The 72,089-nt window shown below is 45.1% G+C and overlaps 1 protein-coding gene across 1 annotated transcript; it reads left to right on the top strand.

The window, feature by feature from the left end:
* Positions 1–26,603: 26,603 nt before the first annotated feature.
* Positions 26,604–67,345, top strand: FAIM2 (Fas apoptotic inhibitory molecule 2). The gene is made up of 13 exons (XM_033142643.1): positions 26,604–26,910; positions 30,169–30,358; positions 41,483–41,583; positions 42,403–42,467; positions 43,067–43,083; positions 46,255–46,306; positions 49,666–49,716; positions 50,890–50,929; positions 52,426–52,463; positions 53,780–53,867; positions 55,749–55,844; positions 60,361–60,414; positions 67,161–67,345. Exons 1-13 carry the CDS (start codon positions 26,896–26,898, stop codon positions 67,308–67,310), a joined length of 957 nt encoding a protein of 318 aa, XP_032998534.1. The 5' UTR covers positions 26,604–26,895; the 3' UTR covers positions 67,311–67,345.
* The last annotated feature ends 4,744 nt before the right edge of the window (positions 67,346–72,089 follow it).

Genomic DNA, 72,089 nt, shown 5'->3' with positions numbered 1-72,089 from the left:
ATTTTTGGCAATGTGTTCATTTTAATTGCTGCAATTCTTCTACTAAAGATAAATGCACTCTCCCCCATATTTCTAAATTCCTTTTTACTTCATTCCAGCATTTTTCATAATAATCTTTATAATATTATTGTTTCTAGTTGGGAGCCAGATTCCTAAATATTTTACTTTTTTAATGAATCTATATTCCTATAGCATGAGATAATTCCTTTTATCTACTGCTGTAAGGTTTTTGACTAATAACTTGGTCTTATTTTTATTTAATTTAAAACCTGCCACTTGCCCAAACTCCAAGTTCACACATTCTCACTCGCTTAAAGATTCAGCCCACCAGGAATAAGTGGCAGTAGTCAGCTCTCGAGGTTATGAAAAGCACAAAAGATGATGTCTGGGATCTTATTCGCCGATGTAGGAGTCTTTAAGTAGGTCAGGTGAAGAGTTATATTCAAGGCTTTGACCATTTGATCAGTGGAAAACCATACCCATGAGCTCCTGGAGCGGAACACTGTTTATCAGCATTTCACAGTGATCAAACATTAATGGTTGTTAGCGAAGCTTCTGTTGCTCCCTTATTTTGAGAAGAGACACCGGAGGGCTTTGGCTTCCTCCGACTACAGAAAATAAAGGAAGTGAGCCAGTAATGTGTGTTTGATAGCTGTTTTGCAATGCTAACTGTGGCTTAGATCTTGGAGATATCCATGCTTCTCAGGCTCCAAAGAAGACATAAACAATATCACAAGCTGTGTTCCACCTGAAGAAGGTATGCTGAGCTTCATTAGTATTGCAAAGGGAGGCAGGGTTGCTTTCCACTTTTCCCCTGCTTGCACTTGGTGACCCAGTTAAGGGGTGGCATGCATGCTCCTTGCCTAGCAAACACCCAAGTGCTGCCACCATGGCGTCTCGCTTGCTTTTGATCCACAGCTTCATCGGAAAGGTGTGTGTATGTTGGGGGGGGGGAAGGAGGCTCGCTCTCAACAGGGTGAGGATGGCACTCCCTGTTATCAATATTTATTCTACGCCAGCCTTCCTCCCATGGTGCCCTCCAGATGTGCTCGACCACAACTCCCATCAGCCCCAGCCAGCAGGGTCAATGGTCAGGGATGGTGGTAGTTGGGAGCTCAGCGACATCTGAAAGGAGCCTCATTTGGAAAGGGTCCTGGAAAGTATCTTCCGAAGTGCCATCCTTCCTTTTAGCCTGAGCCCTGCTGGTGCTATGAGGGGGGAAAGAGTCAGACATCACCAGAGAATGAAGTGGATTTCAGGTGAATGGAATTCTCCTACTGACTTAAGGCCAAAATGCTTTTTGCTACCTTGGAGTCCTGAAGAAACCTGGCCTAGCATTGGGATTGCTAATTATTAAGAGGTGGGAGAAATGGCCTAGCCAGGAATTTTGTTTGGGGGGAGGGTCACAGTTTTGTTTGTTTGTTTGTTTCTTATAATTATCTATATCCTGCCTTGAAGCCCCGTGGAGAACTCAGTAGTGCAGCTGAGGCAACAGTGAACCCCGCATGCCAATACACAAGCAGGAGTGTACCCATGTCTCTACTTGTCCCATATCTCACATCACATGCAATGTTTGCTGTGAGATAGGTGGGCTGCGGTTTGAGGGAAATGGCCTTGAGGGCCAGAATGGACCTATTTGTTGTTTAGTTGTTTAGTTGTGTCCACTCTTCATGGCCCCATGGACCAGAGCATGCCAGGCACTCCTGTCTTCCAGTGCCTCCCGCAGTTTGGTCAGACTGATGTTGGTAGCTTCGAGAACACTGTCCAACCATCTCGTCCTCTGTTGTCCCCTTCTCCTTGTGCCCTCAATCTTTACCAACATCAGGGTCTTTTCCAGGGAGTCTTCTCTTCTCATGAGGTGGCCAAAGTATTGGAGCCTCAGCTTCAGGATCTGTCCTTCCAGTGAGCACTCAGGGCTGATTTCCTTAAGAATGGAAAGGTTTGATCTTCTTGCAGTCCATGAGACTCTCAAGAGTCTCCTCCAGCACCATAATTCAAAAGCATCAATTCTTTGACGATCAGCCTTCTTTATGGTCCAGCTCTCACTTCCATACATCACTACTGGGAAAACCATAGCTTTAACTATACGGACCTTTGTCGGCAAGGTGATGTCTCTGCTTTTTAAGATGCTGTCTAGGTTTGTCATTGCTTTTCTCAACCTATGTTGGGCCTAATTGCACCCATAGGCTAGAGGTGACCCACCCCTGCTTTAAAAATATGAACACCTCCAAGTAAAATAACAATCATCAGTAAAGGCCACAATGAAACCAAACCAACCAATGTAAACCCGAAAATATAAATTTCTGCCTTCTAATCTATCTTTTCTGTTTTATATTGGTTGGCTTCATTGTAGCTTTATTGATATATTTTACGTGATTACACAGAGTGAAACAAGCACCTTTTTAATATTCTAGGTCTCATGGCTGTTTATGCATTACGAACCATCCAGAAGTGGGACATGGGGCAGAATGCCTGCACTTTGCTCTATGTTCCCGCCAGCCAACGACCTTTTCAGTTTACTCTGTGGGGAATACCAACATCTGGGACAGCCAGTAATTCCGGAGTGCCTGCTCCCACTGGCCGTGAAAGGGTAATTTACGTTGGTTTATGAAGCTGAAGGTCATGAGATTGTTGTTTGGAGTTCTGAAGGTTTCTGAAGGTTTCTTTGGAGTCACGAAGGCTCCTCTGGAGTTACGAAGGCTTGAGGTTCCATAAGGAAAAGATAAAAGAGCTAGCCAAAACTAAGCGACCAAATAAAACTTAGAAATGAAATAAAATAAGAGACTGCAGTCAATGGTGGAGTTGCGCTCTCCCGACTACCACTCTGTGCAGCTTGGTTTCTCTTTCGCTTTCTTTTCTTGGCTTGTCTCGCACAGTTGCTCTCTCTTGGCTTGTCTCGCGCACTCTACACAACCGCTACAGAGGGCAGGGGCCATTTATTAGTAAACTGAACAACGTCATAACATATCATTAACCCATCACAACACTGTATCTGGGTGAGTTTTCCGGGCGGGAGACTTCTTTTCCGACCGTTGTTTTGCCGTGCTTTGCTGCTAGCGCGGAGGGATCCAGGCAGCAAACCTCTGCCTGATCCTTTTGTCTTCCGTGCATAGCGCGGAAGGTTACTATGCAGCGGCAAGGTGCAGGAGCACCTGAAAACGTATTTCCCACATTACTCCATTCCATCACCCCTGGTTTCAACACACAAAATACCGTATTTTTCACTCCATAAGAGGCACTTTTTTCCTCCTAAAAGTAGGGGGAAATATCTGTGTGTCTTATGGGGCGAATGGTGGTCCCTGGAGCTGAATTGCCCAGGGGCCAAAGAGGAGAGAGGCAGGCTGCCTTTCTTTTTCCCCCCGGATCGCTCAAAAACGCATATTGTTAGTCCAATCTGGTACTTACGACCACCGGGTTCTTCGGAGCTATACATCGCAGTAGAACTCGACGCTCATCTCGGGATTTGTCGCCGCAATGTCACCCCGGTTGGGGCATATCCCCTATAGCCCGGCTCCGTGGTCCCTTCACCCCCACTCCCCCTTTACAGGGGGTGCGGGGGAAGGGTTCGGAGCCACACGGGCTCAGCCGGGGAGCCCAGGGTGCGGGACGCTCTTTCCCGCACCCCAACCGGAGCCCCGCTATGCGGTTGCGGGGCTCCTAACCCCGGGGTGGACTGGGCGCTTCGCAGCCGAAGCAGCCCCGACCACCCGCTATGGCGCCGCCGCCGGAAGTCCAAGAGTCCCGGCTCCCTTTCAGCCACGCCCTCCTTTGTTGCATGTGCTGCAGAGGGAAGTTGTTTGTTTCCCCAGCGACATGTGACTGGCTGATTAGATTATCTGTCTGGAAACTGTAGAAAAGGCTCCCTTTCCTTTAGAAGCTGCAGAAATGTGAGTTGAACACCATAAAAACAGAGCTTTTCCTCTTTGCTTTTCCCCCTTTGCAAAAAAAACTGCAAAACTTTTAGCTGATCCTCAAAAAACAGGGTTTTTCCCTTTGCAAAAAAGCTGCAAAACTTTTAGCTGAGCCTCAAAAAACCAAGGCTTTTCCCCTTGCAAAAAAAGCTGCAAAACCTTTAGCTGATCCTAAAAAAAAACCAGGGCTTTTAGAGGAGGAAAACCAGAAAATATTTTTTTCTTGTTTCCTCCTCTAAAAACGAGGTGCGCCCTATGGTCCCGTGCGCCCTATGGAGCGAAAAATACAGTACTTACTGTAGTCAGTATTCCATGACCATTAAGCATTCTCAGACTGGGATGTTTGGGGTTTCTACCGCCTCAACCCCAGAGTCGTCCATGACTGGACCTAATGGTCAGGGGTACCTTTACCTTTACCTTACCGCCTCTTAGGTCCCCCCCCCCCGAATATTTTGTTAACTTCTGCAAACTTTGGGATGCCTCCAAGCCTGCTGATACCTCTGTCTTTTTTCTCTCAGTGCTCCTGTGTGGCTGAGCAAGACTTGCGCCTTTGGTCACAAATGATTCCCTACATGTGTCTTCAAGATGGCCAACCCTTTTCTTTCATCCAAGTCTTCCTTCCTCTCCTTCCTGTGTCTTCGCCATGTCCACAGAATAGTTGAGGGCAATGTTCTCTTTCTAGTACATTCTGCTCCTGAGAGATTTGCTGCAGGCTCCATCCGTGTGTTTCTCAGCCAAGGCAATTGGCCAGGTCTTTGGAAAATAAAACGTATATGTGTACATATTGTGTGTATATCAATATATTCATGGCTTCCATTTCCTGCCTAACTGCATCGCGCTGCCTAGCTCTTGTTCCAATATCTTTTGCATGACAGCCTTCCCAGTTGTGGGTTTCAGGAACTCAGCTTGAGAACTCACCAGTGTTCTTGGAAAGGGAAATTTGTCTTGGAACCACACCTGTCCCCAAAAAACCACTAATCGGGAGATCACATACATGTAAACTGGGATGTAAGAATGGATGCCACAAGTACAACAGCAAGTTATGTCTGGCCTCATGATTTCCCTCCTAAGCAGGCAGACACTGGCTCTCAGTCTTCTTGTGAGAAACTATTGACATACAGGATCAAAAACATAAAGTTCAGCCAGGCTGCTAATTATCAGTTCCCAGCAACGCCTGCCCGTTTGGATTTTTTTTTGTTCTTTGTTTTGTTTTAAAAAACCCATGCCAGTTTCAAAATGTAGTTTGCTTTATTAATCAGCTTTATTCATAAGGACCCAAAGTAATTAAATACTTTAAATACAGGGCCCCTCACCTGCCAATCAAATGTCAGAATCCCTTGAGCTTTGCAGCTCTTCCTGCACTCCCCTTTACATTCCTGATCTAGGAGGCTGAAATGGGAGTGTGGGGAGCCTCACAAAGCCTTTTGCAAGAAGGTTGCAAATGGCTCTAAGGCAGCTCCATGTTTCTGTCTCAAACCCTTTGCAAAAGCACTCTTTGTTGTAGCTCTGGTGTGATCTGTTTCAAAGAACACTTTTGTAAAGGGCTATAATTCCTTCTCACATGATGAGCAGGGATTAAATTGTGCTGCTATGACCATGTGATCTTGTTGGATCCCACAGTCAGTGCAGGATTAAACCTGTCCTCCTGCCCATCAGCTGACATCACTGGCATGGTTTGGGGAAATGTCCTTGTGGGCCAAATTGGGCCCCCTGCCAGGCTATGATTGACCCATGGGCTGGAGGTTTCCAATACCTGGCCTACAATAACAGCCACTTAGATTGCAATCCTATACATACTTACCTGGAGAAAGTCTCGTTGAACTCGGTGGGAATTACTCATAAATGGACATGCATTGAACAATACTCCTGCATCGAACAATACTCCTGGTTGAAGGTTTCCTTACGTAGCTGTGAAATCCTCCTTCATTTTTTAAAAAGGTGCCAGCATAATTTCCAGTTTCACACTTGCCAGTCCAGGCTGCTGCCCATAATTTGCAGAGAAAGAGGTGCCTTAACCTTCCCTCCTATTCCTTTGCTAAGCCTACACAGAAGGTTCACTGGAGAGCTAGGGCCAGATCAAACAACAACGTGGCACAAAGCAATAAAGCACTCTATTGAGTAGCAACACCCTGTTCGTCATGTCAGAAGGGATGTCAGGATGGAATTCATTTCCTTGGCAAAACAAAGGAACCCAGAAGTGGCATAAGTCAGCACAACTGCCTCTGCACTGTGGCTAATTGCTAATATGGGTTGATCTGCTCAACCTGTGACTGCAGGTGATGAGGGAGCAAGATTTTGCACAACTGGCACATTTTCAAAGGTCAGAGCATACGAACAGTAGGCTGGGTCAGGCCCAAGGCTCATCTAGCTCTGTGTCCTGTTCTCATAGTGCCCAACTAATGCCTATGGGGAGTCCACAAGCAGAGGGATGCGGGTGGCACTGTGGTCTAAACCACTGAGTCTCTTGGGTTTGCCGATCAGAAGGTCAGCGGTTCGAATCCCTGCGACGGGGTGAGCTCCCGTGCTCTGTCCAGCTCCTGCCAACCTAGCATTTCGAAAGCATGCCAGTGGCAAGTGGATAAATAGATACCGCTGTGACAGGAAGGTAAATGGCGTTTCCGTGCACTCTGGTTTCCGTAATGGTGTTCCATACACCAGAAGCGGTTTAGTCGTGCTGGCCACATGACCCGGAAAGCTGTCTGTGGACAAACGCCGGCTCCCTTGGCCTGAAAGTGAGATGAGCGCCGCAACCCCATAGTCTGCCTTTGACTGGATTAACCATCCAGGGGTCCTTTACCTTTCACCTTTACCACAAGCAGACCTGAGGGCAATAGCATTTCCTCATGCCGACTCTGGCAATGTATTCAGAGCCATACTGCCTCCAACTGTGGCTCGCAGCCATTGACAGCTTTAGCCTCCATGCACAAGGCATCACACAGCATCTGACATTAGCATGTCAACTTACTCATTAAGTTATCATGCAGCAAAACATAAGAGCAAGTGTTCTCCAGTGTGTCTGTGCATTCTAAAAATTCATTCCAGTAGCACTTTAGAGACCAACTAAGTTTGTTTGGTATGAGCTTTCGTGGCATGCACACTTCTTCAGATACGGTTAAAAGGTATAGGTACCCCGACTGTTAGTCCAGTCGTGGATGACTCTGGGATTGCGGCGCTCATCTCGCTCTATAGGCTGAGGGAGCCAGCCGTTTGTCCACAGACAGCTCAGGTGATGTGGCCAGCATGACTAAGCGCTTCTGCGAACCAGAGCAGCGCACGGAAATGCCATTTACCTTCCGCCAGAGCGGTACCATTTATCTACTTGCACTTTGACACGCTTTCGAACTGCTAGGTTAGGCAGCTGGGCACTGAGAATGGGAGCTCACCCTGTCGTGGGGATTCGAACCTCCGACCTTTTGATCGGCAAGCCACCCACGTCCATCAGATATGGCTACCTAACTGTAACAGTTGTCATTCTGTTTTTGTTCTAGCTGCTTCTTCCTAGGCAGGTGAAGAACACGCATCTGGTACAGCCCTATTTCCCTTTGCATGTTGCCGGGTCATCATCTGAGAGGTGCAGAGAGGCCGTTGTTGCTACAGGGCACAGAATCAATAAGTCACGCCTATCCATCTTCTGCGTGTGACTTCTTCTGTGAACCTTATGGTTATTAGGGATTTCTAAAGTTGCAAGGCAGCATGCCTGTTATCTGTCGGATCGTGTGGGAAGGGAATGAGTGGCGTGCTCACACTGTTCATCAATCAGAGTCTTTTTCCCCTTTCAGTTGTCTGAAAGGTTACGTGCCCTTGGGGCCGCTTTACAGTGTAAAATAAAGGACCAGAGGGGAGATAGCATGGAGGGTGTTGAAGATGTCTGTCTACAGTTAGCACTAGTTTGGGGAAAGGGTGTAGCTCAGTGGTGGAGCATCCACTTTTCATGCTGAAATCCCAAGAGGTTGTGTCTCAGCGAGCCCAGACTTGAGCTCCCCACTCTCCTTCCCCAGTGTGCCATAAGGTGGAAAAGATGTTATATTAACTTTACACCAAACCCTAAACTGGTTTAATCATACAATGGTTTGCTGAAGTACCTTCTTTATTATGATTTGAAGTGGCTTGTCTCAGCAAATCATCATTTAAAATATAAGCACTAAACCATGATGTGAACCAGGCAGATTTGGAGGTCTGCCTGAAGATGGAGAGTTTCAAAGCCACTCCTCTATACCAGGCATGTCCAACAAGTAGATCAGGATCTACCAGTAGATCACTGGACATCTGTGGTAGATCACCAGTAGATCAGTGGCTCCCCCCCAAGAAGCTAAAAAACTTTGGCTCCCTAAAAAATACTCAATCTTTGCCCTGCACCCCTAAATAACCTGAACCACCCAAAACAGGGCTTTCCTTCCTTATAAAAAGCTCAATGTCACTTTCCTCCTCCTAAAGAAGCCCAACAAGTTTCACGTGAACCCCCAAAACAGGGATTCCTTCCTTAAAAAAGCTCAACAACTTTGACCTGAACCCCCAAAAGGGGTAGATCACTGCCGTTTTAACCTGTAAGTAGATCGCAGTCTCTTCAGAGTTGGCCACCCCTGCTATACCATTACCTCCTGGTTGAAAAGTACCAAATTCAGCCCTAAGTGAGCAGCAATTTTACCATTTTGAACAAAGGGTCCTTTGATGTGATAAAAGCAAGTTTTTTTTAAATCTTTTTCTGCTGGCATCTGATCAGATATGCCCCGTTGGTCAGCCAGAAATAACGAAGCTATAAGATTCCCCTCCCCTAAGCTTGATCCAACAAAATGCGTAAATTGCTGTTGGATGTCTGGACCTGATATATACAGTCAATTTTAGCTCTCCATTGGAAAAAGTGACAACTTATAAACAGAATGTAAAATTGCAACCAGGGGGCTGCCCACTTTTGAAGAATGAATAGATAGGGAATTCCTTCTCAGATGTATGCATGTGGGAGTCTGATATGTTTAACGCCAGTCACGAACCTATGCTATCTATAGGTTAAACCCATCATTAATTAGGTGCATAAATATTAAAAAGGGAAAGGGGGGAAAAAGCCTGCGTTGGATGTCTCATGGGAATTGTGGTCAATGCAAGCTGAGCACAGTAATTCAGTAAATCATGCTCATAAAAAATTCTGACTCTGCAGGCAGCGCTGTGTGAACTATTTGACTCAGAGCAGATATCCAGTATGATACAGCGATTATCTGGATTACTCCATGAAGTTGAACCTACCTTTCCAAAACGATTCATGAACTTGCCTTTTAAACACGCCCTCTTGTGCTTATGGTGGCATCAATGGGTGGCCATTTAAATTTCCCACAATGTCTGCCACTCGCTCTGCCAAGCTCTTTCTGAGACGAGTGTGTGTGTGTGTGTGTGTGGTGTGTGTCTGCTTTCATTTGATGGAACAGCAGAGAACCTGCTAACTGGAAAGGGTGAGGGGTTAGAATTCCAATTTTGGGATAACACATTTATTTATTTGTTTTTATTAAGTTTTCCATTTCCCCCCAATATTACATCATAACAAATAACATAATTCACAATTCCAAAATTTCCCCACCCCACACCGGACTTCCTCCTCTTGTTTATTTCAAGATAATATCATTTCCTGCATGTTCCCTTTTACACTCCTTTTTAATTTATTTATTTATTTATTTTTAATTCATTTTCCATTTTTTCCGAAAAGAACTACAAACAACAAAAGTACAAACAAAAACACCAAAGAAATTACACTCACATTCAACAAACAAATCAACATAGACAATATCTTCATACTTAGTCGGGGGGACGGGGGACGGGACATAATAGTTATCCTAGTACACAAGACTTTGTTTATCCATTACAACATAAAGACCTAAAATATATTTTGAGCTAGTATTGTTTACATTCCCACATCTTTTCTTTAACCCACGCCTCATGCACCTTCAGTTTTTGTAGACTTCCCTCTTCTTACACTCCATCTCCATGAAGAGATTTATATTTTAGCTTATAAATTGTATAAATTTTGCTAATTGTAAATGATTATTCAAAACCTACTAATGAGTCCAGTTCTTTGCATTGATTCTGTAAATAGGCCGAAAATGGTTCCCAGTCTTTCTTATAGGATTTTTTTTTGTCCTTATTTTGAAGTCTTTCAGTTAGTTTTGCCATTTCGGCATATTCCATAAGTTTCTCTTGCCATTCTTCTTTGGTCGGTATTTTATCGCTTTTCCATCTTTGCGCCAGTAGCATCTTTGCCGCGGTTGTAGCATACCTGAAAAGTTATGGTTTGCTTTTTGGCAAATCTTGACCTAAAATTCCCAACAGAAAAGCTTCTGGGCTTTTAACAAAGGTTATCTTGAACATTGTTTTCATTTCATTGTATATCATTTCCCAATAATGTTTAACTATTTTACAATTCCACCATAAATGATAAAAAGTGCCTTCCTTCTCTTTACACTTCCAACACTTATTGGAGCCTGTTCTATATATTTTAGCCATTTTCATAGGTGTAATATACCAAACGGCACATCATTTTCATATAATTCTCTTTTAACAAAATGCAATCAGTAAATTTCAAATTCACTTTCCATAATTTCTCCCAGTCCTCCATTTGTATATGTGTCCTATATCTTATGCCTACTTCATCATTGCTGATTTCACCTCGTCTTTGGTCTCCCATTCTAATAAAATATTATACATATTTTTTAATTGTTTGAAATTTTCATCTACAATTTCTTTTTGGAATCTGAATACTGTAAGACTAAAACCTTTCTTATTACTTCTTTAAACACCTCAAATTAATTGTCGATATTGCCACCACTCTTGAACATATTTTCTAATTTCATCAAAATCCTTAAATTTCCATTTTCCTTCTTTCTCCTCTAACTGCTCTCTGTATGTTGGCCATTCCTTTTCTCTATTTAGGGATAACACATTTATTGAATACTAGCTGTAAAAGAAAATCGAGGCAGCTGTAACAAGACAGTTGTTGTAAACCACATTATCATTATTATCATTACATTTCCATCCCACCTTTCCTCCAAGGAGCTCAATGTGATGTACACAGCTCTTTCTGCCTCCTCATTTTATCAGGACAACAACCCTGTGAGGTAGGTTAGATGGAGAGACAGTGACTGGCCCAAGGTCACTCCAGTGAGCATCTCAGCAGATTGGGGGGTTGGACCATAGCTGCCAACTTTTCCCTTTTCTTGCGAGGAATCCTATTCGGAATAAGGGAATTGCCCTTAAAAAGGGGGAAAGTTGACAGCTATGGTTTGGACCCTGGTCTCCCAGATTTTTATTCCAGCACTCTAACCACTACACCAGGGCCGTCTTAACCATTGAGCCTACTGGCGTAACGCACTAGGGCGCAATGGCCCGGCGGAGCGCGAGTTTGCTGGCTGCGCCCTCCGGCTGCCTAGCGGAGCACAAGCTGGCCGGCCATGCCGCGCCCTCTGGCTGCCCAGAGGAGCGCGGGAGCGTGAGTTGGCCAGCCACGCTGTGCTCTCTGGCTGCCCGGCAGAGCGGGAGCGCGAGTTCGTCGGCCGCGCCAGGGCGCCTCATATCCTTAAGACGGCCCTGCACTACACCACACCGGCTCTTTCCACCATTTTCAATCCCCATCTGAAATATTGAAATCATAATACATGGTAGCCATTGTAACAGAAACTGGAAAATCATTAAGTGGATAATCGTTAATTGCTTAATTAGTTACTGTTCTGTTAATGGATGGTCAGTACTGCACTTACTTTCCTATTGTTACTTTAAATAGAACTTAACAATGAGAAAGGAAGCACGGTATTGACAAGCCATTAACAGGATGGTAAATAATTATGCAATACATAAATAGTGGTTTAATGATTCTCTAGCTTCTGTTAACAACCACCGCTCAGTATTATGATTCTGTATAAAAATAAAATTAAAAGGCTGAAGAATCATGATCAGTGAAGGTCTGACCAGCCATGGGGGAAGTGTGGGGCAAGCAGGGTTGTTGCTACAAAGCAGGGATGAGGAGTTTATAGTGGAATTCAGGTTGTTCCTTAGCAACTGGGGCTCACTGATCAACTGGAAGTCTGGTTAATTTTCATTATATAAAAATTAGAATTCCATATACAGGTAGATATTCCATATAATTTTCCATTTTATTATACATTCACACCATCATGATCTACTTTACTGCCCTGGCTCTTTAGAGCCTATCGACTTCCTTCCCTCCCGCCTCATGGCTTTCAAAATTAAGCTTTACATCATTGCATTTTGTACGTTTTCCAATTATAATTACACTCGTTACAAAATGGCTCAAAATTTAAATAAAGATAGAAAGATAGAAAATTTATCAGTACAAGTTTCCAGACAACCCTGCTAGTGATGTTAATTGCTTACAATAATCTTTCAAATATTGTATAACTTTACTCCAGTCCTTTTGGAATACTTGATCATGCTGGTTTTGGATTTTTCCTGTGAGCTTTGCCAGTTCTGCAAAGTCCATCATCTTCATCTGCTACTCTTCTTTCGTTGGTACTTCTTGTTGTTTCCATTTTGGGGGTAAAAGAATTCTTGCTGCAGTTCTTGCATACATAAACAGTATTTTATCTTCCCTTGGTATCTCTTCACCCACTATATTAGATATTCCTGCATGGGTGTACCCGGGAGGGGGGCAGGGGGCAGCTGCCCCCCCCCCCGAAGCAAAAAAATAAAATTAAATGGTTATCAGCAGCCTAAAAGGAAAAAAAAAAAGCTCAAGGCTGGTCTTTCTCCCCCTCCCAAAATCTCAGTAACAATTGAGCTCTTCCACTCTTGCCGAGGCAGTTGGCCACTCTGTGTGTGTGTGTGTGTGTGTGTGTGTGTGTGTGTGTTGCGCCGGCTGTTCCCCCTCCCTCATGCCGACAAAGAGCTGGCATGCCTATCAGAGACCGGATCCTAGCCTGCACCCTGCTTGGTCAAATAGGGATACAGGCTGAGACTTGGGCAGTGTCAGGGGGCGAATTCATCGTTGCCGGGATTCAACGTTGCAAGGGAGCTTGGCAAACTGAGTTCCCTTGCATGGTGAGTAGTTCCTTTGTGAGGACTGAGGATCCTGGGAAACTGACTTTTTCAACCATTTGGGGCTTTCTGTTTGGGGGGGGGAAGTTTTTCTGTTTATTGAAGCTGTTTTTGTTTTTGAACCTGAACGACCATGGCTTGCCGTCCCCCCTAGTTTTGATCCTGGGTACGCCCCAGTAATTCCTGGCTAACATAATCTATTTTAGCAAAAGTTATATATAGATCTGCTCATGAGCAGGACTTGGGCAACCCATTGCCATGTACTAATAACACCTTATTTCAGTCTGGAGGGCAGGCACACCTTACTTCTGGAGAACGTGATACTTTGACGGAGAAAAGGATGGGATAACCAAAGGGCTCTCACTCATGCAGAGTTCTGTAATCCGAATCCACAAGATGGAAACAGGTAAGAAATTACTCACCTTCCCTCAAAGCAATAATTAACCCCAAATGTTGTCACTATCTCCATCCTGATCAATGTCACCTGAGAAGTGACAACGGGAAAATATTTTCCCTTTGTGCAAAATGCTCATTTTCAACATGACCCCAGGCTGGGTGGTGTCCAAACCACATCACATTTTTGCCTTAGGGGAATTGCCTAAGGCAATTTACCAAATAAAGCTTTTAGTGCATAGCCCAAAAGGCTAGCACGCAATGTGCAGTAGTGATTTTTTTTTTTTGGGGTGGGGATAGGCCTAACTGTACAGACACATACCCTGTGGTGCCAATAAAGGTATTTGATTTGATTTGACACCTAACCGACCTGGTGTTGCTAGACTCCAAGTGTTGTTCGGCTCTAAAGCCCATCTGTGGTTAGGGATGCTGGAACTTGGAGTCCAGGAGCATCTGTAGGCACCAGGTTAGGGGGAAAGGCTGCTGTAGATTTACAACAGAATGCAATTCTGGGCTGCATCAATAGGAGTATAGTGTCTAGATCAAGGGAGGTAATAGTACCACTATATTCTGCTCTGGCCAGACCTCACCTAGAATACTGTGTCCAGTTCTGGGCACCACAGTTCAAGAATGATATTGACAAGCTGGAACGTGTCCAGAGGAGGGCAACCAAAATGGTCAAAGGCCTGGAAACAATGCCTTATGAGGAACGGCTTAGGGAGCTGGGTATGTTTAGCCTGGAGAAGAGAAGGTTAAGGGGTGATATGATAGCCATGTTCAAATATAAAAGGATGTCATATAGAGGAGGGTGAAAGGTTGTTTTCTGCTGCTCCAGAGAAGCGGACACGGGGCAATGGATTCAAACTACAAGAAAGAAGATTCCACCTAAACATTAGGAAGAACTTCCTGACAGAGAGAGCTGTTCAGCAGTGGAATTTGCTACCAAGGAGTGTGGTGGAATCTCCTTCTTTGGAGGTCTTTAAGCAGAGGCTTGACAGCCATCTGTCAGGAATGCTTTGATGGTGTTTCCTGCTTGGCAGGGGGTTGGACTGGATGGCCCTTGTGGTCTCTTCCAACTCTATGATTCTATGATTGTATGATTCTATGATTCCTCCTGTCAATATGTTTTAAGAGATGATAAGCCACCAGCTGCTATATTGCATAGTGCACCTTGTAGCAAGGGCACAGAGAACATATCACTGACGTGGGGAGAAACCAGAATTTCGACAACGACTGAAAGCTGAAAGTTTTATCTTTCTACCTACCAGAACTGCGCTCTTATACACACCTATCCCCCAATACTGACCGTAATTATCTGCCTTAAAGCATAGGATTTATATAAGATATGTGCAAGATATAACAACAGCTTTGCTTCCGTGCCAGCTATTGAGTGTTAAATGAAAGATATGTGCTGGGAATTTTGGATGTATAATGTTCAAGAATGTACTGGAAAATTTATATATGAAGGTTTTATTGTTTGGATCACATTCTGTATTAAGCGAGGTATTAAGCAAAGGGATTCAACAGGACTCGTGGAACTATTTTTTGTGTATATGAAGGTATACAAGTTTCTATAGAGAGAGGTGGGTTTTTTTCTCCCTTTTTTCTTTTTCTTTTCTCTCTTCTCTTCTCTCTCTCTCTCTCTCTCTCTCTCTCTCTCTCTCTCTCTTTTCTTCCTTCCTTTGTTGAAAGGGGATTAATTAAGATACAAAAGACAAAATACAGACAAGATAACCTTGTATGTAAAATTTTATTTTGTAATGTCATACAATAACAGTTGGACTAAGATGTTTTCTCCTGTGTTAAATTATTATAATCAATAATAATAATTATTATTATGTTTAAAAAGCATAGGATTTCAAATGTGGGTGGGTAATCTCAGGTCTGCGGGGCAAATGTGGCCCTCCATGCCTCTCTGGAATTCCCCAAGTCACACTGCTAAGCTAACTGGTCCTGCTTTGCACCCTGAATGTTTTGGCCTGAGGGAGACGGGTATGTGAGTTTGTGTAGAAACTAGTCTACTGTTCTTGGCATCTGTCTGTCTCGGGGGGGGGGGGGGAATGGAATGTGCCTCTAGGGGCAAAGTCAGACTGCTGTGCTAGCAGCACCAAAGTGACTTGCCCGAGGCACAAGCCTGGGCTGTGTGTGTGGAGGTCATGAAATGCCCTATAAAGAAAAAATATATTAGTTGCTCCACCAACTTAAAGCAAGCATAGGGGAACATTTTCAGTCTGGCGGCCATGGTTCCCCACACTAGATTTAAAGAGAAAGTAAGAAGATGATTCTCTCCCAGACCTTGATTAGTCTCCAGCCAGTGGTCAGCCTCGTGCCGTGGGGAACTTCATAAGAACATGGCAGTGAGATTGATCCTCTCTGGCGCTATGCAATAAGAATAAGAATATATTTATACCCTGTCCATCTGGCTGGGTTTCCCAAGCCACTCTGGGCGGCTCCCAACAGAGTACTTAAAACATGGTAAAACATCAAACATTAAAAACTTCCCTAAACAGGGCTGCCTTCAGATTTCTTCTAAAAGTCAGATAGTTGTTTATTTCCCTGACATCTGATGGGAGGGCGTTCCACAAGGCTGGCGCCATTACCGAAAAGGCCCTCTGCCTGGTTCCCTGTAACCTCACATCTCACAGCGAAGGAAACTGCCAGAAGGCCCATTGGAGCTGGATCTCAGTGTCTGGGCTGAATGATGCGGGTGGAGACGCTCCTTCAGGTATACTGGGCCAAGGCCATTTAGGGCTTTAAAGGTCAGCACCAACACTTTGAATCGTGCCCGGAAATGTATTGAGAGCCAATGTAAATCTTTCAGGACTGGTGTTATATGGCCGCGGCCTCCCCAACTCACCAGTCTAGCTGCCGCATTCTGGATTAGTTGCAGTTTCCACCCGGGTCATTGTGACATTTAATCATTTTGTTTTCCTTAAGTATGGCTAAGTTTTACAGTCTGCAGTGGCAACAAGTGATCATTTCCATGTGTGATTGAAACACCACTGGTCAAGCTCATACAATCATAGAATCATAGAGTTGGAAGAGACCACAATAGCCATCCAGTCCAACCCCCTGCCAAGCAGGAAACACCATCAAAGCATTCCTGACAGATGGCTGCCAAGCCTCTGCTTAAAGACCTCCAAAGAAGGAGACTCCACCACACTCCTTGGTAGCAAATTCCGCTGCCGGACAGCTCTCACTGTCAGGAAGTTCTTCCTAATGTTTTGGTGGAATCTTCTTTCTTGTAGTTTGAATCCATTGCCCCGTGTCCGCTTCTCTGGAGCAGCAGAAAACAACCTTTCACCCTCCTCTATATGACATCCTTATATATTTGAACATGGCTATCATATCACCCCTTAACCTTCTCTTCTCCAGGCTAAACATACCCAGCTCCCTAAGCCGTTCCTCATAAGGCATCGTTTCCAGGCCTTTGACCATTTTGGTTGCCCTCTTCTGGACACGTTCCAGCTTGTCGGTATCCTTCTTGAAGCTCCACAGACAGAACTGTGCAGTAACCTTACTTCACCCCACAATATGATTCCATGGAGTCATTGAGCTGTGAGTCACCAAGTGTTGGGTAACCAAGGGACAAAAATGCCTGCAAATGCCACCTGATCAGGATGTCCGTTTGCGGCACCTACCCTTTGGAATTCCCTCCCCTTGAATATGAGTCAGGCTCTTTCTCTGTTGGCCCTTCAGCACCTACTGAAGACTTTCCTCTTTCAACAAGTCTTCCAAAGCAGAAATCTTCTCCAGTCTGCACCTGTTTTGGGATTGATGTTTTTAGATGCTTTGGTTGTTTTAGCGCTTTGTAATATTTGCCATCGTGGACTCCTTTGGGATGAAGGGATATAATTCAATAAAAACAAACAAACAAACAAACGAGTGAGCCTTCACATTGTGCCGGGATCTTTGCTCCCTGCCTTTCCTATTGTGCTTTGTTTCAATTTGACCCTCGTTGCCCCCGCTCTTTCTTTCTGTGTTTACAGTGCCGTGTTTAAACACCACTGGGACTAATAAACCAGGACTGGCAGAAATGCAGTGAGAAACGCAGGGCAGGCTTGAATGCGGCTTAACTAGGAGACCCACTGCTGGAAAAAGACTCCTAAATCACTGTATTGGCACTCTTTTTGAGGCAGGTCCACTCATGGACAGCGATTTGGGGGGGGGGAGTGTTGTTATAAGAAAAATCTGCCCTTATTCCCTTAAGGGGTACAAGAGCCCTTGTAAAGTCCTTTGCAGGTTCTCCATCAGTAGGAGTAAAAAGAGAGGCCAACCAGAGAAGATTGAGAAGCAAAGCAGCTAGTAAGCTTGATCTTTATTGTTCTGTTGCAACAGGGTACCTTCCTCAAGCAGAGACATCACCTTGCCGACAAAGGTCCGTATAGTTAAAGCTATGGTTTTCCCAGTAGTAATGTATGGAAGTGAGAGCTGGACCATAAAGAAGGCTGATCGCCGAAGAATTGATGCTTTTGAATTATGGTGCTGGAGGAGACTCTTGAGAGTCCTATGGACTGCAAAAAGATCAAACTTATCCATCCTTAAAGAAATCAGCCCTGAGTGCTCACTGGAAGGGCAGATCCTGAAGTTGAGGCTCCAGTACTTTGGCCACCTCATGAGAAGAGAAGACTCCCTGGAAAAGACCCTGATGTTGGGAAAGATGGAGGGCACAAGGAGAAGAGGACCACAGAGGATGAGATGGTTGGACAGTGTTCTCGAAGCGATTGGCCAAACTGCGGGAGGCAGTGGAGGATAGGGGTGCCTGGCGTGCTCTGGTCTATGGGGTCACGAAGAGTCGGACACGACTGAACGACTGAAGAACAACAACAACAGCCTTCCTCACACACAGGTGAGCAGGGAAGAACCCCCAACAGCGGCTGCCTGTCCTTAAAAAGACCTTTCAAAAAATCCCCCCTTGGAGTCCACCCCACTCCCACAAACCTCACACATACATCACAGAAGAGCTGCAGCCCAAAGCCCATCCCCCAGATACATCACACCTACATCACACAAAAGGCGTTATCTGATTGCCTTTTCTCAGTAGCCTGGCCCTTCCTTTGAGATGGTAATCTTCTTTAATTTCCGGGACAATGGAAAAACTCCCTCACCCCTCCTTCCTTGCAGAGACCCATTTGGTAAACATTTGGTCAGTTTTGAGAGTCAAAATGGTGTCAAACCTGTCTTCCTGTGCTGCTTCAGACATGTTTGCTTGGAACACTTATGAACATTTATTTTTATATATATAAAAGACCGTAATTTCTTACAACAGTGTACAACCCCTGTCAGTTCAAAAAGCACCACTCCTTTTCAAGATGGACTTATTCTTTTAAATTCAAGCCTGACTAAGAATGGGATTCACCCCTCTCATCTTTCCTGCTAGGGTCCTAAGCATAAAACCCCTACATCTGAGAAGCTCTGGAGTACAGTGGTACCTCAAGTTACAAACACTTCGGGTTACAGATTCCGCTAACCTGGAAGTAGTACCTCAGGTTAAGAACTTTACCTCAGGATGAGAACAGAAATTGCATGCCAGCGGCAGCGGGAGGCCCCATTAGCTAAAGTGGTACCTCAGGTTAAGAACGGACCTCCAGAACGAATTAAGTTCATAACCAGAGGTACCAGAGGTACCACTGCAATATGTTTGCAGCTCCCAGCTCCAGATATCAACAGAGACTAGTGACCATGCAAACAAAAGCCAGGGATCCTATCACTGCTCTTTAACAAGAGGGGGAAGTGGGACTAAACAATCCAAACCTATTGTCTCAAAAACATCTCTGAACTCTTCATGGGGCCATGGGCAAAAAACCTCTGGCTCCCACGGTGAAGGCATTAAAACACGAGCTTATCCAATGAAGCGGCCTTGTCATTGTAAAAAATAATAATAACACAGACAGCTTAGCTTCAGTTTTGCCTTTCTGATTGCTGTCTCCTTAAAGCCTCCGGTCAGCTCTTGGTTGAAAAAGCAAGAATAAAGCATAATCTGCTCAGATCTCCTTATGCAAGAGGGAGTGCCTCAAAGCATGGGAATATCACCTTCCTTTGAAATGCACCTTGACTCTGTTGAGCTCTCCACCCCCCTCCCACCCTCCGGCCCCCTCTAGCTTCAATGGCACACCTTTGCATACCTGTGCACCAGCCTTTCGCTAAATGCACCTAAATCCATGCCATAACAGCAGGAACATGTTCTTCAAGGGGTGGTGCACCCAATCATTCTCCTAGATGGCAGAATAATTTAATCCCAGGGAGTGTCTCGGTTTTTGCAATGAGCTGATACCGTCTGATCCTCCCACCGCATTCATTGACACACCACAGAGTTTGGGTGTTGTTGTTGTTTTTAACCCGCTGGAGCAAATAATAGCTTTGTGTTTAGCTCCAGGTCTGCTGGGACCGTTGATTTGGAATTAATATTACAGGTGCGTTTTAAACCCGCAGTAGATTTGACACTGAAATGCACCTGTAAAGTGAAATTTCAGGGCAGAGCAAGCAGCTCCTGCTTGGGGGAAAAGAGCTGAGGAATGTTGGTGGAAGAAGAGATTAGATAAAGACCAGTAAAATTTCGGGAATGGAGCAGTTCTGCCTGTCAGAGACCTGCAGAAAATGTTAGGGCCTATTTATACCTTGTCTTAATGTAGATAGGGAATACCTTGCACCTACTTTAATTCCCTCTCATCTACGCAGCCTTCTCCTCTGCAGGAGATTCCCTATGGCTGAAAATATGAACAGCAAAGCTACATCAGTGTGGTGTAGTGGTTAAGAGTGATAGACTCATAATCTGGTGAACCGGGTTCGCGTCTCCGCTCCTCCACATGCAGCTGCTGGGTGACCTTGGGCTAGTCACACTTCTCTGAAGTCTCTCAGCCCCACTCACCTCACAGAGTGTTTGTTGGGGGAGGAAGGGGAAGGAGAATGTTAGCCGCTTTGAGACTCCTTCGGGTAGTGATAAAGCGGGATATCAAATGCAAACTCTTCTTTTCTTCTTCTTCTTCTTCTTTTCTTCTTCTTCTTCTTCTTCACAGGGAACCTTGGATTTAGGGGGCAGAAAATGTGGGACAGCAGCAGTTTGGAGGAGAACACCACATGAAGGAGGTGGAATCAAAAGAGGAACAAGGGGCTCCCAGTCCACATTAAGCCAAAGTATGGATGGTCCCTCAGTTTAGCTGTGCTGTTTGTAGCACCATTTGCTGGGCAAAGCTGAGGTTACAAATGGCACTAAATTTTACCTGAAGCAAATGTTCAAGACTTCTGCATGAGAGGCACATCCAAAGATTCTGGAACCTACCAGTAACTCTCAACCCTGGGATTTTAAAATGAGGAAAGTAATCATCTTTAAATGTCTGTAAAGATATAGCACAGTTGTTCCCCCCTCCTACAATCCTGTCAATTATTTGACAGGAAGAAATTTAGCAGTTGCAGGGTTTCCCAACCTGGATATATAGTCATATACTGTTATATTTCTTTCCAAGATCTTAACAACTCACCCACCTAGAAATATACTTTGCCCCTTCAGTCCCCCCCCCCAATATTCCATGCTACAACTGCTCCCCCAAGATCCCACAGATCTTTTGCAGCTGTGACAAAAGCAACATTTCCTTTAAAGTAGAGCCCAGCATTTTGATGGGGTTGCAAGTTTCCTTCTCCTTGGACATCAGATGGACGAATCATCAAAGGAGGGGGCTGCCTGCTTCCCCGTGTCCCCTGTATCTGTACATGTGACAGTGTGAGGTAGTCATGCCCACTGCTGTCATGGATGAATGTGGCCATCAAGCCGAAGCAAAGCTGGCCACACCTGGCACACAGCCGTAACAGGAAAAGCTGGCAACAGTTAGGCTTCATTTAATTCTTGATCAGCTTTAATTCTTGTTTGCTTTCATAGACTGGTTTCTCTCATAAAGCCTAGTTCTTCCCTCAGCTTAATATTTGTGAGTTGCTCACAGGTGTGTGGAGGGTAGGGGAGTTGGCTGCGTGCCTAATCCTGGATCCAACAAGCGTCAAAATCAAATGGATGATTCAGTTACTTGAATAGCCAGACAATCTTCTTGGTAAGGACCCCCTAAGTGCGGGTTGTTAAGGTAACAAAGGAAGTGGCTCTGTGCCAGAGAGCAAATGTGTGGACCCACCCCTCCCTCAACTGTCTAGAAGTTAGAAGAGCAAAAGTCAAACACTGAGTTGAGGTGTGTGAGCAGGAAGCCAGAAGCAGGTAGAAGCCAGAGAGTCAGAGCCATGCTTAATTTTTGCTTGATTCCAAAGCTATGACTATGAGAGAAGTAATATCTTCCAGGGGTGTTTATGCTATGAACCTGTACTTCACAGTTTCAGGTTGTATATGTATATAAATAAACTCAGGGGCGTAGCAAGGGGGGCGGGTCGCCCCGGGTTCCATAATGGAGGGGGTGACAAATCATCAAGGAACAATTTTTTTTAAAATGCCTGCTCCGAAGGTCTTATCTTACTATACTAGGGATTATATAGCTATATATGAAATTTCATGCATATCGGTTAATATCTTGACCCTCCTCCACCAAAATAGCTGTTCACTTGGCTGTTATGTCATGAAGGCTGAAATTTCAGTTCAGAGAACACTTACTGTTCCCAACCCTAACCCTGTGGAAAGCCATCTAATTAGACTTTAATTTGATTTTGAGATGTTTTTAGAGGTAATTTAATTATTGTTTGATTTTATACCAATGTTATGATGTTAGCCACCCTGAGCCCAACTTTGGCCGGGGAGGGTGGGATATAAATAAAAGTTTTTTTTATTATTATTACTTGTTATTATTCCTTTGTAAGAAAATATGAATAACGTAAAACATTTTTTGCGGGCGGGGAATCAATGGGGGGGTTGACAAGAAATTTTCCGCACCGGGTACCACCTGACCTTTCCATGCCTGCGGGGGGTGTGACAAAAATGTTTTGCCCCAGGTACCAATTTACCTTGCTACGCCCCTGAATAAACTATATATTACAATCAGACCACAGTCTTTGCTGTCCCTCATTCCGAGGAAATTGAACCCTGGGTAAATGCCTGGAACCCCTGGAATCTCACACCACTCGGAGATTGGGGTGGTGTGCAACACTGGTGCCAGAAGTGGGATGCATGTTTCCTGGAGGAGGACCTGTTAGCAAGATATGCCCGAGCCCAAATGGAAAAGAGGAACAGCAATATTCCCAGAGCAGTGCAAGTTAATGCTTTAGCAGCAAAGCAAAGCAAGAGATGGAGCAACTGCAAGCAGAAAGGGCGAAAACCTTCTTGGTGAAGAATGTGTGACTCCAGGGCCGTCTCATCCACGCCGCGCCAGGGCGCTGGGGCCCCCAGGGGCGCCCCCGCGCCTGCCAGCATACCGGGCGCCCCCTCCCCTCCCCAACCGCCCCCGCCCCCACGGGTGGGCTGGTGGCCGCGCAGCCGCTGCCACCCATGCCACTCCTGGGTGGGCTGCGAGCTGGCCGCCCTCGCCTCCCGTCCCGGGAGCACTGGAAGGGCGTGCAGAGCCCCGCGCCGCTCCAGTGCCATGCCCCTCATCCCCTGCTCACCCCCCAAGCGGTGGCAAGCGCGGGAGGGAGGCGGCGGAGAAGCGGCACGCTGGGGGTGCCGGAGGGATCGCCGCACCATGGCGGCCGATCTCCCTAAGACGGCCCGGTGTGACTCCATGCAAGGTGAGATGCTACAGGGGGCCATTGGCAAGAATTGCTGGCTCCCACGGTAAAGCCATTAAAACATGTGTTTATGCAGTAAAACACCATTGTCACTGTAATAAAAATAATAATGACAAGTGACTTAGCTTCGTTTTGCCTTTCTGACTGCTGTCTCTTTAAAGCCTCCGGTCAGCTCTTGGTTAGAATAGCAAGAACAAAGCACACTCTGCTTAGATCTCCTTATATAAGAGGGAGTCCTCATATTATGGGAATATCGCCATCCTCTGAAATACATCTTGACACTGTTGAGCTCTCCAACACTGCCTTCCCCTACTGGACCCCTCTAGCCTCAGTGGCACCGCTCCACATACCTGTGCACCAGCCTTTTGTTAAACGCACCTAAGTCCATGCCATAATGGCAGGAACATGTTCTTCAAGGGGTGGTGTCCCAATCATTCTCCTAGATGGCAGAATAATTTAATCCCAGGGAGTGGCTCGCTTTTTTGCATTCATTGCCACACCCCAGGGTTTTGGTGTTTGTGTTTCACCTGCTGGAAGAAAGAATAGTTTCAGGTTTAGATCCATGTCTGCTGGGACCGTTGACTTTGAATTAATATTACAGGTGCATTTTTAACCCGCAGTAGATTTGACACTGTAATGCACCTGTAAAGGGAAATTTCAAGGCAGAACAAGCGTCTAGTGCTTGGGGAAAAGAGCTGAGGAATGTTGGTCGAAAAAGAGATTACCGTATTCTTCGCTCCATAAGACACACCTTTTTCCTTCTAAAAGTAAGAGGAAATGTCTGTGCGTCTTATGGAGCGAATGCATGGTCCCTGGAGCTGAATTGCCTAGGGCCAAAAGCAGATCATGCTCTTTTTTTTACAAAGAGAGAAGGGGGTGTTGAAAGGAAGCGGCTGAACAAGTGTTCAGCAAGTGATCTGGGAGAGAGATAAGGCCCCCTTTCCAGCCCGCCCCCTTGCCCAGGCCTCCATTGTTGAATGCAGAGGGAGGCTGTTTGTTTCCCCAGCGACATGTGACTGGCTGATTGGATTATCTGTCTGGAAACTGTAGAAATGGCTGTAGGACTAGAAGCTGCAGAACTGTGAGTTGGACCCCATAAAAACGGGGCTTTTCCTCTTGAAAAAGAAGCTGCACCACTTTCAACTGATCCTCAAAAAAGCAGGGCTTTTCCCTTTGCAAAAAAAGCTGCACCACTTTCAGCTGATCCTCAAAAAAACAGGGCTTTTCCCTTTGCAAAAAAAGCTGCACCACTTTGAGCTGATCTTCAAAAAAACAGGGCTTTCCCCCTTTCCTCCTCTAAAGACTAGGTGCGTCTTATGTTCAGGTGCGTCTTATGGAGCGAAAAATGCGGGTAGATAAGACCAGTAAAATTTCAGCTGGTTCTGCTTATCCAAGATTTGCAGAAAATGTTAATATAGGTTGGTTAGGGCCCGTTCATACCACAACTTAATTTAAGTGGTGATATACAGTAATTCCTTTTGGGAATTATAGGGACAGAACTATACCCAAACTGAATAGAAATTTATTCATGTATGTGACTACAGCGGCAAGAATGTTACTTGCCCAAAAATGGGAAGAAGAAGAAGAAGTGCCAGCAAAAGAAGAATGGATACAAAAACTAATGGAATGTGCAGAAATGGCAAAACCTGCCGGAAAAATAAGAAATCAAGAAAAAACTCATATATATATATATAATTTATATATATATATATATATAGTTTGTTATATATATATATATATATATATATATATATATAACAAACTATATATAGTTTGATATATATGAATGGAAACGGTTTATTGAATAATAAACTGTAAACAGATAATAACACAGTTTTATAAGGGCAATTTATAGGCTCTGGGCTGTCCATCAACAATTGCAACATGGAACAACACCCCAACAACACCCAGAGCCCGATCATAGTTGAGGCCATCCAGACTAACCCGCCCAGCAACAGGGGTGACTTGCCAGCCCCCACCGCAACACGTGCTCTCCATGTCTGTTTTGCTTTGTTTGCATACATCCATAATTTGATTGACAATCGTGATTCTAGACAAAAAACAACAACCCCTTTTTGCAAGGCATTAGTTATATATGTAAACAGAGTAATGCTGATCTGCCTACACAACATACCACATTGGTTACATAATTAAATTGTCTTTCTAGCTGCTGATTGCAGATGTTGTCTTGTAAGTGAAGTATGTTTGTTGGGTTCTGCGGTTAATTAACTGCTGGCTTTCTTCCCTTTACACAGTGCTTTGTAATTTAGCGTTAGATTACTGTGGCTTGTGGTTTTTACCTAGAGGCATCTCCACATAGCAAACTTCCTTGAGGAAATCAGTTCTGCTGACTGTGGTCTGTGGGAAGGAGGGACCAAACCACGGCTACCTAACCATAAAATAGTTCTTAGGAATGATATTTGCAAAAAGCATAGAGCAGATGGAGAACTTGTGGCAGCTGCAAATTCAGGTCACAGAAATGGGATCATGGCCTTATTAACTTGTTCACCATCTTTAAAAATGTGGGTGTGGGCGTCTTAGAACATAGGCTGGGGGTTTTCTTGCCATTGACTGAGAACATGGGAGTGTGAAGACGTCAAGAAGACTGGAACAGTTGCGGAGCTTCATGCTCCGGCACCGGGAGCGGAGAGCAGGCGGGGGTGTGGCTGGTGTGCATCATGGGGTGTGTAGCACACCACCCGCAGGGGCAGTGCGCACGTCCTGGGGGCGTGGTGTGCATTTTATTTATAATTTTATTTATAATTTTATTTATAAGAATTCAGTAAATACAGCAACTGTAATTGTTCTTTTTTGTTCTTCTATTATTTATTTTTATTTGCATATGTAACGTTTACATAATGCACACAACATATAAATGTGTATGTATTTTAAAGGAGAATCTGACAATAAAGTGCAAAGAATAATGAAGGTTCTGCTTGCAACCTATATTTAAAGCACACAGCCCAATCCTGGGAAGTGTTGTTTTCCCTAGGAGGCAACAATTCCCAGCAGCTTCACCAAACTACAGTTCTCAGGATTCTTTGGAGGGGAATTGTTTTATATACGTGGTGTGTCCGGGCCCCTCAGAGGGTTAAATATGTGCAAAGCCACTGAGTTGTTTTAAATGATTTTCGTCAGACGAGCAATTTTAGTGCTTTGAATTGCCCTGTTGATTTATTTCTAAAAGGTATTCTGCGTTTTATAATCGCAAAATCTCTTTGGGATGTCTTTGGATGCGTGGAGTGATATATGTAAACCTGATAAACGATCTATGTGAAAGTCAAGAGTGGAAGCAACGGCGTCGTTCCCTTCTGATGTGCGACACTGTGGTTCCCAAAGCTGCTCTGCTGCTAATCGCTCCCTGGGCTGCTGTTAGTAACGCAGCAAATTGGCGCATTTAAGTCTTAGAAGAGCATCCTGCCCAGTTCTCCTCTGCATCACCTTCTCTCTTTCACTTTCCCCTTTTGTTTGTTCATTCTGCAATTCTGGTCCTCCGCCGTTAAGCTGCATTCTGGCATTTGCTGGGATTTCTCTCTCCCTGTGCGACACAGCATCACACTCTGAAAGAGGCTACGTCAAAAGCTTGCACTGTCCTTCCAAATCAGCACCCCCCCCCCACCTTCCTTTCTTGGCATCTGATTTCCTCAGCATCCCCCCCTGTTCAGTATCTCGGGAATGGTAGATTCCCACCTCCACCACCAGAAGGGAGATGAGATCTAGATGTTGCTGGAATGTAAGAGCATCACCAGACCCGGGCTGCAGAGGTTGAAGCGACACACCAGGGAAAGAGCCAGCAAATAATACGCAGCCAGTCAGCTGCTGAGCGAGGGGAGAAAAATAGCTATCCTCGCTCTCGCTTCCTGCGAAGTGCCATTCTCTCAAGCAGAGGGGCATCAGTCCATAGGAAAACATGACGCAGGGAAAGGTAGGTGGGGAACAGTACCAAATATACCTTGCTTAATTCTAATAATCTAGCTGGCTTGTAGATAGATGCTTGGCAGAATTAAGCGTGGCGTAAGGACAAATGCAATTGTGGCGCAGAATTAATTCAACCTCACCATCTTTGTGTGTTTGTGCACGAGACCAAATCGTCCATCTGCTTGTTATTTGCACCAAATCCCTGTTGCAAAAGAGAACAAGCGGGGGGGGGGGGATGTGGGAAGAGGTTTATCGCATGTCACCGCAGGGCTAGTGACAGGATTGCTGTCAGTCACCTCAACTTATCCCATATAATCTCCCCGGGATTTGTGTTCCTGCTAGCCCTTAAAAAAGTCCTCTTGAAACCTTGTAAGAATAAGAAACCCTGTTCTTACTCATTGCAGGAGGTTGAACTGAAGGAGATTAAATTTCATCCATCACGCCCCCCTGGCCCTGGCCTCCCCAACCCCCCTATAAGAAATCAGTTGCCATGTAAAAGCAGCATCACAGGGGCTTTAAATGCATGTTTAGTTTTTAGTCCCCCTGTAGGTGTTAGGACCCTGGGCTGCTGGCAATGATGGAAGCAACAAATCTATGTTGGTGCAGTTTTGCATGGTGCTGCAATAGCTTATCTTGTGTGTTCCATAATCCTGGGTCTCACCTGTGCGCAAAGGGAGTTATGTAATAGGGATGAGTTATCCCAAATGCTCCCTTGCTTGTGGAACTGGAATGTGGCCAGCAGGGTGTTGATGTCATGCAATGAGATTCTACTCCCGTGCCCATACTAGAGGATACGTATGACATGCTAAATTTCTTCCACAAAGCTAGACCTAAGAAATCTCCTTTGCAAAGGTCCTCTTCCCTTCCCTTCTGCCCCCCCCTCCTCACCTTCTAGGCACTTGCTCCCTTTGAATTAGGTCATTTTTATGCTGCTGCTGATTGGCTCAGATTGTTCAGCTGCCATGTGGGGTTGTTATAATTATAGAAAGCTTTTGTGGGGTGGCTGCACTGCAAGGTGGCTCTTGCTGTTGTGAAACAGCCTGGGTTTAATTAGCATTGTCTTTATGGAGCTGCGCTGTTGATTGTACAGGGTTGGGGTTGGGGTTGGGGTTGGGGATGCCAAATTGAGCGTCAGGCTGCACTAGGACCTAAATCCTGCTGAGGTCAATAGGGCTTATTTTGAATCTGTTATTCAGTATAGTGGTGTCAAGTGATACTGGATCACAGAGTGTGTTGCTTCTGTTATTTTAAGTATTTTTAACTGCTGTGGGACATTAGGGAGGATTTGTGTTTTTTTTGTTAAAGCCACAGAAGCAGAGGCATAATTTGTAATGCTATGGGAGCAGCAGGCTGGATTATCCTGCAGTCTACAGGAGGGGTGGGGAACCTTTGGCTCACCAGATGCTGCTGAACTTCAACTCCATCAGACCCAGCCAATGTGGCCAATGGAAAGGGATGATGGGAGCTGCAGTTCAAACATCTGGATGGTCACAGGTTCCCCACTATGGCCTACAGATTGAACCTCCTAGATGGCAAGGCTGATCTTACAGTCTCACAAAAAGCCAGTGGACACATCTACAAAACAAAATGGAATACGTCAACTGTGGGGAACCCACTGAGGCCTTCGAGATGTCATTGGATTACAACTCAGTCACAGCCAGGGATGGTGGGAGTTGTTGTCCAGCAACATCTGGATGACCACAGCCCCTCCCTTGATATACATGAGGAAACAATGGCTTTCATGAAAAACGTAATGAGGAACCTTTTGCTATAACCCTACTAGTTCCTCTCTTGCTTCTTTAGAAGCACCACAAACTTGAGCTTCTGGGTTAAGGGTCAGGGACTGGTTGGATGAAGAACAGTGGTCGGATGCCCAGAAGAACCCCCAAGGGAAACCACAGAAGAGAAGGCTGTGAACCAGGGGTCTTGTGGTGGGACATGGAAGATGGGTCAGAGGAAGGAGGAGGGTGGTGGGGGCTGAAGAAGCAACAGGCTTGAGGGAAAGAGAAGAGCCACAGGTAGAAAGCCATTCAAGGGCAGGGCAGGAAGCAGAGGGAAGAAATTCAGTTCAGGACCTGAAGCAGAGGAGGATGGGGACAGGAGCTATGGCAGCTTCACAGGAACTTACAGGTCTCAGTGTATTAAGCTCCCCTTCCGCTCTTGTCTCCAAGGACACACAGAGCTCTGCATGTAGCCAAACAAAGAGCACACAGAGAACAAGAGATTAAGGTTGTTTGGAAGACATACAGCCAATGAAGAGATTTAGAGGGGAGTAGGAGGGGCAGACATGGGGAAGCAGTGGCGCTGTGGTCTAAACCACAGAGCCTAGGCTTGCCAATCAGAAGGTCGGCAGTTCGAATCCCCGCAACAGGGTGAGCTCCCATTCTCGGTCCTGCTCCTGCCCACCTAGCAGTTCAAAAGCACGTCAAAGTGCAAGTAGATAAATAGGTACCACTCCGGTGGGAAGTTAAGCGCTGTTTCCGTGCTGCTCTGGTTCATCATGCTGGCCACATGACCCGGAAGCTGTCTGCGGACAAACACCATCTCCCTCGACCTATAGAGCGAGATGAGTGTGCAACCCCAGAGTTGTCTGCGACTGGACTTAACGGTCAGGGATACCTTTACCTTTAGGAGGGGCAGACAGGCAGTCTTGGCCACTGCGCTACTGGAGGCAAGCCATGCCCTGTTGTGCTCTCTGGATGCATGCTGTTTATCCTAATAAAAAGCTAACTTTACTTCAAGGCTCTAAGTCTCCGTACTGATCTGTATATGAACCACCCCTGACATTAAGGTTCCCTCTTATGACTGTTGGCTAACATGCAATCATTGACAAGAGGAGAGGTTAGGAAAAAATCAGTTTCCAAGCCCTTACTTGGGGTATATGACAAATGAGCATGTCCTAAATCTGGGCGTAGTCAATTTAGTTTACACAGGGTGGAAAGACTCAGCATTTAGTTCACCCAAGGTTCGCCACAGATCCATTGCTTAAACAGTATTGCCATTCTTACTGGGCATGAGAAAGCTGAGAAGGTCAGAGGCAGACCCTTCTCTGTACCTATGCCCCACCTCTTCCAGGCTAAGAGGGCTGCTGAAGCTCCCCTGGCCATGTGTCCCCTTAAAAAATAAACTGGAACTGGAACTTTGTTTTGGTTGCCTCCTCTTTGTCCCATATAAAACACATGAGGGTTTTTATTTATTTATATAATAATAATAATAATAATAATAATAATAATAATAATGTTCCATTTCCTATTTTGCTCTACAGCTCTCTGTGAATAACAAGCCTGAAAACTCTGAAGGGCAGCAGGCAGATGCAGACAAAAAGGACAACACAAACGTCCCATCAGCTCCTCCAACATATGAAGAGGCTACCTCAGCAGAAGGATTGAAATCAGGGGCATTCCCTCCACCTCTGAACGTTCCTCTCCATCCAGCTTGGGCATATGTGGATCCCAGTGAGTTTGGGCTCTCTCTCTCTCCCTCTCTCCTTCTCCCTCTCTCTTATATTTATATTGTTGTTGTTCAGTCGTTCAGTTGTGTCCGACTCTTCGTGACCCCGTGGACCAAAGCACGCCTATCTGTCACTGCCTCCCGCAGTTTGGCCAAACTCATGCTAGTCGCTTGGAGAACACTGTCCAACCATCTCGTCCTCTGTCGTCCCCTTCTCCTTGTTCTCTTTCACAACATCAGGGTCTTTTCTAGGAAGTCTTCTCTTCTCATGAGGTGGCCAAAGTACTGGAGCCTCAACTTCAGGATCTGTCCTTCCAGTGAGCACTCAGAGCTGATTTCTTTAAGGATGGATAAGTTTGATCTTTTTGCAGTCCATGGGACTCTCAAGAGTCTCTTCCAGCACCATAATTCAAAAGCATCAATTCTTCGGCAACCAGTCTTCTTTATGGTCCAGCTCATATTCAAAATTTAGAATCCAATCCTATGACTTAACCAGACTTACTGTTGAGTATATACACATAGTCTTGCACTGCTATTGACTTCTTACCCTGCATGAGTAATTGAGCATTTGTGGTGTCATTATGCAGTTATACACATTTATTTATAAAAATATCCATATCTATCTATCTATAGCATTAATTCATAGCTTTGTGGATAGGTTGGGAGTTCCTCCACTGCTACCTTTGTGGAAACTCTATAAATTATACACTAGTTGTTAGGAGACCTGGGAGATTTGATTTCTCACAGCTCTGTATATGTCATTCTCTCTTGTTTCCCTGACTGAGGAGTCAAGAAGGGACAGTTTAATATCGTGGATATTTTGCTCTTTGTTTCCTGGATTTTCTAAATTCTACAGACATTCTCCTTTGCTCAGTTAACATATATGTTCTTTTTTAATTGCATCATTTATTTCATAAATGGTATTTATATGGAAAATAGTTGTGGTCATGTGCTTGCTGAAACAATATACTCAAACCAATTTAGGTTTTAAATGTTTTAAATGTTTCAGTGAACATGACTTTGTGTCTGAAAGCTTGATATCCTCATTGTGCAAATGTATTCCTGCCATGAAAAGAAAAATAATGAATGTCCAGTTTTAAAATTCCCTTCACAGTACAAAGGGGATTGAGTAGTATCTAGGAAAGTACAACAAGCTATAAATCAACAAAAATTAGTGGTGGTAGTGGGGAGAAAAGTACATTTAAATTTTAAACAAAGATTTAGGGGATGGATTGTAAGTAAAAATGAGCAGTCAAATCCAGATGGTTTTTCCCAGTTTGACAAAGGGACTCTGACTAACTGAAGAGCACATATAAAATCCACAGGTAACAAGAGATCATTTCTTTTCATGTGAAAAAGCAATAATGAGTGATTCATTACACTCGTTTTTGAAATTCACAATAGGAAACAGATTAAAATTGAAAACCTAACCCCCACTTACCTGAGTATGCGTCATTGAAGTTTTGGGATTTACTTCTGAGTAGAACATGGTTAGGATTGCAGTCAATGCCTATAGGCTCCTCTAGCAACAAACACTTCAGAAATTTAAATAGCAGAGAGGCATCTATTGGGACACTGGCAATTCTGCATCAATGATACATAAATAATGTATATATTGCAAAGCAATATGCATCTATGTATGTATCACGTGAGCATGTTTAAAAAATACTTTCAGTTTCATGAGCTCAGATGAAAAGCATTTATAGCAGTCTTCCTCAACTTCGGCCCTCCAGATGTTTTTGGCCTACAACTCCCATGATCCCTAGCTAGCAGGACCAGGGTCAGGGATGATGGGGATTGTAGTCGCAAAACATCTAGAGGGCTGAGGTTGAGCAAGCCTGATTTATAGCAAGAGTCTGTGCTGCAATAGGGCTTGAAGAAAATCAGTTGATAGTCCATTTTCAATAGATTCCTTGGACATCCAATAGTACCACTGTATTCCGCTCTGGTCAGACCTCACCTGGAATACTGTGTCCAGTTCTGGGCACCACAGTTCAAGAAGGATACTGACAAGCTGGAACGTGTCCAGAGGAGGGCAACCAAAATGGTCAAAGGCCTGGAAACGATGCCTTATGAGGAACGGCTTAGGGAGCTGGGTATGTTTAGCCTGGAGAAGAGAAGGTTAAGGGGTGATATGATATGTTCAAATATATAAAAGGATGTCATATGGAGGAGGGAGAAAGGTTGTTTTCTGCTGCTCCAGAGAAGCGGACATGGGGCAATGGATTCAAACTACAAGAGAAGATTCCACCTAAACATTAGGAAGAACTTCCTGACAGTAAGAGCTGTTCGCAGTGGAATTTGCTGCCAAGGAGTGTGGTGGAGTCTCCTTCTTTGGAGGTCTTTAAGCGAGGCTTGACGGCCATCTGTCAGGAATGCTTTGATGGTGTTTCCTGCTTGGCAGGGGGTTGGACTGGATGGCCCTTGTGGTCTCTTCCAACTCTATGATTCTATCCCTAACCATGCCCCAATAAATCCTCAGTGAGGAAGCAAAGGCCCCAGAGATGGGTGAGTTCACCTGCCACCTGAAGGTTCCAGTCCTGTGCCATCACAATGATGTCACCAAGGAGGGGCCATGCAGCCTTTCAGAATGGTTACTCTCCCATTGATCTTCACATCTGCTTCTGGGTGCTGGAGCCTTCAGAGGACAATGAATATGTTTTTGCTACGTAAAAGCAGCAATAAGAAGAATACGCTAGAGAAATACGGTAAATGCGAATTTTCAGCTACTTAATTTATAGCTTAGATTTTAATGTTCGAATGGGTGTTGGGAGTTTAATACAAGGTCCAGCTGAGTGACTATGAAAAGGTCTCAGTGAACGTTGACTTTGGTTCAGGTACTTATTCATTCATTGAGTCATTACTCTCCCATCACACTAAGGTCCCAGGCTGGGTTACAACACAACAGTAAAGCACAATATTAAAATCAGTTTTAAACAATTTATAGTCACAAAAATTAGGTGGGCCCTAAAAATATACCCCTTAAGTGTCCCTCGGGGTGGGAGTGTCATTTGACTGTCTGAGTTCTTAATATGAATGCCCTGATTCCACAAGAGATTGCTGCATAAAGCTTGCAGCACAGTGGTAGAATCTAGTTACTAGCAAACCTGGGTTTAGGGTTGAATAAGGGGTGATAACTCAGAAAAGCAAAGATATTATTCCCCTTTATTACATGCCTCACAATCCAGGCTCCCCCTCCCAAAGCACTCATTCAGGGTGGCATACAGTGGCCAGCATTGTTGTTGTTGTTGTTCAGTCTTCAGTTGTGTCCGACTCTTCGTGACCCCATGGACCAGGGCACGCCAGGCACGCCTATCCTTCACTGCCTCTCGCAGTTTGGCCAAACTCATGTTAGTAGCTTCGAACACTGTCCAACCATCTCATCCTCTGTCGTCCCCTTCTCCTTGTGCCCTCCATCTTTCCCAACATCAGGGTCTTTTCCAGGGAGTCTTCTCTTCTCATGAGGTGGCCAAAGTACTGGAGCCTCAGCTTCAGGATCTGTCCTTCTAGTGAGCAGTCAGGGCTGATTTCTTTGAGAATGGATAGGTTTGATCTTCTTGCAGTCCATGGGACTCTCAAGAGTCTCCTGCAGCACCATAATTCAAAAGCATCAATTCTTAGCGATCAGCCTTCTTTATGGTCCAGCTCTCACTTCGTACATTACTACTGGGTCATGTGGCCAGCATTAAGCCACTCCAAAGATTCCAATATACACAGAGCTGGACCAAGGCATTTGGTACTGGGGGCAAGCAACCAAACAGCAACCCATGGCTGTAAAATGATGTAGAGCAATCATAATGTTAATAATCGAATAATCCGAATGTTGCTGCTATTTTTGTATCCTCAAATCAGGTGACTGAGATGGGCTGCCTCACTCTGCTAATGCTAGGGGTGGCTTTGAGTAGCATTGTGATTAATGAATATTTTGTTTTGCTACGGTGGGTTAGAAATCTAATGGACGTAATTATTTTTTTATTTGACATGTTCTCTTCTTCCTAAAAGGGATGCGGGTGGCGCTGTGGGTTAAACCACAGAGCCTAGGGCTTGCTGATCAGAAGGTCGGCGGTTCGAATCCCTGCGAAGGGGTGAGCTCCCGTTGCTCGGTCCCAGCTCCTGCCCACCTAGCAGTTCGAAAGCACGTCAAAGTGCAAGTAGATAAATAGGTACCGCTCTGGCGGGAAGGTAAACAGCGTTTCCGTGTGCTGTTCTGGTTCACCAGAAGCGGCTTACTCATGCTGGCCACATGACCCGGAAGCTGTACGCCGGCTCCCTCGGCCAGTAACACAAGATAAAAGCCGCAACCCCAGAGTCGTCCGCGACTGGACCTAATGGTCAGGGGTCCCTTTACCTTTACCTTTACTCTTCTTCCTGAACTATTACAAGGGGCCAAGAGGCCTAGTTTCAATATTTCCCCAAAATTGATTCTGACCGCAATGAACCCTATTTTGTGGCTTGATTAACCGTAACCAAAGTATCCTATCATTTTTGGAGGTCCCTTACAATTAGGAATGTATGGCAACTCTAGGAAGGGGGTAATAATGGGAGGGAATTCTTTGTGATACTTCCTCAAAAACTGCATCTCTTGAACCTCCTGTGACGTTGGTGAAACATCCTTAGAGAGAAACTCCCCACAAGCTTGAAAGGGTGGTTTAGAATTAATAAGCCCCTAAACTCCTTATCTGCAGCTCCCTTAAGACACTTAAACCTTGTTCATCTTTGCTTTCAGCCTGCTGCTTCACAACAGTTAAGTGTATCTGGAAATGAAGTTGGGCTTAGTAACAAAGAGCAGCAAGTTGCAATAGCCTATATAAATTCGCAGAGGGATTGCATCATGGGTTGTTGACCACTAAAAGCCTGTGCAATTAAAGAGCCCCTCAGTTTTACATGTTTGACAATCCAGGCTCCCTCTCTCAAAAATCTGGCATCTTTTATGGAAGAGAAGGGACCAAATGCCTGGTTACCTCCCTGCCAAAAGTAGGAGGCCCAGCCGCACCCTCCCCTACCTACCAGAGTCCTTGGAAGTCAATTTATGCTGTGCAGAGCAGATTATAAGCTCATACCAAGAACAAACTTAGTTGGTTTAAGGTACTATTGGAAGGAATTTTTATTTTATTTTATTTTGTTTTGCCTATGGCAGACCAACACGGTTACCTACCTGTAACTACATACATAAAGGCAACCTAAAGGCAACGTAAAGGTAAAGGGACCCCTGACCATTAGGTCCAGTCGCGGACGACTCTGGGGTTGCGGCGCTCATCTCGCTTTATTGGCCGAGGGAGCCGGCATACAGCTTCCGGGTCATGTGGCCAGCATGACTAAGCCGTTTCTGGCGAACCAGAGGAGCACACGGAAATGCGGTTTACCTTCCCGCTGGAGTGGTACCTATTTATCTACTTGCTCTTTGACGTACTTTCAAAATGCTAGGTGGGCAGAAGCAGGGACCGAGCAACGGGAGCTCACCCCGTTGCAGGGATTCGAACCGCCGACCTTCTGATCGACAAGCCCTAGGCTTTGTGGTTTAACCCACAGCGCCACCCGCGTCCCTAAAGGCAACCTACACACATGAAATAAAACCATGTGGCCAATAGTTCCTAGGTCACTACCACTTTAGACTGTAGGTGGTTGGGGCCTGCATGTTTGAAGCTTCCTTGCAATTTAAGAGTCTTGGTAGAAGTTCTGGACCAAATGATTCCTATGGAAAGTTTGGTCCAGACAGCAAGTGAACCACAGAAAGATGTAGCTCCAGGTAACAGCATCAAGCCAGCAAAACTACAAGGTAGTGTAGAGCAGGACTGAGCAGAAGGTAAGTTGCAAACTACTGGTATGGCTTACAGTATACCAGATGTATGGTATAATACTGCTACTGGTATTATTTCTGGATGGCTTGCAGTAGATGGGCAAGGGTTTCCTACTCCCTTAGGGGGCTCAGAGGAAATGGTGTGGCGGTGGGGGACCAAAGCTGTCTCACTCTGCCTAATATCATTTTCAGTGTCTGCCGATCTATTTCTAAGTCCAGTTCAAAGTCCTGTTGGTGATGGTGAATGCCTGAAGGGGGCTGGATATCTTAAGGGCTGCTGCTTCTGTTATGACTCCACCAGACTCCTAACCTGTCCAGCACCTCTGGCTGAGAGGTATTACCTTTGGATAATACCAACTTGTGGAAATCCATGGCTTAAGACTATCATTTACTTACCTCTGTATCTGCCTGTTACTATTACAGTATACTTTTAAAAAACCAGAGTCAAAACTAATTATTGATTTGGTTTTGCTGTTACACTTGCTGAATCACATTGGAGTTTGCTGGTGGCTGTTTTATTTGTAGTGCTTGAATGTGAATTGTTGTTGTGGTGTAGTGGTTAAGAGCGGTAGACTCGTAATCTGGGGAACCGGGTTCATGTCTCCACTCCTCCACATGCAGCTGCTGGGTGACCTTGGGCTAGTCACACTTCTTTGAAGTCTCTCAGCCCCACTTACTTCACAGAGTGTTTGTTGTGGGGGAGGAAGGGAAAGGAGAATGTTAGCTGCTTTCAGACTCCTCCGGGTAGTGAAAAGCGGGATATCAAATCCAAACCTTCCTCTTCTCTTCTTCTTCTTCTTCTTCTCTTCTTCTTCTTCAAATGATGGATTGTTAGCCATCATGGAGTCCTGTATTGATGAAAACATGGGTGTCAGGGAACTGTCCCCAGTGCAGCGCAAGGTGGTGGAAGGGCTCTTGGGATGCTACAGAGAGCCCCGGCCCCACCTGACCAGCTGCACCTCCTCTGGCAGCGGAGGAAGCAGTGAGGCTTCTAGTGGGGAGGGGCATGGGACTCAGGGGATGGAGGGTCGAGGCTCTGAGGATGCTGGAGAGACCCTGCACTCCCTAGCCCAAGGGGCGAGTAAGGAGGCACGCAATTTCCGTCACCCCAAAGGCATCGAGGGGTGAAATGAAAGGATGGAAGGTGGGGTTTTTGTATACCGAAACTCTTTTGTTGGGGTCAGAACTGGAAGGGGCCATTCCTGGATTCTGCCGACGTTTGATACAGTCATGAACTTATTAGCTCTGCACTGTACATAATATGCACAATAAAACTACTAAAGGAAAGGTCGGAGTTTTGCCTGCTTACTCATGAGCAACTAACCGAGGACCTTACAATGGGGTAAAATAACTTGGCTAAGCTGCAGAGCAGGGAGGCTAGCGTGGTGCCCTCCAAGTCAGGAATAATAGTCAGTACAGTCCACCAATAACTGTCAGCTATAGTCCACCAATAACTGGAGAGCATCATACTGGCTGCTTCAGCTATAGTGTAGCTAGCTGGTTCAAATACATAACTTCTGTACAACACAGCAATAGAAAACAGAGTGAGCCTTGCACCAAACAAGCAAATATTTACCATTTTAAACAGAATAACATTGGAAGCTGGCTGAATTATTTTTTTTTCCTTTTTCTAATTTTTTTTTTTTCTTTTAGTTTTCTCTTAAGATATAAATAATAAGACACAGATACGACTATGTGGGGTGTTAAATTTTATTCAGTAATTATATAATAGCAGTTGTAATACTTTGTTACCTTTTTCTTTCTTTGTTACCTTTTTTCTTTCTTTGTTAAACAAATGAATTAATAAAAATTAAATTTTAAAAAAGGAAAATTATAAAAGTTAATGAATATATGATTTCAAGGTTTAAGATAAGAAATTCAGAGGATATACCTAGGGGTTCCTGGAAGCACTAGTAATAGTAGAAAGGAGGAGGAGGAGGAGGAGGAGGAGGAGGAGGAGGATGGGGTAAAATAAATATGATAGTTAAGAAAATAGGCAAGAATGGGTTAAAATGAATAATTGATTAAATGGATAATAAGAGGTAGGAAAATTAAATATGAAGATGAACCTGCTTAAAATAGGAGTTAAAATGGAAAAAAGGAAGGAAGACTGGAGGAAGTCCCATTAAGATGTTAAGAAAATAATATAAAAATAGTATTTTATTGTTGTGTTTAACTGTTTATGTTATGTTTTGCTTTTGTTGTTGTGTGTTTGTTTTGTAATATTGGAAAATGAATAAAAATTATTATTAAAAAAAGGAAGTTAGGTAATGCAGCAGGTTGAATTCAATTTTCATTGTGTAGTGGCACCTTGGGTAAAGTACGAACTCTGTAAATGAAGCACAGTTGTATCTTGGCCAAATTTGTCCCTGGCGGGGATAGAGTTGTCACAATAGGTGATGTCAAGGCAGTATAGTCTGAGACAATTAAGCCAAGCTGAGGGATTTCTTCTGCATTAGGAGTAAAAGAGAAATATTCCCGGGGAGAGCCACCTCATATGCTCACAAGAAGACTTAATGCTCTGTAATAGGAAAAGCCTCGGCCCCACAGCTGAAAGATAAAGGGCTAACCTTAGCCCTAATTGCAATTTCTATATAGTCCATGATATCTATAGACACATATCATTTTGTAGCAAAATGTCTGTCATGATTGGCTATGGTGGAGAAGAGGCAACTGTACTGCAGTATTCCCTGGAGGCAATAAAATGTATTTTCTGCACGCATATATGTATGTTACCCACCATTACGCGGGCCCCTCTCAGTGGAGAAGGGATTTCAAAGGTACAGTCACTGGAATGCCTTTAGTTTTAACAACCTGCCCATGTATTAAGATCTTTAGAGGAGGTTCTTCTCCAGCTATAGGCGGAATACAATATGTATATAAAAAAGATGGGCCCTTGCTGTAGTGGCTCTTCAGCTACGGGATGCTCTCCTGTGGGAGGTGTGCCTAGCATCAGTTCTACATTCTGTTTGGCACCTTAAAAAAAAATTCAAAGAAATTTTTAAATATTGTTGAGTTTTTGGTCCTCTCAATTTTATTATGATTTTGTTGAGTTTCTTTTGAGTTCGTTTACATTATTTTAAAACTGCATTGCATATTTCAAGTGTTTGCGTGGACAGGCGGAGTCCCCCAACCCCCAGGTGACCCCCGAGCGTCATTCATCTCGCTCAATAGGCCGAGGGAGCTGGCATACAGCTTCTGGGTCATGCGGCCCAGCATGACTAAGCCGCTTCTGGCGAACCAGAGCAGCACACGGAACGCTGTTTACCTTTCCGCCGGAGCAATACATATTTATCTACTTGCACTTTGGGCAGCAGCTGGGACTGAACAATGAATTTGAGCTCATCCGTCACGGTGATTGAACTGCCGACCTTCTGATCGGCAAGCCCTAGGCTCTGTGGTTTAGACCACAGCACCACCGCATCCCACACATTAGTAGGATAGGGTTTGAAAATAAAATGAACCGCTATCAATGGCATCATATAAATCTATGGTGCAGTCTTTTTGGAATACAGTGTACTGTGCTGGTCATTCCATCTGAGAAAGGAATTGTAAAGTTGGAAAGGGGCGAAGGACCTTACTTATTTAAAAAAAACAACTAAAGTATGTATTGTTTTAGTTTAGAGAAAAACAATCACAAGGGGTACATGGTAGAGGTTTGTCCGTGTAATAACACTGAATAGGTGTTGGTATCTTGTAGTTATATTTCTTCAAAATCTTTAAATGTGGGTAGCATTAACAATTATCCAGGGATAACAGCAAATCAGAATGTTTATTCAAGGACCATGGAAAATTCACATTAAACCAAAGTCTGAGACAAATGAGATTCGCCTAATGATCTCCTGAGTCCACTCCCACAAAGGATAGGGGAAATCTAATCCAGTTCACATTAAAAAGCGCACTTAGCTAATTCACACTTTCTGACAACAACGCACAAACCAAAGCAGAGCCTGCCTTCAAAATTCAACTTCTCTGAATTTTGCAGCTAAGTAAGGTGTACAAAAAAAGCATACACTAGTGTAAAGTTTACACACACACACACACACAGCACATTTTGTTCAGAACTGGAAAGTCCTGTGAAATGTTCTTTCTTGGGACATTCACATGATCTTCAGAGTAAAAAATCCCCAGGCCCTGTGGCCTTTTGTGGCTTTGGCTAGAACTGGAACATGCAATTTTCATTGTTTTGCTGGGTTTGCTACTCCCCCCCCTTATATCTTTGATATATGATGCTGTCACCTGTGACATTGTTTTAAACTGTTCATCTTGAAGATGGTAACTTTCCATTCACTTCACCCTCAAAAGGGAATCAAATGTTGGCCTTTTCCCCCACCTGCAAAGAATTTGTTTTGTTCCCATTAACCAAAGCCACAATCTACCTAACAAATACTCCAGCTTAATACACTGGTGCAGTTCACACATCACACATGTTTTCTATTAACATGCTGATCTGGCCATTTTGCTTATCCCTGCTAGCACATGGGAGAGACAAACCATGACCTCTAGCTTAGAATCACATCTAAAGCTAGAGATCTGGCTTGTTTTGCTCAACATAGAACAAAGTATTGTCTTCTAAGAGACAAATTGGCAAACGTGGGTAGATCTTTATCTGATAACTGAACAGAATCAATGAAATATACAAGTCTCATTCAATGTTGCTGGCTAAAGCCAGGGAACATAAATGTTAGCCATTTTATCACGGTTAATATTAACATTTTCTAATGTCGGAAGAAAGCTTATGTATCAACAAGATGTACCGGTAAGTAAGTTTGGGGTTTTGTTTATTTTTTTGTTTTGCAAAGGCCTTTGGTTTTATGCAATAAAGTTCATCCATACCTGCTCCTTTTTGTGTGGTAGAACATTAAAAAAGGTAAAGGACCCCTGACAGTTAAGTCCAGTCACGAACGACTCTGGGGCTGCTGCGCTCATCTCGCTTTACTGGCCGAGGGAGACGGCGTTTGTCCGCAGAGTTTTTCTGGCTCATGTGGCCAGCATGACTAGCCGCTTCTGGAAACCAGAGCAGCTCACGAAACGCCATTTACCTTCCCACCAGAGTGGTACCTATTTATCTACTTGCACTTTGACGTGCTTTCGAACTGCAAGGTTGGCAGGAGCTGCATTGTGTTTTGTTAATGGCAGTTGAATATGCAAATACTGTCATAGAAAACATCATCTGACTTGCTGCAAACTTTGGGGAAACCAGTGACAGATTGTCCTGTGGTGTTAACATGCCTGGAAGATTTTGTGCTGCTTTGAAGAGACATGTGCCCTACTTGCCCCCAGGAGAGCAGTGGGGCAAAACATGACCTGTCTTGCTTTCCATCCTTTTCAGGTTCCAGTCCCAACTATGGCAGTGGATTTTCGGGGGACACTGAGACACTCACAACTTTCAGCTGGGATGACCGCAGTGTACGCAGGGTGTTCATTAGGAAGGTAATGTCTGAAACAGTCAACCTTCCTCCATACTGTGTGAAACAAGGGTGTCCAACATGCTTCTTGCTCCAGGCTCACTTATCCAGTTCTCCCTGTCCAGTTACCTGTGGGTGGGAGCGGGGCTGGAGACCTATGGGTTTTGATCCCATATAGGCCACAGGACTTTGCGTTTGTGTCACTGATGTGAGTATGTGTGTTGTGTGAACCCCCTTCAAGAAACATAGCTGATGGACAGGGCTATGCTTTGATTCCTAATGGCTCACATCCCACAAGGAAGGATTGTGTCAAACTGTGGGCTGAATTCAACTAAGTTGTTGCGCTATTGGAAACCAGCACAATTAGGCCCGCTGTTGCAGCAGGATTTGCCCCCTCCCTTTGCAATTGCTCAGGAGGTTTAGGACAGGGATGTCCAACCAGTAGATCGTGATCTACCGGTAGATGCCCGGCTGATCCTGGTAGGCCGCAGGATCCTTATCGTGTACAATAAGTTAGGGGGGGAAAGCTAAAAAAACACTGTGCAATCCTCCACCCAAAAAGCTCAACAACTCTGTGCAATACACCTACCCCACACATACTCCTCCTCCCTCCAATGACAATGGGTAGATCACTGCCAGTTTTTTTTTTTAATACCGGGAGTAGATCACAATCTCTTGGGAGTTGGACATGCCTGGTTTAGGAGAACCTCCACAATGGGTGTGGGGAGGAAGAGGGAGAATCATTTTTGCACTGATGGAACTACTGCCTTAGCTCAGAGTTCAATTCTACCTTTTGTTTCTAAGCGTCAGCCATGCTGATTAGACCCTTTCCCCCCAATTTTAGGTTTACACCATCCTTTTGCTTCAGCTTCTTGTTACAGTTGCCATTGTGGCCCTCTTCACCTTCTGGTAAGTCCACCGAGAAGCCTTTTGCTTTAAGGTGCCTTTTCTGCTTTGGCTAATGTTCCCTAATGGTAGTACTGCTCCCGTATTATTTCTTCCTGTGCATGGGGAATAAAAGGAGCAAACTATGCACGACTTTCTGACTTGTGGACTATCCTGCAAATGTCTAAGTCCGTTGACTTGTATTCAAGCTGACACACTTGATTGATGATATATTGTTTGTTGTTTTACTGTGTGTCTGGAGCCTTAAACAGAATGATAGCCAGACTACAGGAAGGTATTAATAGCTTCCCTCAAAATTTCTGGGATTTTTAACCAAAGAGGAGCATCCACATTGGCCTTGAACATTGCTTTCAGCAGCAGCCAATGTGGTGCCCACCAGATGCTGTCGGACTCCAACTCCCATTGGCCCCATCCAGCATGACTAATTGCAAAGGATGATGGGAGTTGCAGTTCACATTTGGAGGGCACCATCTTGGCTACCCCTGCTCTAGGTGAGAATTGGTAGCACCTAGGGATGGATGGATCTGTCAGTTTCTGGTTCTCTCAGGTTCTCATTTCTCCAATCATAAATTCACATTATTCCTAACATATTTTTGACTAAGGTACATATTTTCTGCAGGCAATTTCTCCTAATATAATGCATTTCTGTATGTTATTTTCACGAACGTATTCATTTTTATGTACATTTCCATAATATATGCCTTCTTTTGTAAACATTGGGTGCTTGGAAACCTGCACTGCAAATTTTGCCTAAGTACAAATTTCAAAGGGCGACTTGTGTTTCGCTTCTCGTATTGTTTCAGAAAGTGTGGATTTGATCAATTCGGCTTTATATGCAAACTGAATTGAATTAGTGGCAGCTCCGTTCAAAAGCTAGATGTTCCACCAATACGTAGCAAGAATGACGGGAATGTCATACATTAGAGTCTGTATAATCAGTGAAATTTGTTGAAAACATTCATAGCCTGTCTTTCTGCATGCTCAAACTGGCTCACAAAACTAAGATAAAATAAAAAAGAAAGATGGGTGGATGTCCTTTGTGCCTTTGTGAAGGGAGCACCCCTGGCCTTCATACCACACTGGTCAGGGCCCATGAGGTGGGGTGAAGCAGCTGCCTTGGGTGGCCAAAACCCAAGAGGTGGTGCCTCCATGCCTCTGTCACTGGCAGCGGTGCTGGCTTCCGGTGAGATCTTGCTGAAATCTCATGAGATCGTGGATGCATGAGATCCCCCTGGAAAATGCCGCCACCACTTCACGGGCACTGTTGTACCACCCTGGTAAGGGAGGCTTCAGTGTGGGGCAGGGGGACAGTGCGGTGGTACATTCCTGTTTTGTCTCAGGCAGCAAAACCCCTGCCCTGAGTGTGATAATTGGAGATCACCCTCTCTTTGTCCCTAGCAGCTGTTTCTTGAAGAAGAAAGCATTAGGACTCTTGCAACCCAGTTTGGCGCACTTTTATTCATAGCCTCGGTTTTCAGCGGCCACCTGTCTGATGCTCAAATAGCAGAGGTGGTGGATTCAAAGGCTTACCTGCATCAAATTGCATGTCACATGAATAATACATGGGTATCGCTTGAGACTTTTCAAGCCATTTAATCACCTGTCTACAAAGCCAACAGCCATTTCCCTGGAGTAGAATAAAGCGAATAAATTGATGTCATTATGCTGATTGTGATGCCCTCTTCAATTATTTTTGAGGCTGTGTGGAAACTGAGAGCATTGACCCCACCCCACCCCACCCCTTTCCTCAAACACTGGGTGGTTTAAGCGGTGCTTGCTGTTTTCAGGGTCTGACTCTGTAAGCACATGAAGCATTATATAAATGCCTCAGAATAAGCCGCTCCTAGCACTGCCGATAGACCATTCCTTTGCAGTGTGCTGGAGCGAGTGCCCCAGTTTCACAGCTGTCAACCTTTTTTTTTGTGGGAAATTCCCTTATTATAGCATTGGGAAACAGCAGGGAGGGTTGACAGCTATGTATATAGCAGTGGGGAACAGCAGGGAGTGTTGACAGCCATTAGCCTGTTACACAAGATACTAAGAACATTCTGACTAGACCCAGATCTGATATAGCCCTGTAACTAGACTCAACAACAGAGTGACTTGCTTTTTTTGTTTTGCTTTGTTGGCCAACCTTCCCGAGGTCACATGGCAGCAGTGGGTGTGGCCAATCACATTCTCATGCAAACTGCGTATATGCATGTACACACAGCCAGATACACACCCAGGACCCCTTTTCGGGTAAGCCACGCAGATCAGCTGATACTGCTTTTTTATAGGAATTTATGATATTTAAACAAAATACAAAAGAAAAGAATGCATACAAAATACAAACTACAAAATGCAAAACAAAAAAACTAATACAATACATAAAAACACAACTGAAACAACACAAAACAAACATTCAAACACCTATTTACTATTTTAATCTTATTTATAATCTTACTTGGAGGATTCCTCATGCCCCTCTTCTGCGTTCATTTCAAATATACTGTAGTAACTTTGTAACCACTTTAACTCTTCTTTTACAACTAATCTTAATCCTTATTTATCATCTTGTATCTATCACCTTATTCTTAACAGAAATACAAAAAAAAAAAATCACAATTCTATCTTCTTATATTCTATTTTAAACTAACATTTTAATGCTATCGCCTATAATATCCACTGATTTTAATTTCAGATATTCAGATCACCTGATACTGCAACCTCTCTGCTCATCAGATGATCGATCTGATGACTGGAAAGGGGGGATACTTTACGTTCCCATCAGGGTGCTGGGCTCCGCCAAGCCCAGCATTGTGTCTACCTTTATTTTTGTTTTTTTAACTTTTCTAACACTGAATTCTAAATTTTTGTAACCTGCCCTGAGATCTGCGGTGAAGGATGGATAATACATCTAACAACAACAAATTTTAAATCTGACACTAAAATTGGTGGGGTCTTGGGAGGGCCAAAAAAATTGCTGGGAAGAGGGTGGTGGATCAGGCTCCCTCTAGTTGTCCATATTATACACCAGTGTGGAGATTTAGCAGCAGAGGACACAATCTTACAGCCACAGTGTGGATGGGGAGGAGAGAGAGGCAAGAGGCAATGGTTGGGACAGGAAGGATCCGAGAACAGCGGGACCAGTAGTTCATCAAGGACTGGACCAAATTTGTAAATCATTTGAAAGACAATTGTATTCAATCAAATACGTTGGTGGGATTGCAAGAAGCTTTGCAAGGAAAGGTACAAAAACCACTGCAGATAATATTAAGAATGTATGATGTTTTAATAAAATAAAAAAATTCCTTCCAGTAGCACCTTAGAGACCTACCGTACTTCTTCAGATACCGTGCATGCACACGAAAGCTCACACCAAGAACAAACTGAGTTGGTCTCTAAGGTGCTATGGAAGGATTTTTTTATTTTTTTTATTTGTTTTGACTATGGCAGACCAACACGGCTACCTACCTGTAACTGATGTTTTAATGTTTTTATTTTAAAGCAATGGTTAAATGGTGAAAATGCAGAATTTGAAATGAAAGATAGAAAATCATAAGGAAGGTTTGAAGGAAGTCAGGGCCATAAAAATCCAAAATGTAATATAAGAGGAGATATTGCAATGGAAAGTATTATTGTAAAACTAAAAAATGATATGAAAAGAGAGAGGAAATGGTTGGGTGAAGGGTTTTGGCTTGGTGTGCCTCCTACAGGCCATGGGCAAGCAGTTGAGATGCCGGACACAGATGCTCTGCTCTCTTTGAATTGCTCTCATGTGCCTTGTCTTTCTCTTTCTTTACTGCAGTGAACCATCCGAACATATATCCAAGCAACCCAGCCTGGTACTGGGCTTCCTAGTAAGTACTGGCTTTATCTCAGAAATAAGCTTCGTCTCTGTTTACGTTCTTATTTAATATATAGGCAAGTTTATTGACGGACAGCTAACATCTAACTACATAGGAAAACAGAAGCAACCTTAAGAACAAGCTAAGGGTAGAGTCTGAGCTCCAACCCATAATAACCCCGCTCAAAATGACCCTATGGCTTCCGTGGCACTGGGAATAGTCACACAGCTGGGGCTCACCAAGTGAATGTGATGCTAGGCAGGAAAATGGAGCTTCATTTCATTTACAAATTCTCTAGAAAACCAAAGACCTCTTCCAAAGGTTTATACTAGCTTGTGGATCGTATAATTGGGAACATGTGTTACAGATGTATACTGTTATTAGTTGTGTTGTATGTATGTTTTAGGAGGTCTTTGGGGAGATAAAAAAGAGGGAAAGAAAGAGGCAAACACTTCCAGCCCTTTTTGGCCAAAAGTGGGCAGAGTCAGGTGCGGAGCTTTCATTAAGCCCCGTCCCATTTTAGTTGAGCACTGGAGATGAGGAGGAACCACCTTAGTGTGCAGTGGGAAAGAGTACAGGAAGAGGAGGGCCCTAGACATCTTTCCCTCTATGACTGAGTCCCTGGCATAGCTGTCAACTCCCCCCCCCCTTTTAAGGGAAATCCCTTATTCCAGACAGAGGGCCTTTTCGGTAGTGGCACCCACCCTTCCATCAGATGTCAAGGAAATAAGCAGCTATCCTATTTTTAAGAGACATCTGAAGGCAGCCCTGTTTAGGGGCGTTTTTAATATCTAATGCTGTATTGTTTTAACATTCGTTTGGGAGCTGCCCAGAGTGGCTGGGGAAGCTCAGCCAGATGGGGGTACAAATAAATTATTATTATTATTATTATTATTATTATTATTATTCCGAATAGGATTCCTCGCAAGGAAAGGGAAAAGTTGACAGCTATGGTCCCTGGGGGGAAAGAGTTGGGAGACAGCGGACCTAGAAGCAGACCCTGACCTGCTGGTTTGGACCTACAATAAACAATGGTTTATTGAAATCTCAGAAGGCAGAGGGGTTCATCATTCCCTCCCCCCTCTCCATGATCAGCAACAATGCAAATAGCAGAGAAATGCAGGAACAGTGAGACCATGGATAGGCAAACTAAGGCCGGGGGCCAGATGCGGCCCAATCGCCTTCTAAATCTGGCCCGGACGGTCCGGGAATCAGCATTTTTTTACATGAGTAGAATGTGTCCTTTTATTTAAAATGCATCTCTGGTTTTGTGGGGCATAGAATTTGTTCATCCCCCCCCAAAAAAAATATATAGTCTGGCCCCCCACAAGGTCTGAGGGACAGTGGACAGGCCCCTGCTGAAAAAGTTTGCTGATGCCTGAGTGAGACAAAGTGGGGGATGGTGCAGGTGTGCACAGTTTATGCCAGCCTGGCTTTTCTTGGCACAGCAGCACTAGAGAAGCAGCAGGCAAGGTGTAACGAAGGATGGGTAAAAACTAAATCTAAAATCAAAAAATCCTTCCAGTAGCACCTTAGAGACCAACTAAGTTTGTTCTTGGTATGAGCTTTCGTGATCTGAAGAAGTGTGCATGCACACAAAGCTCATACCAAGAACAAACTTAGTTGGTCTCTAAGGTGCTACTGGAAGGATTTTTTGATTTTATTTGTTTTGACTATGGCAGACCAACACGGCTACCTACCTGTAACTGGAAGATGGGTTGTTGGAAAGCAAAGAAGAAAAACTCTGGGGGGAGGGCCATGTAGCTCAGAGGTAAAGTTTAGGGTTAACCACCTTAGAACATGAACATCACACAGGAAAGAGGAGTGCCACCTTCTGTGCAACATGGTTTGGTTTTATTAAATACGCACAATCCATTGAACGCGGCTTTCGCCTACCAAGAACACACGGAACGCTGTGCAGCGACACCTTCAATTCATTACTTTATTGATGCTTGTGAAAATCTAGGAGCTGGACAGAAGGCATACCTTACCTAGGTGCAAATCTGCACTCTGGGAGCGGGGTGGGGTGGGGGTGGGAGGGAGTTTTATTTGCTGCTGTTGCTATGCAAATCTGATTAGGTTTGCAAAATAAATAAAATACGTTTTCATTTAAAAAGAACCAGGTTTAAGGGGTGGGGCATGGCAACTGTAAGTGCTTCCACCCCCTCCCATGGCTGTTTTTATTTCCCAGCCGGACAACATGCCTCAGCCCCACTGTTGCAAATGTAAGTGGAACCTGTCTTCTCAGTCACAAGCCATCTCCCCACCAGGCAGAAGGTGACAGTACGGCAAACAGTTTAGGGTTACACTCTACAGCTCTTCACATAGTGGAAAAATACTTGGAGAAGTTTTCCTCTCGCACAGACTCTCTGAAGGTTGACCTCCTGTTCCCTATTCAATCAGTTGTCTGGAGTCACTAATAATTCTCCACCAAGTTTAACTGGTTGGTTGTGTTGACCATTCCCCCCCCCTCCATTAAGAAGGGTGTTTTCTGTTTCTGTTGTAGCCCTTAGCCCTCTGGGATGTAGGCTGGGGTTCAAGGTGGAACTTAAGAGGCTTGAGCTAAAGTGCCAAGTAAGTCATAGATCCTCTTCTTTCTTCCTATGGGGAGATGGGGAGCCTGTGGTTCTCCAGATGTTGTTGGACTGCAACTCCCATCAACCCCAGGCAGCATGGCCCAATGGTCAGGGGTGGGAGTTGTAGTCCAACATCTGCTGGGGAGGCAAGGGTTCCCCATGCCTGCATTAACCAAACATCAAGAAGGGCCATAGCTCAGTGGTAGAACAAATGGCCCCAATTTCAATACTCTGGTATATCCAGGTGAGACTAGGAAAGCTAACATAAGAATAGCCTGCTGGATCAGGCCAATGAGGACACTGAGGTCCAGCGCCGAGGGCCTTCTGGCGGTTCCCTCACTGCGAGAAGCAAAGCTACAGGGAACCAGGCAGAGGGCCTTCTCGGTAGTGGCGCCCGTCCTGTGGAACGCCCTCCCAGCAGATGTCAAAGAGAAAAACAACTACCAGACTTTTAGAAGACATCTGAAGGCAGGCAGGCCTGTTTAGGGAAGTTTTTAATCTGTGACATTTTAATGTATTTCAATATTTTGGAAGCCACCCAGAGTGGCTCGGGGGACCTAGCCAGATGGGCGGGGTACAAATATAATAATAATAATAATAATAATAATAATAATAATAATAATAATAATAAATAATAATGGCCCATCTTGTTCAGCATCTTGTTCTCACAGTGGCCAACCAGATGCCCTTAATGGGAAATCTGCAATCCCACCCTACTTGGTTCATCTCTCTCTCTCTCTCTCTCTCTCTCTCTCTCTCTCTCTCTCTCCTCTCCCCTCTCTCCTCTCATTGCAGTGCCGTCTTCTTTATTACCTACTTGATCCTAGCTTGCTGCTCTGGACCCAGGTAAAACCCTACTTTTAGCGCATTCGATAGAGAAAAGGGGGATTTGTGTTCTCTGTGCATCTCCTTTTCTGTCCTGTTTGTGGGAGAGATCTGTGTCACCTTGGAAGTTTGGCTATTCTCATAACAGTACAAGCTGGTCTTCTAGCTGTCACCCTGATGTAGATCTTCACTCACGCCTTCTTCCCTGGCAGGGGTGGGTGGTACTGGTGTAATTTGGAGATAATGGCTCATGGGTTTGCCTTGTGGTTCATGTAGTGAACTAGGCTTGGATTCTGGTTTTGCATTGCACAAGGAGAACAGACCTTCTTGTCTGAAAGAGGCATGCCACAGTGCGGGAAATGCTCTGCTATAGTTAGGCATTGGAAAGAGAGGAAGGGAGGAAGAACACCATTCTCATCTGATTTCCCCCACTGAACTTGCCAATGCTTTTCAGTATATTGATGCCCTTGGGTATTATTCCCTCTAAACCCCTCTTTCCATCCAGATCCTAGCTGTTGTGCCCATTTAGCAGATACTATGCTCACAGCAAAGGGTGACATTGTTCATTTCCATGCCACAAATGCTTCCTTGATAAACCACACCTCGCAAGCCACTGTTGAAAAGGTATATGCAAAAGTGTCAGACCATTTGGCCGCCTTGAATTGCTGTAGAAATTGGAGTTCTTGGTAATACCCAGAATTCTACAGCAATTCAAGATGGCCAAATGGTCTGACACTTTTGCATATACTTCGCAAGCCAGAGAACAGATTCTGACTTCTGGGTATTACCAAGAACTCCAATTTCTACAACACTGTTGAAAAGGTGGCATAACTCTTAGTTAAGTTGAATCGGCAAGAGAAGCATTTGTGCTCCAGAGCATCTCGTGAGCGATAGTCACCCAGTAGAATTGTACGCATGTTATTCATAGAATCATAGAATCCTAGAGCTGGAAGAGACCACAAGGGCCATCCAGTCCAACCCCCTGCCAAGCAGGAAACACCATTAAAGCATTCCTGACAGATGGCTGTCAAGCCTCCACTTAAAGACCTCCAAAAAGGAGGGAGTTATTGCCCTGCTGCTATCCACCGTGCTTTAATTATCTGATTATGCAAGATGCCGTTGTGCAATTTTTCCTTCTAGGTTATGCTCTTTCAGTAACAATGCTTTCTTGGCTCCTTTTCAATTAACTCACAGGAGGTACTTCCCATGGAACCTGATCCTCCTGAGCATCTTTGTAAGTAGTATACCTGGTGCTGTGATTTGTGCTAATCTAAGGGGGTTTTAAGGGTGGCGCTGTGGTCTAAACCACTGAGCCTCTTGGGCTTGCTGATCAGAAGGTTGGCGGTTCGAATCCCCGATGAGGTGAGCTCCTGTTGCTCTGTCCCAGCTCCTGCCAACCTAGCAGTTCGAAAGCACGAAGGGCAAATAGATAAACAGGTACCGCTCTGGCAGGAAGGTAAACAGCATTTCCATGCGCTGCTCTGGTTTCGGTGTTCCATTGCACCAGAAGCGGCTTAGTCATGCTGGCCACATGACCCGGAAAAACTACAGACAAACGCTGGCTCCCTTGGCCTGTAAAGCGAGATGAGCGCCGCAACCCCAGAGTCGTCCCAACTGGACTTAACGGTCAAGGGTCCTTTACCTTTTAAAGGGGGATTTTACAGGAGCATCAGAGCCAAAGGAAGAATTAGGGCAGAAAAGGAAAGTGTTTATTGACGCAGCACATAGTTAAAAACTATCGAACACACTCCCACAGGAGGCAGTGATAGACACCAACACAAATGGATTTAAAAGAGTGTCGGAGAAATTCATGGAGGATAGGCTATCAATGTCTACTAGCCATGATGGCTGTGATCTGCCGCCACATTATGCCTCTGAATGCCAGTTGCTGGAAACCCGCTGGAGTGGAAATGTTCTTGTGCTTGACTCCTGCTTGAAGGTTTTCCACAGGCATCTGGTTGGCCACTGTGCGAACAGGATGCTGCTGCATCAAATGGGCCATTGGCCTGATCCTGCAAGACTCTTCCTATGTTCTCACGTCACGTTCTTAAAGTTGTCTGTCCATTTCCAGTGGCTGAAAGCCAAAGTCTGAAACCATTGACTCTGTGAAACAGCCTTCACCAACCTGAAACCCTCCAAATGTTTGGGACTCCCAACTCTCATCAGCCCCTGCCAATGGTCTGGAATGATGGGAGCTGTAATCCAGCAATATCTCTGGTTGATTAAGCACAAATCCTATCATCCCTGACCATTGACCGTGCTTTCTGGGCTGCTGGGAGTTAGAGTCCAACAACACACAGGGAGCCCAAAAATCACAAAGGTGTAGACAAAGGGTATATAATTTTTGGGGTAAAACAGTGCCTCAGTTAGAGAGCCCAGCAGCAAAGAAGGCTGGGGGTCTTCAAGAGTTTAATAGATTGAAGGATTTTGGCAGCACAGCTTGCCATGCAGGGGTGAGGAAAAAATGCACCATCTGAAATTCCCCTGCAATGCAGCTATTAATGAATAGTTCTCTTTGGCTTTTGGCCTGCTTATGACACCACAGAGGAATGAAATACCCAGTGTAAACCCATCATTTATGCACTATTATTGCTTGGTGGGTCACAAGTTCTTTGAGTTTGTCCTCAATAAGGACAAACAGCATGCGCTTCCGGTAACATCTGGTTGTGCCTCTTTCCCTAACACTCATCTCCTGCATATGAAGATAACCAAATGTCTTTCCTTCCACAGACTCTTTCCATGGCTTATCTGACTGGGATGCTCTCCAGGTAGGTTGATCACAAGAAGAGACTGCATCCTTGCCATATTTCTTCTCTGTGTGAGATTTCATTCTTTGGCCTCACCCTCTGACGTTTCATTAGAAAGTCAGAGCATGCTTATTTACACACACCGCTCTCTATCCCAAGGGTGGCATGTTCCATTTTGCTGCTTGAGGTTCTCATATTGTTTTGAAAAGTGCAAATTTGATAGATTCAGCTTCAAGCATGAACTGAATCATTTCCCCCCATCCCTACTTGTGGTCCAGTCATGTACATTTGTCATTCCCCGCCACCATGCTGTAACAATCTCATGCACAGGTGCATCATGAATTTTCATTGTTTTATTTTTGTCTGATGGCCTGTCAGTGGTAGTGGAAGGACAAAACAAAGGCATTAGTTGCTCATGGTTTCTAGAGCAATCAGCACATTGCAGCAAGATATTCTGCTGTTGCAAATACAAAACAAAAGCATATGTCAATTTGGGCTGTCCTTGATTAAGGCTGCAGTCCTAACCCCAATTACCTGGGTGTAAGCACTGAATTAAATAGGACTTTCTTCTTCTGAGTAGTCATGTTTAGGATTAGATTGCAATGGGTGCATTCTTCTTAGTTTTTATCACCATATTTGAAGATGGGGAAATACTTTGGGAAGCAGTTGCTTTGCTGGGTGCAGGCTAAAGATTCACTTAGCTGAGCTCCATTTGTCCAGCCATGACCAACTTTATTATCATTAATTATTTTTGTGTCTTTGGAAAGCTTACAAGGCAGGTGGGGAGGTGATGTTGGGCATCCCTGTTATGTTATTCTCAGCATGTGGTTCTCAGAGTCCCTGCCCAAGGAGATTCCTCTGAGGTCAGCAGTGGTGGCTCAGTGACATGGCATCTGCCTTTGCATGCAGAGGGATGCTAGGATCCATTCTTGGCCTCTCCAGTTAGAAAAGCTTGGGTGCCAGGTCTGGGGAAGACCCAAGTCCTTGAATAACCACCACTGGCTGGTATTGTACAAGGCAGGTCTAGATGGACCGATTGTCTGACTTGGTATAAGGTAGCCTCATAATTGCATATGTAGAGGTATCATTATGAGGCCCTATTCCTCAGAATGTGGATAATTCAGATATTTTGACAACATCTGTTCCTTGTGCTCCTGAGCAACATGTACAAGTTGGCTTTCCTCTTCCAATTTAATTTCTTGATCAGAATCCAAAGTTTCGGGTTAGTTTCTAAACCAAATGTGTCCCGAGCTTCTGAGAACTATAGCACATATCCTTTCTGAAGGTGGATCTCTTAGCTTGGATCTCTAACGCCATTCCATTTTTTCATTTTGCAGCTACTACAACACCAAGTCAGTCCTTCTGTGCCTGGGGATAACAGCACTAGTATGCCTCTCTGTCACAATATTCAGTTTCCAGACCAAGGTGAGTAGATGTGTCTTAGTAGGGTTGAGCATCCTAAATTTTGTCACTCCGCTTATAGGTGAAGGAGAAGTTGGGAGGGTCATCCTGGCAATTTTCAGGTGGGTGGGGGCAAAACAGGGGAAAAATAAGCTACAGTTACCATTAGTAAGTGCAGAGCCAGGAGCAGTCAGCTTTCATTCCCCACCTCAGATGTATTCCTAGAATAACACCACGTGTTAACATAGTTCAAGGAGACATCTGGATATAAAAATGGCAGCCACCCATCATTGGAAGGAGCACCATTACCATTTTCTCTGCTGCAATGTCACGTCAGTGAGCATTGCTGTGCTATGCAGCTTTTTATCTGGTGGATGAAACAGTAATTTTCATTACATATAAATTGTGGGTGGCATCTGAACAAGTCATGCATTGACTAGACCTATTGGAAATGGGACTTTTACCATCATTGATCTCATTGGATCTACTCTTGACTTAGTCAGATGCCACTCTATGGCAAATTTGGAGGATCGCAAAATGCAGTAATCTCTCTCATTTTTCAGGAAGAAGCAGAAAAATGAAATGTTTAAAAAGGGAGCTGAGGTGGTTTGGGGGCACCTTTGGCCTCCAAGTTTGCTTATTTGTTCCTTCCTTTCAATCCATTTTTCTTTTGTGTTAAGCCTTTTTAGACATTACTGAGGGTTTCCTTTTTTCTTTCGTATCCTTCAAGTCACTCTGGGAATCTTGATGGTTGAAGAACAGAATTTTATGCTGTGAACCGCCCTGAGATCTACGAGTATAGGGCGGTATACAGCTTAAATGAATGAATGAATAATTCTTTATTATTATTATTACTATTATTATTATTTTATTTGTACCCCGCCCATCTGGCTGGGTCACCCCAGCCACCCTGGGCAGCTTCCAACAAATATTAAATACATAAAACATGAACGGCCCATTGAAACTCTGAATTTCCTATAAACTGAAGTGACGGGCAAACACCAATATGATACATTTATGTTCTAATTTGAAAGGGTCTGAGTTTGGATTGTATTGGGACGAGGCTTCCTGAAATCTCTTGAAATCTCCCCAACACGTGCCGAGGTGGATATTGTAGCTCGTATAGTCAAAAAGCTAGATGTGATGGAGAGCTTGTCTGAGTCTAAGACAATATAAGTGAAGGGATCTCAAGGCATGAGGTATAACTTGAGAAGGATGAGCATCCATCTGGGTACAAGATCCTGGTCAGGCCTCACCTGGAATGCTGTGTCCAGTTCTGGGCACCACAGTTCAAGAAGGATACTGACAATCTGGAACGTGTCCAGAGGAGGGCAACCAAAATGGTCAAAGGCCTGGAAACGATGCCTTATGAGGAACGGCTTAGGGAGCTGGGTATGTTTAGCCTAGAGAAGAGAAGGTTAAGGGGTGATATGATAGCCATGTTCAATATATAAAAGGATGTCATATAGAGGAGAGAGAAAGGTTGTTTTCTGCTGCTCCAGAGAAGCGGACACGGAGCAATGGATTCAAACTACAAGAAAGAAGATTCCACCTAAACATTAGGAAGAACTTCCTGACAGTAAGAGCTGTTCGACAGTGGAATTTGCTGTAAGGAGTGTGGTGGAGTCTCCTTTTTGGAGGTCTTTAAGCAGACGCTTGACAGCCATCTGTCAGGAATGCTTTGATGGTGTTTCCTGCTTGGCAGGGGGTTGGACTGGATGGCCCTTGTGGTCTCTTCCAACTCTAGGATTCTATGATTCTATAAGATTCAGTAACAATTGCCTGGCAAAGGCTGTATGTGTTTAGTTATGTGAGTACCTCATGCTCCCTGGAAGCTAGGGTGCCCTTGAATATACTCATTCAGTGTACACAGATACAGTGACGGCCTTTTTCTTCCCCCCACAGTATGATTTCACCTCCTGCCAGGGCGTGCTGTTCGTGATGCTGATGGTGCTGTTTTTTAGCGGGATCATCCTGGCTATTCTGCTTCCTTTCAAATATGTAAGTCTCATCTTGCTTCTACCAGCAAAAATATACCCACATGGGAATGTGTCATTTCACTGGGACAGTGAGGTGCAGGGCAAGAGCACACAAAATTGCTGAAAACAGGAGTAGTCAACAGGGTACCCACCCAGATGTTGCTGTACTCCCATCATCCCTGACCACTGGCCATGCTGGCTGGGGCTGGTGAAAAACCATGTTGGTTACCCCTGGTTTAAAGCCTAATCTACACGGAATCACAGCATTGGGACAGGAATCAAATGGGCTTTTCAGTCAACCCTCTGCTTCCTACCAGTTCTCTGCTGCCCAACCTTCAGAACCTAGACTACAAAGCAAAAACAGGAGAAAGTTGCTCGGGCCTGTTTCAAGAAAGTGAAAAGGGATAGGTGAATCTGTCCATTTTGGTTTCTCTCTGCTTCTAATTTTTCCAACGTTAAGTTCAGTTCTCCACATTTCTGCATCAGTGTGCAATGTAAAAGAAGAAGAAATCATGGAAATTCACTGGCATTCTAGTATAAAGGTTTCCTAGCATGCACATTTTGTATGCAATTTTGCCTAATTCACATGTTTTCCCTAGCCATTGTCTGTACTTTAGTGCATTTTTAACATGTTGTTTTCAGCACCTAGTGTGTTTTATGCACACTAATGTACATATTTTTGTACACATTTTTGGGTTTCCAGATTCAAAGAGGTGTCTGTTTTGAATTTGGGGAAGTGCAAATTAGGTAGGTTTGCTTTAAAATGCAAATCAAAAAGAATTTCTCCTCCATCTGCACCTGAGATGGAAAAACCAAATGGCATTTCCCACCTCCCCAAGATAACATGGGCTGTATGAGAAAATACTGCATGGAGGTGCATTATACAGTGGTACCTGTGGTTACGTACTTAATTCATTCTGGAGGTCCGTTCTTAACCTAAAACTATTCTTAACCTGAAGCACCACTTTAGCTAATGGGACCTCCTGCTGCCCCTGCGCCGCCAGAGCACAATTTCTGTTCTTATCCTGAAGCAAAGTTCTTAACCTGAAGCGTTATTTCTGGGTTAGCGGAGTATGTAACCTGAAGCGTATGTAACCCGAGGTACCACTGTATCAGGCAAAATTGTGAATAAGAATGCATATGAATTTCCATGCAGGCAATTAAAAAAAAAAAAACACCACAGAAACTGATGCAGACATTGAATAACTGAACTTAAGACTGGGAAAATGAGAAACTAAGAGAAACAAAAATCGACAGATTTATCCATCTCTATTCTTAGGCAAAATTGTGTCTGAGGGGTCTGTCCATTCCCCTTTCTTTTGCAGCCTATGGAATCCTACCTGCAAGACCACTAACCTAGACTGGCTCATAAGTCTTCATTCTTTAACAAACAAACACGTTCCTTCCTAATAATTTCCTAATCCTTATCTCCATTTCTATTACTGTGACCTCCATTTCCTTCTCTCTCTCTCTCTCTCTCTCTCTCTCTCTCTCTCTCTCTCTCTCTCTCTCTCATAAACACAACTGCAAGGTTTGGCACCGGCTGTGTTTACTGTTCCTGACCAGCAGTTGCTCATGAAGCAAAGACTGATTATGACAGGGAGGGGAAGAAACGGGAAAGAGGGCAAAGAAGCCAGAATCTCTCAATCATTCTCCATCAGGGAGTTTTCATTCTGCAGTTATCACGAAAGCCTGCTAGATACTGGGAAGTATTGACAAAAGAAGGAGTGTTAAACGTCTGGATTTTGAAGCCCCCATTAATCACTGCGGACTTGGCTTGTTTGCTTGATTTCCAGGGTGGGCTGGGCTTTCCATGACCTCAAGTGGCTGGAACCATATTGAGTATCTGATTATCTTGCCTTAAAAGAACAATCCGTCCTTTGATTCACACCCTTCCACGATTCAGGCCTGAATAAGCCGAACGTCAAAGGCGCATGAGAATGTTGTGCTTTGCAATAGACCGCCCCAGATTTCTCATCCCTGAAGCAGGTTCTATGTGACACTATGTACTTCTCGATGGCAAACACAAAACACGTCCATCATGTCCCTGTCTTTGATGTTGCTATTTTAATTTGGCATAGTGGTGGGCGGTTATCTAAAACCTGACCCAGGTGAACATGTGCTTCCATGGAGGGGAATGTTCTGTTTTGTGCAAGGAGAAATCCTCATATTGACAGAACATTCTCCTTAGCGCTACATTGAATACAACCCAAGATATTATCAAGCTGGGTAGGAAATGTATAACACATTCCTGTCATACATTTATCTTAAATATTAACAGGTGTAGGGAGTGGAGAATAAAGGTAAAGGTGAAGGGACCCCTGACCATTAGGTCCAGGGGTTGCAGCGCTCATCTTGCGTTACTGGCCAAGGGAGCCGGCGTACAGCTTCCTGGTCATGTGGCCAGCATGATCAAGCTGCTTCTGGCGAACCAGAGCAGCGCACGGAAACGCTGTTTACCTTCCCGCCAGAGCGGTACCTATTTATCTACTTGCACTTTGACGTGCTTTCGAACTGCTAGGTGGGCAGGAGCTGGGACCGAGCAATGGCCGGGAGCTCACCCTATCGCAGGGATTCGAACCGCCGACCTTCTGATCAGCAAGCCCTAGGCTCTGTGGTTTAACCCACAGCGTCACCTGGGTCCGGAGTGGAGAATAATGCTCCCCAAATTTCTGAAGCATTCAAGCTCGAGGTGAATTGAGTGATGTCTCTTCATTAGCCACGTTATGAGAAACCAAGCAAATTTTCCTCCCCAAGTTGTTGGTGGAAAAAGAAGAAAACTGGGAAAAGGACAACAGTAGGAAAATGTAGGCAGTATATTGGTCCTTTATTTCTTTGGGGAATCATTGTTCTACCATTCATCAGTGGATGGTAATAAAAACAGGGCAAATACAGACTCAGTGCAAGATTCTGACTCAAGGCATTCCAGTTGTTACCAACAAGCACCTAATAATTAGGCACGGGCAGATTAGCAAGGAAATTAAAGAATTGTTTGTGAAAGTTGGATGGGAGTAGTATGGGATCTCACTCCGGGTTGCTCACACACGGAGATTCATCCTACAATGACTGCAACATCTAGTAGCTTAAAAATTGGCCATCACAGACAGAGCACTAAAGATCAAACTTTCACATTTTGCAAGTGCATTTCAGTGGAAGTCATATATATGTGAATCAAACTTGTGACAACAGAAGGCAATTCAACAGGATGGGGCACAACTGTTTAAGAAAAGGTCCTTTATTCTTAGCCCTTTTGATCTTTGAGAAATCATTTTGAGCAAAGCAAAGCAGACATAGAAATTAACCTGCTCAGTTTCACTTCACCCTTTAGTGGCCTCTATGTAGTTCAAGTTCTCTCTCTCTCCTCTCTCTCTCCTCCCTCTCTCTCTCTCTCTCTCTCTCTCTCTCCCTCTCCCTCCCTCTCTCCCTCCCCCCCCCCCTCTCTCTCCCCCCCTTCCTCTCTCTCTCTCCCCTCTCTCGCTCCCTCTCTCTCTCGCTCCTCTCCCCCTCCTCTCCTCTCCCTCCTCTCCTCCCTCCGCCTCTCTCTCCCCCTCCTCCTCTCCCCTCCTCTCTCCCTCTCTCCCTCCTCCCTCCCTCCCCCCCCCTCCCCTCCCCTCCCCCCTCCCCCCCTCCTCTCTCTCTCTCTCTCTCTCTCTCGTCTCTCTCACACACACACACACACACACGGCTGCAGTCCTAACCCTCACTTCTTGGGACTAAGTCCCACTGAATTCAGTAGACTTACTTCAGAGGAACATGGTTACGATTCTGTTGCTGACCACTACAGGAGTCCCTGCCAAATATAGCTTTATTCAGCTTCCAGTTATCATCCACACCCTTCAATCATTATCAAGTGATGTTTGGTCCTCAGCTGTGCTTGGGAGCCCGTTTAATGAAATGAGAACAATGCCAAAGGAATTTCTCTTCCTTATACCTTGTTGGTTCCTTTTCCATCTTCTTTCTGGAAGTGTCTATTGTTGTTGTTGTTATTTGCTTTGAGCCAACCTGTACCTTGAGGCCTCTACTAAAAGAGGGACCGTAGCTCAGTGGCTAGAGCATCTGATGCCATGTAGAAGGTCTCAGGTTCAATACCTGGCATCTCCGGGAAAGGCTGGAAATGGAACCCAGTAGAGCTGCTGCCAGCCAGTGCAGTCAAAACTGAGCTAGTGGGAATGAGCCATGTGGTGTAGTGGTTAAGAGCGGTGGCTTGTAATCTGGGGAACGGGTTCGCGTCCCCGCTCCTCCACATGCAGCTGCTGGGTGACCTTGGGCTAGTCACACTTCTCTGAAGTCTCTCAGCCCCACTCGCCTCACAGAGTGTTTTGTGTGTGGGGGAGAAGGGGAAGGAGAATGTTGGCCGCTTTGACTCCTTCGGGTAGTGATAAAGCGGGATATCAAATCCAACTCTTCTTTTTCTGCACTCATTGCAAGGTATCTTACTATATAAAAACATCCAGCCATTCATCCTCCCACATGGATTGCGTTGTTCACATCCTTCTGTCTTATGGGCTGACCAATCTCTCTCGCCTCTTTCCATGTAGGTGCCGTGGCTCCAGGCCATTTATGCTGTGCTGGGTGCAATTGTATTTACTATGGTAAGTAAGCTGAGCTCAGGACAATTCTTTCCTCGTCTCACTGCCATCAGCAGTGAGAAGTCACAGAGGTTAAGTATCACCTGTGCTTTTCACTTGTAGTTGCGTGTTTAGACCTTAACATCCCCCTTAAATAAATTCAGACAAGACTCAAATTCTGGTTTGGTTTTTGGCAGAATTTAGGTCACAACTTTATTGATTACAGCAAGCGAGTGGTTGCATAGGCTTGGTTCGACTAGCTCCCTGCACCCTTGCAGGCAGCGCTGACCCAGAGCACGTAGTCAGCCAAGGGTGAACACCTGGAACAGAAAGCGGGTTCACTAGTCCACCACCTAGATGTCCCCCTGGACTCAGGAATGGGCACAACCCCTCTCAGGGTTTGCCATTGAGTCCCTGGATTCCTTTAATGGAATACCCTTCGCACAGGGTTGGCGAGAGCGTTCTGCCACCCCCATCACCTGAACCAGAACCTATCCACAACCTTACAAGTTGTGACGATTTGCTACGCGGCAGGCAAAACCCAAATGGCAACAGCCAATCAGCCAAGTGGGGAAAATTCCTGTGCCCCTGTCCCAACGACAGACACACACGACGGCATAGCAAGGTCAAGCGCAAGCCCTAAATATAGGGAGAGGTGGGGGGTGTTCCAACACACTGGCCCAAAGAGGAAGCTCAGGGACACGTGCATGGGCTTATGTAGGTCCCTCATCTTTAGCTAGTGTCCCATTGGTCTGATTACACCATCAGCGGACCTACCAATCGGGTGTTGGCTATCCAATGAACCCACCCACAACACAGGGTTTGGTTGCCAGGTCGCACCACAACACATGCCCTCTTTGAGGGAGGACACAATCTATGCAGAGGATGCAAAGACTTGGGGGAATGACACTGGGAGAAAGTGCATCTTTCAAAACCACCATCACCACCACCTTTGAGTCCATATAAAAAAATTAAAGGTCCAATGTGTTCAGTTTCTCTTGCTGCGCCCTAGGAGAAGGTTGTCGTCAACCAAAGGGCATTGGGTCCCTTTTAATCCTTTGCTCCCTTTGGTTTTGTGGGAGAAGGAGGCTCCCCATACCCCACTCCTTCAAATCCAAAAGCCGAGCCTCTCTTTGTATTTCACGAATCTGCGCTTTATACAATCCAATCTGCAATCCGTGTGTTCAAGTCTTCACTGTTCAGGATTCGGTCTCAGTCATGATGGGCAACACACCTAACTTCGGTCTCAGTTCAGAATGGGAAAACCAAGCTATCCCCTTAGAGACCTTGGCTGTGGACACAGCAAATATTTAATGCAGATGATTTTCCCCCAAAGAATCATGGGAACTGAAATTTACTCCCAAAGAGCTGCAATCTCTAACCCCCTTAACAAACTACAGTTCCCAGGAGTCTTTGGGAGGGGTGCTATGTGCTGCATATGTGCTTTAAACATATCACGTGTATGCAGCCCTTGCTATTGATGCCTCACCATCAGAGTGCGGAGGTGGAAAGATTGTTGTTGTTCAGTCGTTCAGTCGTGTCCGACTCTTCGTGACCCCATGGACCAGAGCAAGCCAGGCACCCTTATCCTCCACTGCCTCCCGCAGTTTGGCCAAACTCATGCTAGTCGCTTCGAGAACACTGTCCAACCATCTCATCCTCTGTCGTCCCCTTCTCCTTGTGCCCTCCATTTTTCCCAACATCAGGTTTTTTTCTAGGGAGTCTTCTCTTCTCATGAGGTGGCCAAAGTACTGGAGCCTCAACTTCAGGATCTGCCCTTCCAGCACTCGGGCTGATTTCTTTAAGGATGGATAAGTTTGATCTTTTTGCAGTCCATGGGACTCTCAAGAGTCTCCTCCAGCACCATAATTCAAAAGCATCAATTCTTTGGCAATCAGTCTTCTTTGGTCCAGCTCTCACTTCCATTCATTACTACTGGGAAAACCATAGCTTTAACTATATGGACTTTGTCGGCAAGGTGATGTCTCTGCTTTTAAAGATGCTGTCTAGGTTTGTCATTGCTTTCCTCCCAAGAAGCAGGCGTCTTTTAATTTTAACATCATCTTAGGGACTTCCTTTTAATAGATATGGTTTTTGACCGCTAGTCCCTTCTGAGTACAAGAGGAGCCAGCGGTCAGCTTTCGATTCCCAGGTGGAAAGATAGGGACAGAGAAATCTGCCAATTTTGCTTTTTCTGAGGTCCTCATGTTTCCAATCTTCAGTTTGTACGTTACTTTCATTAACAGGCACATTTTTGCACCGTTTCCCTGATATATATATTATTTTTAAAGGATTGCATCAGCTGAGCGTGTTGTTTATCTCTTGCTATCTTTGCTCTCTCCCTTTTCACAGGGCTTGAGGGGGGCAATTGGCCACTATATAAGTTGAAGAAGATAAGCAATGGGCTCGGCCTACATCCCCTTGGGTTTGCATAGCATTCCCTGCAGCCTTCTCCACCAGTCTCCCAGGGAGCTGCAGGAGTCTCAGAGTCTGACCCCTGCGCTGTGTGTTTGTGTGTGTGTGTGTGTGTGTGTGTGTGTGGATATGGATGTATTCATTTTATACAACATCTGTGAATGTAGCCAGGCTCTAACTGTATGGTGGAAGCTGGTAAGAGGCGACAGCCATCCATCAGAGAGGGGAAACTCAAAGAGATACTAGCAAGTAGGGACATTTGGCCTGGTGCACAAGGGCACCAGTGCCTGCATCTGAAGTTGGTGAGGCTGGGCATGAGGGCACAGGGGCTTGGAAAGGCTCGTCACTGATCCTGCCAAGCCCACCACCATTTGGACCCTTCCCACTACCAGAGCCCATCTGGCTGGGTTTCCCCAGCCACTCTGGGCGGCTTCCAACAAAAGTTTAAAAATACACTAAAACATCAGTCATTAAAAACTTCTCTAAACAGGGCTGCCTTCAGGTGTCTTCTAAATGTCAGATAGTTGTTTATCTCTTTGACATCTGAAGGGAGGGCATTCCACAGGGTGGGCGCCACTACCGAGAAGGCCCTCTGTCTGGTTCCCTGTAACTTCGCTTCTCGCAGGGAGGGAACCGCCAGAAGGTCCTCAGTGCTGGACCTCAGTGTCTGGGACGAACGATGGGGGTTGGAGACCCTCCTTCAGGTATACCGGGCCGAGGCCGTTTAGGGCCTTAAAAGTCGGCACCTTTAAACTTTGGTAGACTGAATGCTACAATTGCATGTACCTGTGTGTTAAAAGTAATCACGTGGTTCTTCTTGCTGAGCTGCAGCATGAAGTCTTAGCGTATAATCTCAGAACATTGTCTGCGTGTCTCTTCCCATGCTATCAATGAAACCGTGTGCCACCATCTCAGACTGCATGCAGAGTTCAGCCAGTTCTTAGCTCAGTGCATACACCAGTTCCGCATACAGGAAGGATGTCCCTGTGCACTGTAGTATTCCCCTTAAACCTCCTATCATTGACACCGCAGAAAGGCTTATTCCCTGAACATGGAAAAGTAGGTTCTGGATGTCGCTCTGTGTGGCTGAACCTGCAGGCCAGATCAGGCCTTCCCCCAAACCATTTTATTCAACCACCATGTTACCTTTCCAAAGATGCAATGCTCAACACCAGAGAGAACATCACCCCAAATATGCCTATTTCGAATGCATTGCTGAATGTTCTCCCATCCTGCTTTTAACCAAACAGGTGTGCTTTCAGGGATGCCAACATGCTCCTTCAAACACCAACCTCTGGAGAAGTTTGCCATTTACGCTGTCTAACTTTGAGATATTTGAAGCCTGTACTTACGTATTTGCCCACTGGTAGTTGAATATACAGGTGAAACTCGAAAAATTAGAATATCGTGGAAAAGTCCATTTATGTAAACAACTGTTTTCATTAGCTACTGGAGTTTAATATATGAGATAGACTCATGACATGCAAAGCGAGATTTGTCAAGCCTTTGCTTGTTATAATTGTGATGATTATGGCGCACAGCTGAAAACCCCAAAGTTGAGATTGTTAATTTGGGGTTCTCATCAGCTGTACGCCATAATCATCACAATTATAACAAATAAAGGCTTGACATATCTCGCTTTGCATGTCTATCTCGTATATTAGTTTCACCTTTTAAGTTGAATTACTGAAAGAAATGAACCTTTCCACGATATTCAAATTTTTCGAGTTTCACCTGTAGGTTAAGATATGGGCCATTCTAAGGGAATGGCCCAGTGCCCTCAGTTAACCAGGTGACCCTGCCATTGTTTCTTTAACCATGTTAACCTTAGTGGAACAAACCTGTCTGGAGGTTCCGGTTCCCAACAAAGAGGGTTGTTCTCCTGGAGCTTTCTAACAACTGCCCTTTGGACCCTTGATAACCCACAATTTATCATGAAACTAAACCACAAATCTGAACTGCGGTCCTCGGCAAGCATTTTAACCAGGCTCTATGACGCAAGAAAAAGTGGGACGCAAAGCGCTGTTTACATTAGAGTAGACATGAGGAGACATTTCGAGCTGAAGGTCACATTCCTTTCTGAGCACCCTTTCCCAGGGGCCACAGGTGGGGAAAGCCAGAAGCAAAAGCTGGCGGGAGAACAAATGCAAAATTTGTCCCCACCCTTGAATTAAAAACCAAACATGTAGCATAGGGGAAGGTTGTGTGATGTTCCTTATGTTCCTCCTTTGGGAAGAATGCAGTAGGTCTAAGTTGGTAGGTGGCTGTTGTTGTTGTTTAAGCAGATAGTGGGATGCAGGGAAAATCTGCTGAATTCTGTAGCCCACTGTGAGCCTTTTAGTTCTTTTGCGTGTTCAGACCCAGAGACCTCCTCCCTAAATAAACACACATTTGACTCAAATGTTAGTTTTGGTTTTTGGCAGAATTTAGGCCACAACTTTATTGATTACAGAAAAGTGAGTGGTTGCATAGGCTCTGGTTCGACTAGCTCCCTACACCGTTGCAGGTAGCGCTGACCCAGAGCTCTATCATAGGTCGGCCAAGGCTGAACACCTGAGATAGGTGAAAAGCCCAGGAACAGACTGTTCACACCCCAGATGCTCCCCTGGACTCAGGCATGGGCACAACCCCCTCTTGGGGGTTGACCAAACCAAGTTGAGTCCCTGGATTCCTTTAACGGAATACCCTTCACATTAGGGATGGAGAGACCGTTCTCCCATCCCTATCACCTGAACCAGAGCCTATCCTCAACCTTACAAGTTGTGGCAATTTGCTATGTGGCAGGCGAAACCCAAATGGCAAAAGCCAATCAGCCAAGTGGGGAAAATTCCTGCTGTGCCCCTGTCCCTACGACAGACGACACACGATGGCATAGCAAGGTCAATCACAAAATACCCTAAATATAGGGAGAGGTGGGCGGGTGTTCTGAAGCATGAGCCGAAAGAGGGAGCTCTGGGTCATGTGCATAGGTATATATAGTCCCTTGATCATTTAGACTGCACCCCATTGGCCAGATTCAACCCAGCAACGAGGGACCTACCAATCAGGTGTTGTGGCTAACGAATAGACCCACCCACAACCATGAGGTCAGTCTCCAGGTCTCACCGCAACATGTCCCCTCTTTCAGGGAGGACACGATTTCTCCTGTTTCCATTCGCTCAGAGAACCACAGGGACATGGGTACACTGGAAATGCATTGAAGCATGCACATTTTCAGTTCTGTTTATGGATCTCTTTCCTCCTTTGTACAAGGCAGGAGAGTGTAAGTGTTGCATCTGGGCAGCGAGATCTTGAATACACTGGCTCAGGCTGGCAAATCAGGCTGGCACCCACCCAGAGAGGATCCTCCCTCTTAATCCAAGCCATGGGAGCTGCCTGAGCTTTCCGGGTGAGGAGCAGAGTGAAGGAGGTTGAGGCTGGGTATGGGTGTGGACTTGACCTACCAGCAGCAAGGGAGGTGGCTTAGGTATCATGCCAATACTGTTATCACCATAAACTCTGAAGGTCAGAAAGGATGTGATGAAATTCAGTTCAGTCCCATCTTCATCTGGGCCTACCTCATTCGCCCTTTCCAAATCAATATACAAACCAAAACATCACCAAGCCTGGGAGAGCCAGTGTGGTGTAGTGGTTAAGAGCGGTAGACTCGTTATCTGGGGAACCGGGTTCGTGTCTCCGCTCCTCCACATGCAGCTGCTGGGTGACCTTCGGCTAGTCACACTTCTCTGAAGTCTCTCAGCCCCACTCACCTCACAGAGTGTTTGTTGTGGGGGAGGAAGGGAAAGGAGAATGTTAGCCACTTTGAGACTCCTTCGGGTAGTGAAAAGCGGGATATCAAATCCAAACTCTTCTTCTTCTTCTCTTCTTCAAATGTTGCCATTCTCCAACCTAAAATTGTGTACAAAATGCATACATCAGGAGAATATGCACATAAAAGTGTGTGTACAGTATTCGTTATATTTTTAGCCCTTCATTCCTCCCAAATGCTTTATCTTAGGGGAAATTGCTTGCCCAAATATCTTTAATGGGCAAAAGTTACATATAAATGAATGAATGAATGAATGAATGTGTATTAAGGGGGAAATGTGGGCACACTAAAATGCCAAGGACTTTTTTCATTTAAATGTAAACAGACGCGGAAATGGCAAATTGGAATTATAACGGAGAAAACAAGCGAAACTGATTGGACAGATTTCTCCAGATTGGTTACTGGCACACTTAGCAATCCTATACTGCAACCCTATACTCGCTTTCCCTGGAGCAAGTCTCATTGAACTTAGGGAGACTCAACACTGAGCAAACATGTATAAAATGGCAGCACTGACCTCGGCCTGTGTTTGGTTTTCTCTCCTCAGTTCCTGGCCTTTGACACACAGCTCCTGATGGGAAACCGACGCTACGCTATGAGCCCGGAGGAATACATCTTTGGGGCTCTCAACATCTACCTAGACATCATCTACATATTCTCCTTTTTCCTGCAGATCTTCGGGTCCAGCCGAGAGTGAGCTTGGCAAAGCTGCTAGGCCTTGTGTCATTATTGTTATTAAAAAAAAAGGAATATACATCAGATGACACAACAAGAAAGGAGAGAGGAAAAAGATATCCAACCTCTCTAGCCCTTTAGCAAGCTCCATTTCCATCAGATGGGCCCCTGTCCACCCACTGGCCTTGTTGAGCTCCTGCAGGCTGTACATATATACATATAGATGCTGTTAAAACTTTTGTGACTCAAAAAAAAAGCAAACTGGGGTGTAAATGTACTAGGCCTTCCCTTGCTCTGGCAACTGCCTTCAAGCTGTAAATTGAACCTGGAGTTGCAGGACCAGAATGGGCACTTAGAGTGGAGGGGAGGGGGACCATTTGTGTGTGTGTGTGTGTGTGTGTGTGTGTGGTTTCAATTGCTGAAGCAAAGCAATTGGGAATTCAGAAACGATCTTAATCGAGGTCGTCACAAATGTTTGTGAAAAACCTACAGAATGGCTGATTTATTTATTTATTTATTTATTTATTGGTGTTCTTTGTGACAATTATTGTGCAAGCCTCAAATTCAAGTCCTGGCACACATTTGGGGCCAATCTCTTCATTTGTTTTCTAGGCACTAGATGCTTTTCCTCCAAAGATCTCAGAGCAGTTTACAAGCTCCGTCTCGCTTAAACTTCATTGGTAGAACTTATTCACATGCCCTCATGCTCCCTAGGATGTTTGGGGGTGTCCAGACTCTTGAGCCTGTTCTGCTTGGCTTTGAGTTTTAATTTGCTGATTGGAAGTTGCAGGGTTCAATTTCAGTTCTTTTGCCCATTTTTGTTCGTTTGTTTCAGCACTATTTCCAGCATAGCAAGAGGAGCTGAAGAGGGTATACATCCAGGATAAATGATCACTGTGTTCCTGCTCAGTCAGTGGTGGCGTTTTTAGTCCCAGCCACTAACAAGAGCAAACATGTCCTTAGATCTGGGATAATACCCTTTGCCGCCACTTTAATGCTGCGCTCCCATGCACCAATTACTTCACCTGTCTCTCCATCCCTTTCTTGGGATGTGGATGGCATTAAGGCTTCTTCCCATGAGTGAATCAGGGCTTGAAAAGAGACGAGGCAGAGAGAGGCGGGGAGAGACAGAGGAATGCTTTCTGCTTTCATATGTCTAGCTAAGCAAGTCTTTTCAGATTTAGAGAGGACGGCCAAGGCATTTCTTAATGGCCTAGCATTTCTTTGCCAATTGTTACAGACACAAAGATGGAGAGAAACACACCCAAGCACTGAGAAACCGATGTGTAGGGGAATCCAGAAATCTAGACAGGAGTCTATCATTCTCATTTGTATCCAGATCACCTTTGCATTATGACACTGCAACTATTTAGAAATATTGGGTGCATGAATGGAGGCTCTGTGTCTCCTCTAAATCCATAGATCCTTGCAAGTGAAGACATTCCAGCCTCTTAGCTAGATCCCTTCACCATCTCGGCTAGAATAGCTGCCTAAATTAAGCCTAAATTCCTGTTTGGAGTTTGAGGTCATCCCTCTGCTGTCAGAAGTAGACATAAGAAGAGTGCTGAGGTTGGGGTAAAGGGTTCAAGGATGAAAAAGCTTCAGCACCACTGGACAAAGAACGTGAATAAATTCTAAAATCCCAAATTGACCAGATTGTGTGTGTGTGTGTTAAGGCAATGAGGTCATATCTAACCCCTGCGAAACCAATGGTGTATTTCTGCATCAGATGGTAACATACTATCACCCTGTGTGTGCCCTGCATTCTTTGCATATATATAAAACTGCTGGCACAACCATGGTGCAGGTAATCGCACTCTGTTCACCTGTGTGATCTAATGAACTTCTACATTATTATTTGTGCATTCGTAGCATTGATACCCTTCCTCCCCTGAACTCAGTGGCGCATGTGTGTGTGTGTCAACATGAACTCTTTGTGAGGCTGTTCCCACATGGGATATATTAGAGTGATCTTCTGAAACTTGGCACCCTCTAATACGCCTATCAGTCCCAGCCAGCTAGATTGGATGTGCTCTCTGGGGTTGGTGGGAGTAGTGGTCAAAACATCTGAAGGGCACCACACTGGGGAAGGCTTGGTAAGACTGAGATGACAACCATTTACTCAGGGTCACCCAGGGAGTTTCACAGCTGATAAAGAACCGAAACCCAGGTCTTCATGGCCCCACACTCTGTCCACCACCCCAGACTGGATCTGTAGTCGATAGTGATGCTATGCCATATGATGCTTTGTGTATTTATCTCTTTCTTGGTTTGTGGTGCTGTTATCCTTATTTTGGTTCCTAGAAGCTCAGAGCACCTCACATGCAGCTCTCAGCCAGTCTACCATCCAGCCAATCAACAAGCTGAGACCTGCTTGGATTTACAGCGTAACAGCATTCTATGTCATCAGATGATTCAGTTATTAAAACAAGTGTATTCTGTCCCAGGGTGATTTTGTTCTGTTACAGCAAAGGCACAGCCAGAGGTGTAGATACATCACCACCACCCTTAGATGGGCTCTATTGCTTTAGTCCATCCAATTATTGGACTGCGAGGAGGTACAACGAAGGGGCTCCAGCCCACTCAGGCCTGTTTGGCCTAAAGGCTGATTCTGAGGCCAGGAAAATATCTTGTCTTCACGGTTTCCATGGGAAGCTTCTTTCCACACTGACAGGGGAAGCACTCCAGGGCAATCTGCTTTCTCCACTGGAAATCTCCACATGTTCCTGAAGTGCTTAACCAGGAGAGGGCAGAGGACCCAGATTTGAGGTCAGCAACTGGCACCCACTCCTTAGACTGGGCCAAGTCTGTTGTCTCCCGAGTCTCACAATCAGTTATCAAGTGTTGTCCAAAGAGCCTGCAGGCAGGATGGCAGTTTCTTGACAGACTGGAGTCAGGCTGTTTTTGAGAAGCTTTTACTTGTTGACCAGCGACCACATTTCCTCAGAGCGTGATCTCAGCCAGGAAAGGGCAGACAGATTGTCTCCTGCCCCATGCCCAGCTCCTCCTCAGGCTCCAGCCTGCATGAACTCCAGAGCATACCCGAGTATCTTTCCATCACAGCACGTGTGGTATTAATGGTCCTCATGTGGAAACCAACCAGTTATTTTCTAATGGTGGCCCCCAGGCTGCGGCAGCCTCTAACTCTTATTTAAAAGATGATCCTTCCACCCGATAGGGGCGGCTTATCTGAAACCAGCCTGGGAATGCTGAGGAGTCTGCGTCACTCTATTGCCTGTGGCGTTTCTGACCAGTGGAGAAAGGGGAGGGGATCTGAGCAGGCCGGTGCCAAGCCCTTTGCACTGTATGTTATCCTCCTCTTGCTGCTGCCCTCACCTCTTAGCACTCAGATGTTTGCACAGTCATTGCGCACAGATTCAGTTTACAAGCTGGTGGTGCCCCTGAGCGAGTGAGAGGAAAGTTACTGTGCACATGTGGAGTGGCAGAGTTCTGTGCAAAGCACCTGCCTCCCTCCGTGGTTCTCCCCCCCTGCTCTTCAATCAGATGAGTTTTGCTCTCCCTGGTGCCTGATTGATGCAGCGAACTCTCTGGTTTTGTACCCAGGCTGTAATGTAGAAGAGGAAAACAGGCCTTCTGTAAGAGGGGACAGAGAGAAGATGGAGGGATACCCCTGGTGAAAGCAAATGGGCCTGGACAGATAGGAAATGCCGCCATTTTTCTTTGTCACATATCTAGCAGCTGTGAGAGGTGGGGGGATACAATAAATCTCTTTAATGTATTGGTTAAGCAAATAATAAATAGGGACGTGGGTGGTGCTGTGGGTTAAACCACAGAGTCTAGGGCTTGCTGATCAGACGGTCGGCAGTTCGAATCCCCACGACGGGGTGAGCTCCCGTTGCTCGGTCCCAGCTCCTGCCCACCTAGCAGTTCGAAAGCACATCAAAGTGCAAGGAGATAAATAGGTACTGCTCCGGTGGGAAGGTAAACGGCGTTTCCGTGTGCTGCTCTGGTTTGCCAGAAGTGGCTTAGTCATGCTGGCCACATGACCAGAAGCTGTACACCAGCTCCCTCGGCCAGTAATGCAAGAAGAGCGCCACAACCCCAGAGTCGGACACGACTGGACCTAATGTGGTCAGGGGTCCCTTTACTTTTACCTTAAGCAAATAAATGGCCCATCAAGTTGGACATGTTGCTGTGGTGGTGGTGGGACACCTGTCTAAGTCAACTGTTGCAGATGGCATGAGGGATGGCAGCCAGGCAAGTTGCTTTTTCAAAAGGCGGTCCCACCCCAGATCCTCAAGCCAAACATTGCTGCAAAGCCTTCAGACGGAAGCAGGGGATGCACCAAGTGCAAGAACCCAGGAGCTGTGATCTGCTTCCTAGAAGAATGACTAGCTGCCATTTTCTCAATGCAGAGAGAAATCTGAGGCAGAAGAAGCTCACCAGGTGGGGAGGAGCTAGCTTCCCAAGAAGTGGGTCGCTGCTAGAAAGGGCAAGGAGGGTTGACATGTTGGAAGCACAGTGGCACAGTCAATCGAGCACTCGTGCTGGTGCATTTTCACTGTGTCGGTATCCCTGCCTCTTTGCCACTTCCCCCCTCTCTCCCACTAAAAAACAGTGGCCCGCCTGCCAGAAAGCTAGCATAGCAAATGGGTCCTTCCTGGTGAGCTGCTTCTGATATGAGGCCCATCCCTTGCACCACCAAAGAGCTCCCTGCTCCTGAGAACTGAGATCGGTCCTTCCTGCATTGTTCCACCCACTTCATCCACACAAGTCCATTCTGAGTAATGTTTATTGGTCACACTATAGAGGGAGGGCATGTTGGAAAATTGGCTTTTTC

The sequence above is a fragment of the Lacerta agilis genome, chromosome 2, assembly GCF_009819535.1.
Source record: "Lacerta agilis isolate rLacAgi1 chromosome 2, rLacAgi1.pri, whole genome shotgun sequence".
Lineage (NCBI taxonomy): Eukaryota > Metazoa > Chordata > Lepidosauria > Squamata > Lacertidae > Lacerta > Lacerta agilis.
This window is presented reverse-complemented; position numbering and strand designations above follow the sequence as displayed.

Excerpts from the sequence above, each read along its gene's own strand:
- FAIM2 (XM_033142643.1), top strand. Across the intron at positions 50,930-52,425 it reads TGATCCTCCTGAGCATCTTT|ACTCTTTCCATGGCTTATCT; the intron begins GTAAGTAGTATA and ends TTCCTTCCACAG. Across the intron at positions 55,845-60,360 it reads TTCTGCTTCCTTTCAAATAT|GTGCCGTGGCTCCAGGCCAT; the intron begins GTAAGTCTCATC and ends CTTTCCATGTAG.